General features: G+C 39.6%; 2 protein-coding genes across 2 annotated transcripts; both read left to right on the top strand.

Annotated features, from left to right (window-relative positions):
• Positions 1 to 13,502: 13,502 nt before the first annotated feature.
• Positions 13,503 to 32,058, top strand: LOC137664008 (leucine-rich repeats and immunoglobulin-like domains protein 3). Its single transcript, XM_068401729.1, has 7 exons — positions 13,503 to 13,557; positions 14,113 to 14,233; positions 14,689 to 14,760; positions 15,023 to 15,097; positions 29,050 to 29,184; positions 29,818 to 29,961; positions 31,851 to 32,058. The coding sequence occupies exons 1-7, from the start codon at positions 13,503 to 13,505 to the stop codon at positions 32,056 to 32,058; spliced, it is 810 nt and encodes a 269-aa protein (XP_068257830.1).
• A 220-nt stretch (positions 32,059 to 32,278) lies between these two features.
• On the top strand, positions 32,279 to 49,449 carry LRIG3 (leucine rich repeats and immunoglobulin like domains 3). Its single transcript, XM_068400725.1, has 14 exons — positions 32,279 to 32,347; positions 32,674 to 32,817; positions 33,237 to 33,380; positions 34,715 to 34,795; positions 35,464 to 35,535; positions 35,928 to 35,999; positions 38,555 to 38,718; positions 42,236 to 42,556; positions 43,096 to 43,377; positions 43,993 to 44,445; positions 44,648 to 44,806; positions 45,394 to 45,537; positions 45,624 to 45,899; positions 49,006 to 49,449. The coding sequence occupies exons 1-14, from the start codon at positions 32,307 to 32,309 to the stop codon at positions 49,248 to 49,250; spliced, it is 2,598 nt and encodes an 865-aa protein (XP_068256826.1). The 5' UTR covers positions 32,279 to 32,306; the 3' UTR covers positions 49,251 to 49,449.
• The last annotated feature ends 22,232 nt before the right edge of the window (positions 49,450 to 71,681 follow it).

The raw sequence follows: 71,681 nt of genomic DNA, 5'->3' as shown, positions 1-71,681 counted from the left end.
AGCCATGAACCTCCGTCTCCTAGTGTTAGCCAGCAGGTAACAGAACTATTTGGAAGGTGACATCTGCATTTCAGAGGCTTCCCAAACCTTGTTGCCTGAATGTGAGAGATGTAAAAGAGGCCACAGAAAGTTTTGCTCGCATAAGATTCCCCAAAAGTGTCAGAGCCATGAACAGATTCATACCAATACCCCTTGCTGTTTCTCCCAGTTCTATATTAACCAGATCAATACCCAAGAGCGTGTTGCAGACCTTGGTTCACCAGTCTGGCCAGCTGGTGCACAGTGCTGGTGTGTGCTGCAACTCCTGCTGGGCTATAGCTGGCGCACAGCCCATCCAGATCAGCAGGCTGGGTTTGCTGCTGTCGGATCCAGCCTGCTCTTTGATGCTCTGGCTCAGTAAGTCAGACTTTATTGGCAAACATTGCTATTGCAAGTAACCACTTGAGCAGCTGTGGAAGTGGTGCAATGTGTGTTTGGCCAGCTTCTTACCGGGACAGTGCTTGCTTATTTTGTTCTATATAATAATTGGGAAACCAACAGGCAGCAGGCAGCAGAAGGGGGAGAGCAAGTCCAGATGACACTACAGTCTGCTATGGCTCCCTGGTTTCCCAATGATGGCAGTGGGACAGCTTTGTACAAAATCTCAACTGGTGCTGCTTGCTGCGCTGCAACACTGGGTATTAGTTTTGTGAGAGCTGTAAACTGTGTCCTCCTGAGCCTGTTACCAGATTTCTGTAGCCCTCTCCTCCCCACTCCATTCCTTTCCTTTTATATCTAACCTCTAAATGGGACTCAGCCCTCACCAGAACATTATTTCTTTCTCTCACATAGAAAACTCCAACTGATATGCCCCAAAATGCCTTCTTTGGTGCTTCATTGTTGACACATACTTATTTAGTTTGTAATGCACTACTAGATCCTTTTCCACAGGGTCCTCACTTTGTATTTGTACATGATACTTCACTTAAGCATAACACTTCCCCTTTGTTTTACTAAATCTTATAAGATTTAATCTGTTAATAAATCCTTAATACAACTTGTTACATTGGCAGACAACAAAGCAAACTATTACAGGGGTATAATAAAACTAAAAACTACAACAATTCATATTTGTGAGAAATTTTGCTTATTACTGTTACAATGACATTTAAGGTACCTCTAATAGAAAAAGTTTGAGAAATATGCTTACATATTAGTCTTTTTAGCTATTTAATGTATATGTTTGAAGGTACAGAATGGGAATCATCTAAAAATCCAGGGTCTAGTCTAAACTAGTCATAAGGCTCTTTCTAGTCAGTGGAGAGGGAGAAAATCCTCCAGAGGCTGATTCATTCCAAATGCCTTGATTGCTTATTTTAGAAAGGTAGTAATCACTCTCTGGATGTGTCTTTCTCTACTGACTACAGAAGAAGCCAAGACAACTGCTTTAGAATAGATACCAAACTTCCAAATTGCTAAAATTACACAAGATGAGTCCCAGCTGCAGCTTGTTCCCCCCCTGGAACAACCAATCAGACCTAAACTCTTCAAAGATTTAGGCTCGAACTCCCATTGATTTCTCACTGTGAGATCTTTTAGCCATTGACTTCAATAAGAGTAAATGTGGTGAATACTAACATCGAGGGGCTGCAAAAACACTGACAAAAAGTCTTACCAAATCTTGCCCATAACGATTTAAGCAGAATATAGCCTTCCAAGCACTCACAGCCTCTCCTTTGGCAGAAATTATCCATCCCTGTTGCAGAAGGGAACATGCTATCGGGTGCAGTAACCCTCTACTCCAAGAAGGGGAGGAGGGACAAGCTGGAGACATTACTGTCTGGGAAACGCCAACAGCTACTTCACAGAGCATGTCTTTCAGATTCCCTTTTTGGCCCTTCTTGATCTTTCTTACCACAAAACGTCTACTCATTTTAAAAGATTATTTAAAAAGCCCCAACAACTAAAACAACGAGTAGAACAGAACCTGGCAGTGTTTTATTACAGTAGCACCATCCTGAAATTACATCTACTATGTTTTATTCAAGTTGACAACATTTCAACTTGAGTGTTCCTTAATGACATAAAACTAACTCTTCTTTCCTCTTTGAAGTTACATCATTGTAGATGTTGATTGTTTAATTGTCCTTCCAATCATGCACTTAACTTCCCACTTAGCCCCATGCAGGACATGACTTGAAGACATTAAAAATCGTCACTAATGTGGATTGCCTTAGGATGTTTAGAGTTTTATTTGTAATGGAGGCAAACACTCACCTTTGGATAATTCTATAAGCTGAACGTTTTCTGCTCTAGGCAAAGTTTTCAGAAAGAGTTCATATGGTTTTTCTGGTTGAAATCAGAGCATTCAAATTATGCATAATTTGGTTTTCATGGTTTCAGTGCTGGATCACATAAAGTCAAGTATAATTACTACCAAAAAAATAGATTCTGCATGCACCTTGGGATATTCACCATGGACTTATGACACACTAGTAGAAGATTCACATTTTATTGCTTTCCCCTCAAAATGCAAGTGACAATTGCAATGGTTAATCACAGGATTTAAATAAATGGTCATGAAGTCTTAGTGTTTTATAAACTAAAGTAATATCAATTGCTATATGCAATGGCAAGAAGAAAAGGGAGGTGGGAAACCTTTGCATTTAGAGTTAATTTCCATGAAAAAGTATTCCATGATATTGGATAGATTCCTGTCTGCACACACAAAGGGAAAAAGTGAAAAGGGTCTTCTGGCATCCAATAGGGAGCTTCCGAGGACTCTAGTCAATTCCAGACCAGTGCCTGAGGCAAAACCTTCTATTTGCCTATTGCAAGCCTATTTTGTGTATGCAAGCAGTCTTCACAGGAAGCATGTCCTGCTCTGCTTCTGTTTTTTTAGCAGAATGGGTCTCACTGGTTCATCTCTCTCCAGCTGTGGCTTCAGAAAAAGTTTTGTTAGCCTTAAAATGTTTCTTTTTAATGGAGTAAATTGGGGAACCTGCAATAGGGAGTGATGATCTCGAGAGGATGAACTCTTCATTTCCTTCTCCCAGATAGTCCTAAATGTCTTCTTTGACTAGAAATAAAATGGAACTAGGAAGGTTTAGGAATAAAAAGACAGGACATCAATTCTGTCAATACTCCTACAGGGCCATTTACTGATAGGAAAGGGGATAGGTGTGCTTTGATTTGTATCTCACTCTATCAGAACTGAGATGTGTCAGAGCATAAGCAATATTGTTCTGCTTTGCTTCTGTTTTTTTGCTGCTGAACACTACCTAAATCACTTTATTTACCCATGAAAAGTAGAAAATATGAAACGAATACTAGACACAGATTTGGATTACCTGGTGATCCAGGAGGATATGGGGAAACTCTTAATTTCCAGGGTGGCCTTAATGGACATAATCATAAGTAGATGTAATTGTTCACTCCTTTTGACCTTCTGACATAAATCCTGCAGATTTAACTATACATAACTACATACAACTATATGTAATTGTCTCTTGTAGTGGCTTGAGACTCCTTCAAAAACTGACTAAAAAACCTGAATTTAGATTAATCAAACTGTTACAAGTTACTGATGTTATGAAAGATGTTCTAAATTTAACTCAGAACAGAAATGTACAGTATCTTAATTAGGTTTTGCTTAATTTAGCAATAGGTAAATTACTTTTAATAATCTGCTAAAACCAGCCTGATTTGAGGTTGACCTTTTCTGGAGGTAGGTTACTTGAAAGCAGTGCCTGATTTCAATGCATTAATGGTATGTAAAAAAATCATACTTAGACAGCTTCTGGGTGTGTCTTTTGCCTGAAGTGAACGCATATTTTAAACAACATGTGTTTGGACTTGTATCTGTAAATCCCTGTTTATGATTTAAAATAATCAGGGATTGAAAAAGACACCATTACAGTCAGCCCATAACACCCCAATGAAGGGTATACACTTCACTATGCAACCTCCTTTCCTCCACTCCCAACTCACTCAGACTACTATGCTCGGTAGTCTTATGGAGGAAACTAATGTCATAAGCCAAACAGAGAGCTTGAGGGTCTAGTTTTACAAGCACTTTTATCTGCAGCCATACTTCCCCCTCCTCAACATCATCCCCTCAGGCTGACCTATATTAAGGCTGCCACCACGGAAAGGGCCTGTCTTTGCACAACCACCATGAATAAGCCCTCTTCCTTGTGCAGCTGCATGGAAAACTGGATGAGGCAATTATTCCAACTCAGAGCTAAAGGGGGGGGTGTTATTGTTTTTGATGGGGTTTCAGTCATATCAGTCCCTTAATCCTGTTGAATATGCGTTCACACTAATGCTGATACCAAACAAGGGTCAGCAGAAATCCCTTGCTACATGTGGAGATAACAGGGTAGAGGAATGTGAGACCTCTTGTTTTGATATAAGCTTACTTAGGGCAGATACAGTCCAACCAAACCTGTGAAGGAGACATTTGTATTTGCTTATGTACAATCATGGAGCACTCTCAACCTAAAACTAATGATGAAGAGACCCCTGGGCTTGGGGACTGCCAGCTCTTGCAGCGTTCGCATCAGGTGCGGAATCAGTCCCCAAGAGTTCTGGAGAGAGCAAATCTCCCTGTGGGAAGAAAGACTCTGTCATGGACTCTGAAGTACAGCATATAAGCATTTCAGAATCCATAATATACTCAGTTTTACAATGTTTTATTGAGTATTCTGAGAAAAGAAGCTGCAAAGACAAATGGATTAATTTTCTGAATTGATTTACCTTGCTTAATTTAAAACAGCTTCATGTATTAGCACTAAATATGCATTAGGTTTTTCTAAGAGCACAGTATTCCATGACTACATGAGTGGTTTTCAAAATTACAAAAACAGAAGTTCTTGCCCTTTTCATCTCCTTTTTTTTTCTTCTTTCTTTTCTCAGATTCTCTCTTGTTCTATAGTTCACATATGTACCATGTATACTATTGACTGCTATGGTTTTAATAAGTTCAAAATGCTTTGTTTCTATTTTTTCTTTCCCTTGGATGTTAAAACTGACAGCTTAATGACTCTTGCCACTTACCAGTGAATCACTGCCCTTGCCAACACTGAAGATAAGACAAGCTCACTTTTCAAGAGTAAGAGGCCCTTTGCTGTGCACTCTGGGAACTGTAGTACAAGGCTTAGTTACTTTAAATCCCTTTTAATTTTAGTAAAGCACTCAATACTTCCCTGGAGCAACATAAACATGAGGGTCTTCCTCTTGAGTTTTTGATTACTTTCCAAAAGTAGCAAGTACAGCATATTTTACCTAAATTTGAAGACGTTTTCAAGTGTCTCTGTATCTTAGTATGATGGTGTGAAACAACTGGACAGATAGATAGAACAAATGCTGGCACCTTCGAAACAGAAGGAAGCTTTCCCACTGACTTCAATGGGAACAGGTACCAGCTAATGGTGGATAGTTTTGAAAATCTGAATTTCGCACTGTCCTACCGGCTACTTAGAACAGCTCAGTGTTTTACAGGCTTTGTGAATCTTATGCCAACCTAACATTGCTGAAAGGAAGAAGGCTGCAAAGAAAGTGAACAACTATGACGCGCCAATGCTGCCATGACAGCAGTTTTGATTTACAAAAAATAAATGAGAGTAACTTGTAAATATATACTAATTCATTTTTATCTTGTATTTCGTTTGCTTGCTTGCTTGCTTTTATGTGTAGAAAAAATGTGTGTTCCTGCAGTGTTTGTTTGTTTTCCCGCAGTAATTTCCTTAAGGAACACTGTTGGTCAATGGATCACAAGCTGACAAAACACCGCACAGCTCTGCACACCCCACACACCTGAAACAGTCATGTGACAAGTGGCACATTCGTAGTTACTCAGGATTTGCCTCCTTGGCTTGCAAATTCATGATTCCTGACTTAAAATAGAATGGTTTCATTTCTTTAACCTGTGTCCTGAGATACACATGGGAACAACAAAAACAGGGACAAAGTTTCAGCCTTACAAGTCCTGATATCGGAGCTGTCAGGCTTTTGAGGTTCCAGGTTCCCAGCGTCTAAGATGTCTACAATCTTTCAGGTGAAACACAGAGAGAAAGCACAGCATCTGTGAGCAGTTTGACGTCTGCTGCTGCCAAGTAGGGGTGTGTGAAGCCTATGGTAATTGATTCCATTGCTGGGTCCGGGCTTACATATGGAACTTGAACAATAGGTATTTACTTAAATTACATAGATTACCTCAGAGATGTGGAATCTGTACGCCCTGCCCACTTCCCTGAACCTCTGGAGCTGGGATCCTATGGGGAACATAATGGGCTTAATTACGGTGTCTGGACTAGGCGCACAGGACCCGGAAGGCAGGAGTTAACCTCACCTCACCTTTTACATGCCAGTGACCCCAGGCTTGGCTGGGAACCTGTTGGGGCCTCTGGAGCAGCTTCTGGATTGCCCCGACTCGAACTAACTGGCGGGATGGCGAAGGGAAATCCTGCATGGGCAGGGCCTTGGCACCCTCGCCTTCGCGCCTTGGCCCACGCACGGTGGGCAACGCTCCGGGCACTCAGGGCCCAACACTCTGGGCACCCAGGGCCCCCTGCCCACTCCCGCCTGCTCCCGGAGAGGCTGAGGAAGCCAGCAAGGACCCGTACGTGCAGCCGCCGTGCCGCGAGGCCGGCCACCGGCTGCCCCCCCGGGGCGGGCAGTGGACCCGAGGTGCCGCCGCGGCCTGTCAGCAGCGGGACGCGACGCCAGCGTACCCGCGCCCCGGCCCGCCACCCTACACCCCCCGGCGATACGGGGCCAGGCCGGCCGCCCCCAGCCTCGGCGGGGCGGGCGGGGGTTGCGGCTGTCACATGGCAGGGGGAGGGGGCTGCGGTGGGGCGGGCCGCGCTCGGGGCTCCCCCGGCCGGGCGGAGGCGGGCTGAGGCGGTGGAAAGTTTGCGGAGTGACTGGCGGCCGGCGGCGCTGCGGGACCCCCCCTCCCCGCTTTCCCCCATTACTTTTTTGCTACACCGCCTCCCCTTCCTACCGCCTTCCCCCCTTGGCGGCAGCTGCGGGGCATGAGCGGGAGCCGCCACCCGCGCTGAGAAGCGGGAGGTCGTACCGCGCCCGGCTCTGCCAGTGAGGGAGCGCCAGGGACGGGAGCGCGGGCAGCGGCTCCGAGCCCGCCATGCCCCGGCGACCCCGTGCGGCGCCCGCCGCCTTCCTGGCGCTGCTGCTGCCGCTGCTGCTGCTGCTGCGGGGCCGCGCCGCCGCCGCCCGCTGCCCCGCGCCCTGCCGCTGCGCCGGGCACCTCGTCGCCTGCAGCCGCCTGGAGCTGAGCCGGCTGCCCGAGCGGCTGCCGCGGGGGGCGGTGCAGCTGTGAGTATGGGGGCTGTGGGCACCGCGGGGGGCTGGGGGTGCCGGCCCGCGCCCGTTCGCCATCTTCTGCCTCTGGGGGCCGCGGGAGCCGGGGCCCCGTCCGCGGGCGGGCGCTGGGGAGGGAAGCGCGGGCTTCGTGGCGGTAGCGAAGCGGGAGGTGCCGGCAGCGAGGTGCGCGGGGCAGGCGTGGGGCGGGAGGGGGCAGCGCCCGGGGCCGGCGGCCGAGCTGTCAGCGGGGGCGGCCTCGGCGGGACAGCGTCCGTGGGGCGGGCTGCGGCCCCGGGAGGTGCTGGCGATAAGCGCCCGGGCTGAAATCGGGCCCGGGAGCGCTGCTCGCTGTGCGGAGAGGGGGAGGAAGAAAGTTCTGATGACTTTCTTGGAAAAAGTGGAGTAATAATCAAGTTAATATTGTGTCGGGAAAACTGGTCTCGGTTTTATTTATGCAGTTCTTCATCTTCGTTTCCTGGTAGTTTTGGGTTTGATGATTTTGTTAACACTGGAGCTTGCCCCGCTCGGTCCGGTGGCCGGGATTCACTGAATCCCCTGTAACGCGTGCTGAAATGCCATCTGTCTCTAGAAAACTTAGTTTCGGTGACAAACTTTTACGGACAAAGCATAAATGATGTGAGCTTTCTGAAAGCCTGAAAGTAGCCGAGAGACTTTTGCACATTTGTTTTTAATCTTTTGTCACTCAAAGATCTTCTATATTAGTCGTATTAATTTTCTATTACATTTCCAAAGCAGATTGAGATAAGGACTTTAAAGTAAACAGGACGACTTTCAATTAGTTGTGGCTAATTCTGTTCAATTGCCTCGTCTGGAGGTCATGCTGCTTTACTCATGAAATGTGGATGGCTGTATTGACACCATATGGAACTGAACATAGCAACGGCTCTGGGAAGTGACTATTTCCAGCAGTGCTATAGGAAAGTGTGAGGGGAAAGAAACTTTTTTTTTTCCTTTGGCTTATGTGATTGAAGCAAACGAATCAAATACTGTATCTGCTTTATATTCAACAACTGGCTTTGCTTCATATTAATTTTCATCCCTCCTGTTCTTTTGAACTAGTTCAGTGCGCCAACATAAGTTTTCTGACAAAACCTAAGGCTTTTTTTGATAATAAGCGAAGCTTCATAACTTAGTTTATTAGCTTAGCTTAACTTTAGCACTGTTAAGTTTGTTCAGGTGTGACACCACGCTAAACAAAAAAACAAGGGGAAAAAAATCACAGAACTTCCATTTTTTAGAGTTGCTTTAAAAAGCATTTAGCATTAGCAGTAATCCAAATTTGCCTTTTCCACTTATGTTACTGAGAGACAATAAAACACATTGCAGGGCGCTTTTGTTAGCACAAGGGAGTTTTTTTCTAATTAGGATTCCCTTGGTAGTGTAAATTGTCCTTATGTAAGTTCACATTCCTTTAAAAGTGTGAGAAAATAAGTTCCACTTGTATAAATAAGCTTTGGTCTGTTGTAAGAAACCCTGCTGTGATTACTTATTGGACAGCTCTGTCACTCGCTCTTAAACTCACAGGAGTACGTCTTTGTAGGTGTCACCAAACCATGTGGTCTGGCCGCTTTTGTGTAAATATTTCTTTTGTTTGTGTCAAATGCCTTAGAAGTACCCTGCTCTTTCTTCTTTCCCCCCTTCTTAATAGGAGAACAAGGAAGAGTGTGGCGTTGTCTGTTACCGCCAGCTACCCCAGCACTTGGAGCTGGGATTGCACAATCTGCAGGATTATAATGTGTTTCAGTTTTACATATGCAAAAAAGGTTCGACTAGCCTGGCTTATTGTTGCCACAAACTGTGCATTTACAAATTGTAAAAGACTGTTTATGAATTTTATTGGTATATGTTTACTGTGTTTTCCATGGAAGTCCATAGTGGGTATAGCCAAAGGCTAGTAGTTTAATTGCAGACTTTTCAATCCTCTTCAGAAAACAACAACTATTACACCATGTTTGCAACATGTGTAGGTGAGATCTCCCAAGCAGGAGAGGAAAAGCTCTTGTGCCTGAGAAGGTCTAGGCCCGCATTAGGCTTTACACCTTCCTCTGCCCATCTGTCTACTTGCCCAGATGGAGAGCGAGTTTGGATGAAGTTGGTTTTCTGAAGCTGCTCCATTTCACTCTTTCATGCCTTTTGTGTTCAGATCCCCTGGTGAAATAAAATGAGTGTCTAATGTGGAAAGGCTATGTGACCTCAGAGTGGACAAGGAGGGAAATAAAAAAAAATGAGCCTGAGTACTGAGTTATGTCCCCTTCTTTTTGGTGGAAAGTGTGAGGCTACTCACAAATGGGGTGTAAACAGGCTATAATTGCCAGCTTTACTGTGATTTTAGCCAAAAATACCATCTTCTGTAACCATGCCTTCCAGGAAGATAACAGTCCACTGAAAACTGATAAACGTTTGTAATGACTTTGTGTACAAGTAGTTTTCAAGTTGGATTTTGATTTACTCCCAGGATGTGTGTCCCGAGATTGAAGGACTGTGGCTTTGTTGGAGCTGGTGTGGCAAAGCTGGAGGTGGAGGGAAGGAGGGAGGGAGGGAGGAAGAGCATTGAGCGTTGGCCGGTGTCCTCTGTGTGTGCAAATTCCCGGTGGCATTGCTGTACCCCTCGCCAGGTTCACCGAGGAATGCTAAAACTGTCGGTGAGGCAGGAGGGAAAGTCTGAAAGATGGTTTTCACTTGTGTTTGTATTATATCTTTAGTATTTACATTTTATAAATCCTCTAGTTCTCTACCAGAATTGCCAGAAAAAAGGGCCGTATGGTTTTCACAGCTGTTTTTCAATATTTTCCAGACTAAAACTTGAACATAGCAAGCTGATTTATGAGTCACTTTGGATCAGTGTCTTAAAACAGCTATAGCCTGGCTTTTTGTTTTTCAGCTCTCCTGACTTCTGCTGAATTAGCAGGTCTATAGGCCCCAGTGGGACTGATTAAGAAGCTGTTGCTGGATTTGCATTTTAAAATTTGACTTGGGGCTCAGGTTTCTGAGTTCTCTAAGGAAGAAGATGATAATTGTGACTAAGTGTTGTAAATTAAGTTAGAGTCTGAAAGTTATATTTATAAAACGCGTGAAGAAACACCCTCCCTCTCCCTTTATGCATTAGGCCTTCCTTTCAGGTTTTTTATCACGCAAACATTGATGTTCAGAGTTACGTTTCAGCTTTCTAACGTAGAGGCTTGTGAGTCACAAAAGATGGTCATACAAATGTAATGGAATATAGAAAATAGTTTCTTTCATAAAATGGGTTCTTAAAGGGCCTCAAAAACTATGGCATGCTTTTTCAATGGCCGCAATTCTACTTAAATGCTCAATCACTTATATTAGAAATCTGAGGTGAAGAACAGGTATATATACTTCTTATTGTTATAAGGAATTTCTTAATGTAATTCTGGTTTTTGAAGTTTCTGAGTGCATTCACTGTTGTATCTCTCGTGGCTTTTGAAATTCTAGTAGCAAAAGTAATCACAGAGGAGATTTTTCTCCCCATTTGTAATGTGATTTTAACAGACAAGGAAAATTCAGAAATGGAAAATGCATAGTAATAATCTTAGTGTTTTAACGTTGTCAGTTCCATTTCTGTGAAGGAAGAATACTGATTCGTTTTCAAACCTTTTTTTTCTTCATACTTGTTTTAAGATACATTGAGAAATGCATTGGACTGAAATGTACTTGTAGCTTTGCGACAGGGATGATAGATTTTTATATTTTAAAAATGCCTCAAATCCAGTGGTTATAAGTTTCAGAAACTTCTATAGGCTTAAGCTTCACTTAGAATATTAGTAAAAGACTAACTTTTTTTAACTCTTGGTTCACTTTCAACCACTCTGATTTAACTTAAAAATGTAACTTGCAAGGCTTTTTTTTTCCCTGAAGTTTCTCATGAAATCATGTTTAATAAAATATTTATAATTCATATTTTATCCAACAATTGGTAGACAAGCTGTGTGAAACAGGTGATTCAGTATTGTTTGGAGGATTTTTTGTTGTTTTGCTTTGTGGTGTTTTTTTTTGTTTTGTTTTGTGTTTTGTTTTTTTTTTTTTCACCTTGTGTTTGACAACCTGCTGTAAGTAAACCAGGACTGAGGAATTTGCGTGTATGTATGTATTTTTTAAAGCTATGCGGAAAATCTGAGGGTATCGTTAGTGTTAAAAAACAAAAAAAAAATAGTTTGAAACCTAGTGTGAGTTGTTATGCTTACGGTTGCCTTGATAGACTCCAGATGGATGTGAGCTTGAGCTATGAGTGAAAGTGTCTGGCTCCAGTGTGGTGATCATGCACAGCAGTGGTTGTAATTGCAGGATTTTTATAGTTTAAGGACTCTGCCAGATTTATTTTTTTTTTTTGACATGTTATAACTCCAGCAGAACAAATCTACTCACGTCTGTTACTGTCTGGTAGGTCCTTTAGGCAAACACGTTTTAAGTAAACCTTTTGCAGGGTTTTTAGATAAAATGAAGAAATGTGGGTTTTTAGCACTAATGTCGAAAGCTCTTTGTTGAAATAATTAGTGATTCCTGAGTCTTGTCTGAAGCATGAAGAACAGTAACATATTAGGCACTAACAGCCATAGCTTCACTAAATTTTGACTGTTTATTTGCATAGTTCTTATAATCCCTACAGACTAAAGCCAAATATAGAATTAATTTCGGGGTAAAAATTGTCTCTACTCTGTCTGCTTTACCTTTAAAGAATCAAGTTATATTCCCATCTAGATCTTTGTTACAGGATATTTTTTGAGTATTTACATTTAAGAATGCAGTATGAGAATTTCAAATCTGTGCAGCTAATGTCTTCAGATGTTAAACAAAGGGATTTTTCTCCAGTCTAGGGCCTGACGGATGTTTGCAGTAGATTTTTAAGCAGTGAAAGATGCAGTCCTCTAGCTCAAGTGTGGTTAACCTCATTTACAGGAGAACTCAAAATCATAATGATGAAACTAACATTTGTGGGTTTTTGAAAATGTTAACACTGTATTGGTTTTCCATCTTTAAGAGGAAAATTTGCAGAGGTTTAGATACCTGGAAGAAGGTGTGGATATATGTTAGGTGTTTGAGTCCAGAGCCGAGTGTCGGAAAACATCCCCTCTGTGGCCACCTGAAGATGGTAGAGGGTGTTCCCTTTCTCTAGGTGTCTCTTCCCAGCCTTCACCTCACCCTTTTTTGTGCTGGAAAATGCCTTTCCCACCTGCGGGTCAGCCCTGTGCACGTTCCTGTGTGGCCCTGGCTTGGGAAACGTAGTGCCGATCTCCTCCCCGCCCATGGCCATGAGCCAGACGCCAGTGCCACAGCTCCACGGCCTGCTGGGCCTGATCCAGTTGGCTGGCTCAGAGCACACCTCGTAACTGAGCACTGGTGGTGCCCCTCGTAATGCCCGTACATGCCTGGGGTTATTTTTAATGTTTCATTTTTATTATTATTATTTTTAACCTCTGACTCCAGGGGAGGACAAAAGGGACGATGGAATTGTCCTGGCAACATTGAACAAGTACTGCATAAAGCACCAAACGGTTGGGGGAGTCTAAAATACAGTTTTAGTGTCCCCATGTGCTCTTGAAGAAGCCTAGGTGCCTGGCTGGGTCGCAGTGTTACTCCGGTGTTCAAGGATCTGCAGTGGTGGGTGCAGAGAAAACAGAGTGCTCTGAATCTGTAGTTCTTCAGGGCTTAGTCGCAGAGCAGAACAGCTAGCACAGACCCTGAACCTGGATTGATTTAAGCCAGTTCTGGTCTGTGTGCAGCAAGGATATGCAGATCATCAGGTTTCTTCACTTCCAGAACTGTAGATGGAGAGTAGGCACATCCATGGCAGTCAGGCCTGTGTTTGGCATGCTTGGTATAGGTGACTGTACTGAGGCATATTATCCAGAAAAAGTAAGGAATCCTGGAGTTTCCTCGTAGACTCAACTTGAAATACACTTCGTGCCCGCGTGGCTTGATGAGGACCCCAGGCACGTTGGATGACTCTTTAGTGCTTAATTAGCACGGGGAAAAGTGTGATGAAGTGTGAGAAATTTCTTTGCCTTTACCTGGTGCTACAGCAGCTCACTGCTGAGGTGTGCTGGTGTACTTTGTGTGTCTGCATTGCAAACTTTCACTGGAGTTTAAGAACTCAAAAATAGTGCAGTTTTTGTTTGCTGGCTTGAATAAACTCAGAACGTCCAGCGAACATTTCGCAGATGGCTGAATCAGTGCAGGTGAGGCAGCGACAGACTGTAGTATGGGAGCAGGAAGGTACAGGTTGTGGTGGATGAGTGGCTAAGGGGGAGGTCTTCCACAGGGCTAGCCATGGTTACAAGATCAGTTGTGAATCTGTACCACTTGTGCAGATCTCTATAGACATGCAAGTTTGAGTTTCTGTAATTAGCTTCTCTGCCTTCTGTTATGTGGTCATTCTTTCATTTCTGTGATGTTTCCAGTACTTCTGAGACTACAGCAAAAGTTTCTTGGGACTCTCTTTTATGGTGTTGTCGAGAGGACATATGGTAAAGATGCATGGTGTCTGTAGGAAAAAGAATTTCTTGACAGTGGTCATGAAAATGAGTTGCATTCTTAGTACCTTGTCTTGTTTTGTAGCAAACACTGCAAAGCCATTAACAAGATTTCTTATAAACTGCATCAATATATATTTGGGATCTTCAGTACAGAGTGGCACGTGCTAAGTGCTTGAGCTACTTCCTGAAGCGCAATTAAGTGTGGTATTAATGTGACTAGTATACAGACATCTTAAAACTCAGAATAGAATTAGGCTTTACTGTGTCTGTTTTCTTCTGATATCACTTGTTTAAGATCTCCATTATTTTTGGTTTTATAAGAATGGAGTCATGAATTGTGTGAAGCATGAAAACAGAATTGAGATATATGGACAGTCGTCACTGTGTACTTATGATCTGCGCTTTGCGTTAGAGAAGTAAGTGAGAAGAGTAAATGATACAAATGTTATGATTGACTTAAGGAATGAGACTGCCATGAGTCTTGGTTTATGAATTTTCCTTCACAGGCTAAAGCAAAGAGAATGCTTTAGCCAGATCTGTTGTCGTTAATGGATGGGGAAGAGGGGTTGTTGATGGTGTATATAAGTCAGTGTCTTGAGATGTTTTTCATGGGTCTTACACACACCCCGATGAACAGTTCTAAATTGTTCAGAGGTATAGGAAATTCTTTGACACTGCTGGCAGTGATCAAGGTATTTACACTTATTTATACCTTGTATACTCAAATGAGTTTCTATTCTAATTTTACTAATATAAAAAAAACTTTATGTACTTGGAAACAAATGATGGCGTATTTTGGATTGAAATTGTATTGCTTTACTGAATATTTCATGGCAAAACTGACAGGCTGTTTATTTTTGTAACCTCATAGGGACTTAAGTCACAACAAATTATCTTCAATCAAGACCAGTCTCTTGGATCACCTTCATAGTCTTCGGGAAGTGTAAGTTAATTTGTCTTAATTTAAAAACAAACAAAAACAAAAAAAAAACCCCAACCAGTGTTTATGTATGTTAATTGTATAGCTGTTTCTCTAGGGGTAATTGGTTGAGCAACAAAGGTGTTTGCTGTTCTGATATTTTACATTAAGTGAAAATGGAATTATATTTTAATTTTGGGCTGACACTATTCAGCAATTTAGCAAATCCAAAGTACATACTTCTGATTAACATCAAAGCTGACTGTCCATTTTCTAATATTAATAGGAAGTTGAACAACAATGAACTGGAGATCATTCCAGATCTGGGGCCAGTCTCTGCAAATATAACTCTTCTGTCTTTGTAAGTAGATCTTACTCTTGTCCCTAGTTAGTGGAACTAACTCTGCAGGGTTCGTGGAAATACGTGCATTACAGAGATTAAAGTGAAATAATTGGAAATAGAGCAGCTTGTGGTTAGGAAGTTGATTATGTCATATTATTTAGCAGGTTGTTTTAAACATGTATAATTGAGCTTAATCCTTGTAGTTTTTATGCTTCCCTCAGATACAAAGACTGCATTAGAATTAATTTATATTGTGGTAGTGCCCAGAAGCCTCAGCCCTGTTGTGCTAGGCACTGTACAAACATTAGTAAATGTTATACAAACTTGTACAATGCAGACATTAAAACAAGAATTATACTCTATCATTATGCATCTTGGCTGAAATCCCACTTGCATTAAATCATGGCAGAATTCCATTAATTTCACTGGGCAACATGGGGAAATCCCCTCGAGACACAGCTTCAGGACAATTATCTAGGTCAGAAGATGTTTGCCAATATCTTTAAAATGTCTTTTTGAGCCCATTTTAATGTGTGGCATCTTTTTTTTTACGGCTGCAGTTAATACATGTAATTGTGACTTGTGATTATGTCTATGTTCATTGTTTTCTTTGAAAGAAATTAGGAGGTTACTTGATGTGGCACCTGTGATATGAGTAGAAAGTTGTAAAGGGCATGTAAGGCCCATAACCAAAACAGTTGATTTTAAAGGAAATTTTATTCCTGAGGTTTTAACTTGAAATCAGTTTGAATTTTTTTCCTGTGACCTAATTTCTCTAAAATGTTGAAGGAACTGCTAACAAAAATAGTTATTATCATACTATTAATTGGAAAAAAGAAAAGACAAGTTTTTCAGGTGTGGGATTTGGTTTTTATCAATGGGAATCTAAAGTGTCTAAAGCTAGTAGTATGTAGCCCTCTGGCCATATCCTGCCCCTGAATACAAATTGCAAGTTAACTTTCTTGAAGAAGCCTGAAGGGTTAAGACAATACAGTAAACTTTGGAAAGCTGTTCAGTTAATTAAATTGATCACTATTCAATTGCTTGCATCTGGTGATTTATAGGGGTTTGTTTTTACTCTGGGCCCAGGTCAGCTAAGTCAGCTGGTGCAGCCGCTGTGTCTGGACTGCTCTGTTTGAATAAGAACTAAGTGACATTTGATACTGGTGTGGTTTCTTACAGATCAGAATCGGGAAAAGAATGAAAGAAAAAGCAGATGGTGTCTGACAAATAATTGTTGAATTTAAGCATATCTTCTATTTTGCATTAGTGTTGACGTTACTTTTACACTGGCATAGCATTCTGTAGTTTAAGCATCTAATTGATCTAAAGAATATATTTTTTTTTTACCACCTTGCTAAGGTTCTTTTTATCACAAGGTTGAAAATATTAGCATAGTAAAGTGGTTTATATCCTCCTGCCTTACTTCTGATTAATACAAAGTTGAGAATTTGTCTTAGCATCTCCTCTAGTCCTTCCATGGAAACCGGGCTAGTTTATATGAACCTAAAGTCATCCTTCTGCAGCTGTGCAAAGATTTTTGTATTCCTTTGAGAGAATAAATGAAAATCAGTGACTGCTGGATTGGCTGTTCCATATCCTTAGGTCACTAGCTTGGTTCATTTACTCAGGTGGTCAAACATGGAAAAACCTTTGTTAGATCTGTGCTCTGCACTATATATACTGACACTTGAAAGGAATTAAAAAAAAAAAAAAAGTATTTCTAAAAGCTGTTATCATACTACCAATGCAGTTAAAGTAGGTCTGGTTGGGTGCTAGCTTGTTCTTGTTCTAATTTCCATTACTTCTGTGTGGTGTTGGGAGGTTACTGAATGTAAGTGTGCTCCAGCTGAGATTTAATACTTATTCTATAACCACAGCAGACATTCCTTGACATTAATATGGTAGAAATAATTCACTAAGTAATTTAAAGGTTTTACATTAACTTATGAATGTCATATATAATAGTTAAGACAATTGTTTGTTCTGTATCAAAACAGATGTACATAGAACGTAAAATTAGAGAGCAGTATTGCATTGTTCAAAAAAAAATAAAGCATCTTGTTTCTTTTGCAAAGGTTTCTCTTCAAAACAGCTTACAGATTGGGAGTTACTTATGTAAAGATGTTAAATCTCATTTTACAGAAAACAATATAAGTAAAGAGGAATGAACATACAGCAGCTGTCTGGCATAAAAATATATGTAATATAGTGGTATCGTAGATGGACAAATATTCAATCTAGTAATACTTTTTTTTAGAAGTGAATAAAATATGTTCACTCTTTTTTTCTATGTTGGATGTTATTTGGAGGAGTTGAATCAAACTTGAGTTAATATGATAACTGAGTCATGCGAAGAGAACACATATGGAACAATTAGAATATAATTTTTAGAACCACTCTTCAAAGAATAACTGTACTGGAAACATCTGATGACTTTCTTTAGGATTTTAAACTTATATGAGAGAAGCTTGTGGAGCCCTTCCAAAACAAACCACTGTTTTCTTGTTGAGTCTTTGTTCTGACTTTAAAATAATAGCAGAAAAGAGGGTGCTAGTCTTCTGAAACTTGATTTGATTACATTTCTTATGGGATATGTAGATGTTTGTTCATTACTGTTAGTTGAAAAGCCAATTGTTTTTTTCCAAGGAGTCTTCAAGTAATGCCGTGGAAGCAGTGCCCTTCTTTCTTGCCAAAATCTTCATTGTTGAAGAAACTGCTCTTGCAAGAATTTTTTTTTTGACTTCTCAGTACTTGTCACTCAGCTGTGGAGCCTTAGAATTTTACCTGTTCTGCAAGAATTTTCTTGCCCTGCAAAGGAAATTACACTGCTGATATGTCTACAGCAAATAATAGTGCAGATGTCTCTGTACGGCACTGTGTCTAAATTCTTTGAGCAGTATAAACAAGCATGGGTGGATTATCATGTTAGTGTAGTTTCCATTTCTGGAACTACCTCATTTCTAGCTATCTAATTGATATTTATCTAACTGAGATATTTGCATGCTGTTGAATTATGCAGGGTAAACATACCCAGAGCAGTAGGTGTTCCCAGTCACGGTCTGTCAATAACATGAAACAACAATGCCAACATTTTGTTTTTATGGATACCAGTGGAGAGTTGAACACCATGGGAGAGAAAAGTATGAGGCAGGCACCCCTCACCACCCTGGAAAGACCTTATGTCTGTGTTGAAGGAGTATACAAGCACATGCAGGCACATTCTCATTACATGGCTGGAGATGCATCTATGATTTTATTCATGTGGTGAGTATATATCTTGTCACATGGCGTAGGAGAACTTCTGAGCCTCCTGGGAATCTGGAAACTGCTGTGGACTAAATGGGTAGTACTTTGGGCTAAATCTGGTCAGGAGGCTTTAGGTTATGATACTATGATAGCTTGCCTGACACTAACAGATATAATACATTCCACACAGAGCAAAGAGTAGGATTCATCTTCCCTACTCTAAATTCTTAAAAGTTTGACATTGTAAGTGTGAGTTACTAACTGTAGGTCCTCTTCAGGATGAGTAGAGTAGAAGAGGCTCTCTCTGAATTGATTTGTCTTGCCTAAGATAGTTCAGATGACTTTCCTGTTGAAGCTCATCTAAGTATCTATTTTAAACTAACTTTTAGTTGTCTGAAGCTAGGTTCCTTTTGAAGTGTCTAGCCAACGTACTTGGGCATACCTGTCTTACAGTAATGTTACTTGCAAAGGTCTGATTGCATCTTCCAGCATGTTTGATTGTTTAAGTCAATTATTTGAAATTGAAATTGCAGGGTGTTCTTTTTGCTCAGCCACCCAGCCCTTCTCCGTGTATTCTGTGAGAGAAGGCAGGAACAGAGCAGTTTATCAAGGCAGAAGGCAAGAAGTCTGGCCGTTTGCCAGAGATTGACAGCTCTCCAGTCAGCACAGTAGCTCTAGCTAGGAGGCCAGGTCCCCCAAAGTGCTGGACAGCATAAGCTTTTGGGGAGAATACTGGATTTAACAACTGATTACCACAAATATATAATGTACAGACACCACATGCAGTAATGTAGATGCATTTATCTATCCCTAGAAGTAAAATGTTAGATGTTTCCTAATTTGCATTCTTGAAGTACTTGTAAAAATGGTTAAATTAATGTAGAATTGCTTTAAATGGTTGTGATAGAAAATTCTTCGGTTCTGGGAGAATAAACAAGTTACTTTTCATTGTTTCTAGATAGGTGGATCACTTTTCAGGTGGAGAAATGGGCTCTAATGCCCTTGTTCCAGGAGAACAAGCAAAGATTCTGAATTTGGTTCCCGTTCTGATGGCATTCCTTATCCAAGATGTACCGGGCCTGCCCAGTTTATTCTGAAAATCTGCCAGAATCTGTGATGTTGATAAGTGAAAAGAAAACTAGTATTTCCTTTTAGGTCTGTCATTACTGTAAAGTTTTGTACATAAGTTGAATCCAGAAATAGACTGAAACCAAGTAATATCAGTACAATAGCCTTGTATAGAAGTCCCACATGGTGTTTAACTACCAGCTACTATTTGCGTAGGGGTTTTACTTTAAAACTTTTCAGATAACTTTACTTTCAGTATGGTTAGTGCTTTGTAAGGAAGACACTGATTTGCAAATGCTGCAACATTATTTAAGGTTTTGTTTAAGGGTATACAGTTTAAATAAGAAACAACGCTACTTTACTTGCAGAATTTTTAAAAATACGTTATTGTAGACACCATCCAACATCATTGCACTGTATCCTCGAGGACCGTGGAAAATGGAAGGCAGCAGTGACTTTAAAGAGACAGAGCAGTTTTGAGTATTAAAGTATCCTGCCTTCCAACCAAATTTTACTGTTCTTATCAAAATGTATATGTAGAACTAGAATTAGTATTAAAAAAACATGTTTCTTATTGCCCACATCCAGAATATGTTATATAGTAATCATCTTGCTGTCTGCAGGGACCTCAAAGGCTCTACACGCCAAAGCCTCTAGTGCGTATAGTGAAATTCTGTCATCAGGCTAGCTTTAAACAATGGAGTGTTTTAAATAAACTTGTGATTTTATGTTTTATTGAATAGAAATTATTTTACTTAAAAGCACTGGTACATATGGTGCAGGTGATTTAGATGGAAATATCCTTGTAGCTTATGTTGTAAAGATTGATCACGTTAGTCTAGAATACGAACAAATATTTGGTATTACTAAAGCCAGAGTGGAAAATACAAAGTTCATGGTGCGGAAGTAAAAGGAGCACAGACAATTCACAATTCAGTAATGTTTTTCAAGTTTTACATTAATATGTGGTTTGTATTAGGTTGCCACTTCACTGTTTTCAGAATGTGAAATCATATTTTCATAAGTGACGTATAGAATATGCAACATGGTGCAGGTTTTCCTCTGCTACGGTGAGAGGACCCTCCAACTCCAGCTGTACAGGAAGCCTTTAAGGCAGTTAAAACAAGGAATTGCATGGCCATTCACTTTTGAGTTCCGAGATGATGAAAAATGTTGCCAATATTGAGGAGCTTTCTTGAAAAGTGTCCAGTTGTTTTGGTAGGAGCTGGACTGAATCCACAAGTCACTTCTCTGAAGGCTTTCTACAGCCTTCGGTTTCTAATGTCTTTCTGTTGGTATACGCTGAGTTTAAATGCATTGGCTTGGAAGACACGTGCCTTGGGCTCTGGATGTTTAAAAAGGTAAATGAACAAAAAGTATTAACAAAAAGATTGGTTAGGAGATAAGACAAAAGGACTGTAAAGTAGCCAGTCCTAGGTGACTGCAGGGGTCACAAGTTTTCATAGTAAGCAAAATTGTTTCGACTTTAAATACAGCTTTCTGATCAGCCACTGTAAAATGACTCTGATGAATTACTTGATTATTGATCTTGGGCCTTTGGTGTTCAATGAACACTTCTGAAAAGCAAACCTAAAAGCTAAAAGTGAATTGCTGTACTGAAAAAGTACAAAGTAATTCTCTTCAAAGGGGAAAAAAAAGGCAAAATTATCTAAGCCATCAACAATGATTTGTTTAAAAAAAATGATTATTTTGATCACTGAAAACAAACAAAAACCCAGGGAATGCCTAAGAAGTTTTTTCAGGTCCAGATGGTAGTGTGTGCTCTGAATGAGAGGTTCTACTTGTTCATCTAACCCACACAGCTGCAGTGGGGAATTTATTAGAGAAGAAGATCTGCAAGTTTTAGTGTATACTAGGCTTCATAAATAAGCTCTGAAATTTTAAAATTAAGTTACCAGAAGAGCCCAGATTTAGCCTTGTGGCTCCTGCTGCCTTGCTTAGTTGCTCATTAATCCCTGATTTCAGTCATCAGTAAAATTGCTTCAGTGGACAGCACACTTTGCTCCAATCTGAATAAAATCTCATTGATGAAAGACGTGGTTACAACGTGGTTGTTTCTTGAGATCAGTGAAGCATTGTGCTATCAGGCAGTGGAGACAGAGCTAACTCCGATGTGATACGAACCTTTAGTATGTGGAGCTTATGATACTGCAGTGTCAGTATCTTTCCTTATAGGGCTTTCAGGGTGAATGGGATTGTTCATGCTACCTAATTTAAATATGTAATCTGAAAAAGGATTTTTCTTTATAGCTCTTAAAACTAAGTAAACTAGCTCTTAAGTTGAAGTGGCTTCTCACAGATCTTTGCTAAACAAGATGCTGAGCTTGTGAATAAAGTTGTGTGAATTCATCTGTATTTTAGGCAGCTTTGTGCTTGCTTCCATTCTCCTTACCAGGAAGAATAAAGTAGTCTTACCTTCTTCATTTGCGGGGTGAGTAATAGAGCGTATACTGGTCACTGATTTTCATTCTTGGTTTAGAAAAAATCTCTGTTGCCAAAAAGATGCTCTTCCAAAATTTGAGCATGCACTGTTGCATCCCAGCTTTGATTAATGAACGTACAACTTAAATACCTATCCAATTTTATGCACAAATGTAGTTACTGAAGAAAAGTGGTGATTAATCCCTTATACTATTTAGAAGGGATTTTATTTTAGTATTGTGTGTCCGTTTCTGTTTAAAATGTGGGAAAGTATGTTTAAATATGTTTTGCGATAATGGGCATCCCAGATCATGCTTTAAATAGTCATCTTGAGAAGTAAAATTCAATTAATTGAAGGAAACATGCAAAATAGATTATACATTTGCCCCAGCTGGCAATGTAGAAATAAGAGTGATAGTTTGCACTGTGTGGCAGTGTCTTAATAAGGAAAACTCCTGTGAAAGGCCTGTCCTGTGAAGATAGAAGGTTTTTTCATACTCCTTTCTTGCGAGATTATTTGGAATAGGGGTAGGTACGAGAAATCTGCCTCTTTGTCATCTCACAGTAGGCTGGGAGGAGTGCGAGCTGCGTGTAAAATCCAGGAGAACACTGTCTTAGTTCACATTTAGAAAGCTACAGTCACAAGAAGTTTAGACACAACTCCTGGAAATGAAAGCTTACATTTAGTAGGAGTGGATGCCTTTCCCTTCTACGCTTGCCAGAGAAAGTGGTATTGTGTGTTTATAAAGCTAGCATACTAAACTGAAGTCTGGCTCCCAATATTAAGAAAATGTTGGTCAAATATTTTACATCCTTGTCATCTCTTCAGCTACCACTTTATTATGGGAAGGATTAAGATTTGGATGCTGCCTGGAAGAGTTTGTTTTGAAGAAGGATTGAAAGAAAGGATAGAGGAATGCCAGACTGGGCTTCAGGAATAAGGCTACTTGGAGAAAGTCCCAAAAATGAGAGTGGTGGTAAACCATGTGTGACTTGGTCTGAAGTTGCGAGCAAAAAGCTGGAGTGAAGAAACTTACTGGAATTAGTTCTTGCAGTCTTTGACATTTGGTATGGAGACTAAGAGGAAGTAAATGAAAGAATTTGAAAAGGAACCTGTCTTAGTCAGACTTGCAGACATGGAAACTAGATTTTTATGGCAGCAATTTAGACTGAATGATGGGAAAGGGAAGAAGTATGTAGAAACCCAGAGTTTGCTGTAGCAAAAATATAAAGTAGTGAGAGCCTAGACGAATGCTTTTGCAATGAGAATGGAAAAGAATGCAAATTTTATGAGCTATTCGCAGTGGAAGAAAACTGGCGTGATTTTCTGATAAACAGCATTAAAGGAAAAGATCAATGAAAAAGAATAATAATGGATCAGAAGAATACAGAACACTGTTCCTGTGTGACAAAAATGGAAGAATGGTAGAAAATTTTACCAAGGAGGAGGTGCCAAGTTGTAGGGCATACAGTACAGAGAATGAGGGGAGTCAGAATGAAGTTAAGAGGTCAGGCATAAGTTTTGGCGTTATATCTTAGAGAAGCGGTAGGTGGTTATTGCAACAGAGCAACGAAATGTAATGACTCAGTGTCTTGAGTGAAATCGAAGTGGACACGAGAACATCCCTCAATTTGTACTAACAGTTGAGATTAGGAGCAGATCTAGAAGGGTTTGCAGTCTGGAGTGCCTAGACTTCAGTCTGTGCCCTCCAGAAGGGAGGGTGGCTCTGTAACAATAAAGGATAGGTGTTTTTACATAACGAGTCCATAAATCAGATTAGAAATCTGATTTATAATATTGGAGGGTATTATGTTGGGTTTAGTCCAGGTCATACTTATAATTGTCCAAGATTTTAGTATTAACTAACAGTCACAGAGTGCACCAAGTCTGCAATGGATTATTATTCCTGTTGTCAGCCCATGCTGAAATAGCTATGTCTGCATTGCTTTTGTTTACCTTCTTTAAAATAAAGTAATGAATTTGCACATTCACTTGGCTATCACATGCTAACTATCTTGTGATTTTTTTGGAAAGACTAGAAAGTGTAATGGGAAACAGGCTCCAGGGTATCAAGAAGATAGTTTGGAAGAAAAGTTTAATTAATTACATATTGGTACTATGACTGGAATCAGGAGAGAATTGCTATGGAAGTACGTGTTTGGAAGTTTGGATTTGCCTCTGTCGTCTTTTTGATGATGAAAACATCTCTGATCCCAGAGTTGCTTCATTCTGCATCTTTCTTTTCCCCTTTTACCAGTTTATGCTTGGTTTAGGAATCAATAAACCTTTGATCTCAAGTTTTGGACAGGGTATCAGTAGTCTACAGAGTTCTGACTTTTCATTTTCTACTTTATGCCTGTATACCACAAAAAAGCACAAAAAATAAGAGCAGAGACTTGCTGACATCTGGCTTGAAAGAGCAATGACAGGCATGGATCATGGAATGAAGGAGACCTTCAAAAGAAAGAACAGCTGCTTGCCACAAGGAACGTGAGAAGCCTGTGTGTGAAGGAGGCATCAGACTTGTAGACCTACCAGTAGGACGGGAAGTGAGCCAGAATCCTGGCTCTATTTCTGGCATCTTTGTCTTAGAGAAAAACAGTTTCACTGGAAATATTTCTGTATCTAACAGTTGCAAAGATTCAAAAAAAAATGTAGGGTTCTTACTTAAGTGCAGTAGGGTGTCTAATGGTGAGAAGAGCATGTAGTCGCATTCATATCGGGGGATTTTTATAAGGGTAGTGTTCAGCTTGGAACCATAATAACAGTATTTTAAATGATGTAATTGTTCATTACAGTCTGGCTAATTTTAGTAGTCAAATGAGTAGAAATTGAATCGAAAGAGAAAAAATGTCTTTTTTTTTTTTTTTCTTCTAGGAATTACTGAGACTCTTTCTTCTGGTATGTGCTCCTTAAAGTTGTCTGGTCTTATCCTAAAAGCCACAAAACATGAGTCTTCCAGCACTTTCTGAGGGAGTTTATTACAGTATTGATCCTTCATCTCTACTATCAATTGTTTTTTTTTTTCTTTTTGCTTAAATTTTCTTCCACTCAGTGTCTTGACATCATTGTTTCTTACAAGAGCTCCGAAAATCCAAAGGAGTTTGGGAGGGCAGGAGGGGAGCGCAAGAAACAATAGATGATATGCCAGGAGTCGTATGATGTTAGTGGGTGAGTGGAGGGAAGAATAGGTGAAGCAACCACAAAGATTTGAGGAAATGTGAAAAAGGAGGCTGTGAACTGTAGTGGCATGTAACGGAGACCACCCAGTATGTGCTCAGATGTGGACAGTCACGTCTGCTTTGCCTGTGCTCTCACATGGCTGCCTCCAAGCCAGCTCTAATCTGGAAGCCATGTAAACACAAGACGGTCAAACTAAACTTCTATGAATGCCAGTGTCTTGGCTTCTGCACTGCTCAGAAAGATATATCTAGCTTTAGCAGAGTGCTTTTTTCTCTTGACATATCCTCTTAGTCTCTAGCACAAGACACTACTGTGGTTTCATTTGCCTGTTTGTGAGGCAAATTCAATATACCCTGCCTTGCCTCTCAGGGCTTAGTTGAGGCATGGGAGATACCATCTTAGTCCAGAATCACACAGATGTTAAAACAGTTATTTTACATCTAACAGCTTTGGAGAACAGGCTGCACAGACATAGCTTTCCAAAGTTGTCTTTCTAGACAACTTGTTTTTCACCAGATTGCTCCAACTCCAGACTCTTACACATGCTCCTTGTCAGGATCATGGTGTAAGATAAGACGAAGAGGTTCTCAAAACACAGCAAGTCAAGATCTACCTGGAAGAAAGAGTTATGCTGGAGAAGGAAGTGCAAGAATGAAGCTTGCATGGATATTTCTTTTACTTAGAAAGCATTACATATTGACAATCTTTATCAAGAGATACTTAGTCATACAATCTCAGATCTTTAAAAATTGTTTTTTTTTTTCAGCACGTAGGAACTACTATGTCTAAATGGTGTTAACTAGATCCTTAACAAAATGGATACAGAAGTTTCTGTCATGCTTTGTATTTCCCCAGACGCAAGGAAAGTACAAGTTGATATGTCAGATAAGTTGTAGCTGTTGCTTATATAGAGTGAATCTTGAGATCATAATTGATAGGGCTGTTATAGATGTTTTGGCCTATTGGTGTGGTTAAAGTCATGAATGTTGAGACAGAAAGCTAAGATTTTTCATACCCGTAATGGAAAGCTGATATTCTGTCTTAAGCTGGTATTCACACAGGCTTATGTTGGAACTAGATGATCTTTAGGGTCACTTCCATCCAACCCAAGCCATTCAATTAAATCAGTCTGCATGCACTCTTGGGTTGTTGTGGTGTTGTTTTTTTTGTTTGTTTTGTTTTTGCTGCGAGTCAGGGTGCAGGCACTCAAATTGCAAAGGGCATGTTCAAATTTATGCAGGTATTTCTGGTGGTTTTATCTGTGTTCTTCGGTGCTCCTGCTGCTTTATCTGTAACAGGAGACGGTACAAGTAAGCTGCAGCATGTTGCTGTTCCTTGCACATGAAGAAATTGTGATCAGGTTGCTGCAGGTCTGCTTCTGTGAGAACTTGATTCGGTGGTTCTCTTGTTGCAGGGATCTCTGTTTCTCTATTCTCCCCTTGAGGGTCTGTGAAATGAAACCAATGTAGTGTGTGCAGCTCCTTTTGTCTGAGCACAGTAATAACAGCACTTCACTGGAAAGCTGGGGATTTTTTAGTTGTTGTTTTTCCCGCCCCGCCCCCCCAGTGAACGGACTTGTATGCCATTGTGCCAACACAGAGGATACTGTTTGGTTCTGCCTTGACAATTGAGTAGGCTGGCATTTTCAAACATATCGTTGACTAATTTTGATGGCTATTTGGCATTTTTGAGGAAGCCGATACATTGTTTTTATTTGATTTACTTAAGTGATGATTGTGAAGAAAAATCAAATTAGAATTGAATTTTCTTTTTTCAGCTGAAGTTGGGCCTTAAAGTAGAACTATTAGGGTATGTTTAGCATTGGATAATCTCCTTCTAGGTATGAATTATGGCACTTAAATTTTTTTTGAGAGAAAACTGGACTAGGAGGTTGGAGCAATAAAGAGTAAACCATTCGGTTATTTTGCATTTGAGTAGCTTCTACAAATGCGAGTAAGCAGGAAGGTGCAGTGAGGGTTGGTTTGATTTTCATTGTGAGATGGACTAGGACTTTGATGTGCAGTTCTGTTTCAATGAACAAAAGAAGTTGCTTTCTCCCCACAATATGACCTTACCATCACCGAAAAAGAAAAACGTTCCCTGAAACAAGCAAGCTGGGGTTTTTTGTTTGTTTGTTTTTCTTGTAACCTGGTCTGTGTCAGGTAATTTGACAGTTAGTTTAAGTGCTAATCTGAAGGCTGTATAAGAGTTTTATTCGGTTCCATTAGGTCCAACTAAACTTTGTAATACAGGGGCTATTATCCTGCCAGTTGTGAGGAATTTCTGTTTTATGGAGCAGTGCTGACACAAAGACAGCACTGTGCAAGCTGTCTCTATAACGGAGCACTTTCACGCTGCAATTTAGGAGGCGTGCAGTTCAGGAAATTGCTGGCTTCTGCTGGAGCACACTTTTACTGCAAGGAAAATTTTATTCGTCACTCAAGTAATTGGCAGTTTTAATACCTTGTTAGTAATTACCTTATAAACAAACTAATGCATAAAGGCAAGGCTCTACGAGCTGTTATCTAACTCAGTCTTATTTGGCCAGTGGGACTGACACATGGTGGTGGTGTTTGTTGTTGGTTTTTATTAAAGTAATTTGTTTCCATTTATTATAAATACTTTCAGCTAAGAGTTAAAGAAATGCAGTGTAGCTCTACCAGACAGCCTGAGGAATGAAACACGATAGAAGCGCAGCGTTGGAGGGGCTGCAAGATTCCTTACCCATTCCCACATGTGGTCAGAAGGCCCATTAATCCAACTTCTGGTTCAGTTTTTGACTCAGGACTGTTTTGTCTTAAGCACTAATCCCCCCCACTCCTTGAATATGGGAGGGTTGTCCATGCTATCCTGAATGTGTGGCTTACTATTTGATCCAGAGCAAGTATTTCCGATAAAGGCAAACACCTTCTAGAATCAACATTCTTGTTGATAGTTTTACTGAAATTTCCTTTCCCTGCAACCTCTAGGAGCTGGGAGAGCTCCTAAATTTTGATCATTCATCATACTAAGTACAGAATGTACCACAGCCAGAACTGACTTGAACTTCCCAAGGTAACAAGGATCATTTCGGGTTACATTCATTTAATTGGTCATGATCTGTTTTCCCCTATGTACCATTAGCCCCAAACGAATAAACCTATTAATGTTGCTGATGCGCGTGTATGATTCTATACATTACTCAACTGGGATAGAAAAACTGGTAGGTTGCTGGGTATGAACATGAAATACTTGCTGGAAAAAGTACATTTCATTGGAAGTGAAAGAAAGTGTTCCTTAGAGTAGACTATGACACCCATATCTTTAAACAGTTGCAGAATTTTTGTTGTGGAACTGGGTGTGACGCTCAGCTGAAGTTTGACCAGACATGAAGCCCAGAACCTCTGTAATGAGCTGTAATAAGCACAAATTTTATTCTTTGCAAACTCACTAGAAAAATCTGTAGATGAAATACTAGGTCTAATGCAAAATTACAGAATGTCTTTCTGAGGGGGTGCACTGTCATCTATCTCGTCTAATCTGTCTCTGTTTTTATGGAAATTCAGTCTGATTTTCATGCTGTAGGAGTCTTCAAAAAAACCTAAAACACAATGTCTAGCTACTGTAATGTTAATTTGGTTAAAATAGAAAACAACTCTAATCTGATTTCATTACAATACTGTAACATACTGTTCAATGCAAATACTAGACATTTCTACCATTCAGAAATAGATAATCATGGAGTTTTATGTCTTGTTTTAAAAGCTATGAATTGCAGTAATTGAATTATAATGCAGTTTTTTTCATCTTGTTTGCTGGCAGTATGTTTTAAGAAATGTTGATGAACACTTATTTAGAGCATTCCAGTTTGGGATTTGGGATGGCTAGAAGTGAGTGTTATGTCTAGAGAACATACTTTATTGGTTTTCTTTAACTAGAAATTATTTTCAAGTGGGGAAATTGAGAACTAACTTTCGTCAGTCATGTGTAGTTAACAAGTGTTTACTCTGGAAATGAGAGTCTTTTGACTACTGTCCTTAAATTTCAGGACCAGTAACAAAATTTCCAACATCTTGTCTGAACATCTGAAGCCATTTCAGAGTCTAGAAACTTTGGACTTGAGCAACAACAACATATCAGAGCTAAAAATATCATCGTTTCCATCATTACAGCTCAAGTATCTGTAAGTAAAACTTAGTATTACTTTTTTTCTTTCAAGTTACTTTCAAAAAAACTTGTTGGAAAACATAGATTGGCAGCTGTTTGTTAAAGTACTAAATCTTCTTTCAATTAGACATGCATTAAATATTCCTGCTTTCACCTGTTGAGTTTAACGAAAGCTGGTAACTTGAATACATGAGTTATTGCAATGAGATGTTTTAGTTCATAAAAAGTGAAGGTCATTATCTTGAGATCAAACAAGTAGGTGTGTCTCTTGAGAGAAATAATTATATGACAAAACTTAAGTTCCCCATGGTTGGTCTAGTCTTGAGTTACATGGAGTTTGGTGGACTTTTTTGAATCTACTTTAATCCTTACTCAGTAATACTGCAATGCGAGAGCTATACTGAGTGAGAATAAAGTAATGGGGTTGCAACATGCTATCTTCTGCCAATAATGCACTCCTACAAAGTAGAGCAAAATGTTGGTGAAATATTATTTGACCGTCGACTGAGCTTTCAAGAGCTCTAGTTAATATGATAAGTGAAATGCCATTTATCAAGGAGTAGGCAACGCAAAAGCTTTGTTTCACTACTTGGTATTAAGAATTCATTAAATAACAGTAAATCTAACCTTCTAGACATTGTTTCAACAGGTACATTAACAGTAACCGAATAACCTCCATGGAACCTGGTACCTTTGACAATTTGTCTACCACACTTCAAGTATTGAAACTGAACAGGAACAAAATTTCAGCAGTCCCTCAAAAGATGTTTAAACTCTCCCATCTGCAGCACCTGTAAGTGCAACCTACAATTGACTAATTGTTTTCAGGTTTTCCAAAGCACTGGCAGTGCTTGAACTTTAGCCTTTAATTTAACCAGAGGCAGAGTGAGACAGACACAGAAAACATATTACTACAAGCCTTACTAACTGCAGCTTTGTACTAAACAAAACTAGTCTTATGTATGGGTGAGATGTGAATAGTCTTTGTGTTTCAAACCGTGTTTGCCTATTAAAAGTAAAAAAAGGCTGGAGAAGGGGTAATAGCAGTATTCCTGTAAGAAAGCGTTGGAAAAATACTAAGTGAAGTAAACTTCTGTAATTCACTACAGCAGTCTCTTATTTTTTGATTTCATGGTGAAATGAAGGGAATCAATTTGCTTTCAGAAGGTATGACCATAAGCAATATGCTTGAGTAAATAGACCTCCATCAGCTTCACTGATACAATGCTCTCTATAAATGTTTTACCTAATAAATAATAAAGTTATTTAATATGGAAGAAGATGGGGAAATACCTTTTTACTTTTTTTTCCCTTTGGAAAACTTAAAGACTGCAGAAAGTTGACAAGAGGATGGGCTAGGACTGCACTTTGTCAAAACCTGAATAATTATTTTCCATATTAGATAGTCAAGAGTCAAAACCAATGAACTCTCTTAGGTTAACCTTGAAAGTGAAAGGTCATAAGAACAGTGAAGTTTTAGGATGCTTGACACATCTGGAAACAGTGACTGTGTCTTTTCTGTATACAAATGCAGGAAAAGTTTGACTCAAGCCTCAGTAGAAGGTATGAGAACAGTTCTGCAAAACTCAGGATTCGTTGACAATCTTAGTAGACTTCCTGATCTTCAGATTCAACTGAAATTTTGGAAGTTGGTAATATACTTGCCGAAAAAAGTTAAACTCATTCACAATTTAATCGTAGGCTGACGTAGTTATGTTAGGTAGCTAATCTGCAATGAAGGCCAAAAATTTGTTTTATCACCTGAAATAGGTATTTAGAGGAGGAGCGGGGAAGAAATGAAAGCTGTTCTTACTGGATGTTCTTCACCACTTATGCACATTTAAACGCAGGAGGAAGAGTAGGGCACTCTGTCAGGTATCTGTTACCATGTAGGGTCCGTATCAAGCTACCAGAGAGGAAAGCTGAATTCATGCAAGACTGAGACCCTGAAAAATAATTGTGGTATAACTATAGAGAGAGAATTATTTAGGCCTTTACTTCCCATGGGGAAGTAAGTTTTGGAAGAAGAATCTTCTTGGTTTGTCAGGATGCAGGTTGATAGATCTAAGACCTTGAAGGGGCAGATGATCACTTGTCGTATGAGGGCCTTTTCTTAGTATTGTCTAATCCTGTCTCTTTGTATTATATACCAGTTGTTGCTAATAAACAAAGTGTTAATTTAGCAAATGATGGCTAGGTTAAAATTCACTGTTATAAAAACATATAACGTTGTTCTGTGTGCCTGTGTGAGGCTAGACTTCCCTTTTCACGTAGCTCAGGAATTCAGAAAGCTGCTTGGGCTTGGTGCAGGTTTTGGAGTTAAGAAGGACCAAAGCCAAGAAAGTGTTGTGGAGAGCATTAAAACAGAAAATACTGAGTACTGCTGTCAGTGCAGCTTGCCCTCCAGCTAGTTATGCCTTATAACTCCCTTCCAGGATACACATGTGTCCCAGCTTCTGACCTACAAGGGATGTGTGTAGTAGCAGAAGGGTGAGTGCTAAGACCACTTGAGAAAGATGGAAGAAACTATTTGTAACTAGTTGTGGAGAATGAGGGAGGAATGTGTAATGAATGTTTGACTCTAGATGAAGAAAGAGAGGGATCACCCAGGATATTTAATTTTGCCCAGTTATCACAACTAAAAATTTTAACTTTTTCTTTCTGACTGATTATTGATTGCAGTTACAAGCTAACCTTAACCACTCTATTGCTGGATAAACACCAGGAACTTGCTTTCACTTTTGAATTTGCGAACAGGATTAACCATGACATTCTAGGTCTACAAGGATTCTTTAAATCTGAAAATCAAGAAACAATCAACTACTACTTGTCGTCAGTATCGGAAAGGCAGAACAGAATTAGCATGGTTAAACATAATGTATTACAGTAAAATGTTTGATTTTTATTATATCTTGTCTCTGTTGTTTTATATGCAAGAAAAGCATTTAAATAAGGTTTGTTTCCAGAGAAGGAAGAAAGGTTGTTGGCATGCAGGTAAACTTACTGTGCTGTAACTGTAAATTTTATTGATGCAGGGAGCTGAACCGCAACAAAATTAAAAAAATAGATGGCCTTACTTTCCAAGGACTTCCAGCTTTGATATCATTAAAACTGCAGAGAAATGGGGTTACTAGGCTCATGGATGGTGCTTTCTGGGGATTGACCAACATGGAAGTCTTGTAAGTATCAACTTTTTGCTGACAGATTCTGCTGATAACATATTGAGTAGAATTGCACAAAGTGAATAGAATTGCTTGATCAAATTTAAAGATGTTTTTGAATTAAATTGTTCTCGTGTGGCTTGAAAAGCAGCAAGCAGTCATTGGTGAATGTGTAGGACAGCACATTCTGAATGCATGCATACAATTCTAAATGTAAATAGAGGCTGCAGCTGTCTAGCCAGTATCATGAAGTCAGGTGTGGACCCATGGCAAAGCACGCACACCACTGAGTTTCTGAACCTTATGTCTTTTATCTGTTTGTATGTGTTTGTGTGTGTTTGTAGGCAGCTGGACCATAACAACTTAACAGAGGTAACCAAAGGCTGGCTTTATGGCTTGCTGATGCTGCAGCAACTCCATCTCCGCCAAAATGCCATCAGCAGGATCAGTCCTGATGCCTGGGAATTTTGCCAAAAACTCAGTGAGCTGTGAGTAGCTTTTATTCTATTCCAGTTTTGAAACCCAGGTACATGCCAAAGCATGAGCTTCTTACCACTGATCTGTGAATTTTTCATAACAAAGTTTCAGAGGTGACAACAGCTTTTTTGTATGTGAGACAGTTACATTTTGTTGAAAGAAGTTGAAGCCAACCATGACTGCTTCATTTCACTGTGGCAGTTGTACTGAAGCTGTAACAGTCATTTTCAAATGAAAGAAATTCATTCTGCAGTAATCTGTGAATTGTCAGAAATGATACACAAGCTGTGTAGTCAAAAATGGTGTAGTAGGTTTCATGATAGTTGTAAGGGAAAAAACTTTCTCTCCTCCTGAAAATTCACTTGGATTGAACAGAGTAATAAGCACTGCAGCATAAACATTAAAATACATTTTTTCCTTGAATTTGCAGAGATTTGACGTTCAATCACTTAGCAAGGTTGGATGATTCAAGCTTCATTGGTTTAAGTGTGCTGGTTGGACTGTACATTGGAAACAACAAAGTAAATTACATTGCTGATTGTGCCTTCCGGGGACTTTCGAGTCTACAGACTTTGTAAGTTGACAAACGCAGTTTTTAAGGTCAAAAACCTTAAGAAAAAACCTCAGTGTTTATAGATTTTATTTTTTTTTTCTTATGAAATATACAAGAATCTTTTGTTAATTTTCCCAGATCAGCATATGTTTTTCTTATAGTAGGGTTTTTTTTGAGAATAGTTGGGAGAGGGAGGACTTCCTCTTTCGTTAAGGCTGTGCACAATGGTAATTGTGATATGAGCTTTCAGTAGCATTATTATGGGAAAGACATGTCTCCATTCGAAGGCAGCAAGCAACACTGCTGCCCACAGCTTTAGGGATCTGGATCATAGCAGTGTCTTAACTGAAGCAGCATTTTCCCTCATTGTAGAAGTAAGAGGACAGAACTGTGTATTACTATGGATGCTGATGCTTGTCGTGATTGGAAAATTGCTTTAAGCATTTGAGCATTTTTTGAAATAGCATTTCTTAAAGGAAGAGGAAGAAAGAAGTAAACAAATCAAAATATATTCTACTTCATTAAAATCTTCCAATTGCATTCCATTGACCCATCTGTTAGCCAGATGAATGAAATTGTTGCCTTTCCCTCTAGACTTTGAAAAGGGTGAAAACACTTTACTTCCAGGGGTTTGCTCACATACTCATACTTCAAGTATCTAGCAAAGATGCAATTCAGAGGGGTGTATGCTATGTTTTTTAACTATACAGAGAGCTATAGATCATAAAGAAAGTAAGACAGACACTTGTGAGGTGTCTAGGAATTAAGTGTTGGACTTTTCCTCCTTAAATTTTTTTTTTCTCTTCTAGCTCTACCCTGTCGATTCTTTGCTGCCCCACCGTTCTTTTCACAAATCTCTGATCTCTTTATGCTTCACAGATAATTAAGCTAGTGTTGTGGATGTTGTAGGATGTAAAAATGATTTAGTTTTATTAATAAATCTCTGTGTATTCTCTGTGTGTTAATATTATGAACTTACAAAGGCATGAGTACATTTTGTTTTGAAGGGGCAATAGTTGATCCCTTCTTATGATAGCCCTGTATCTGAATACCCTTGTAGGGGAATGTGGGTTTATTTTCTAACAGTTCGTAAAATTTAGATTGTGATCTTTTTAATTGTCAGTGGAAAAAGTGCTAATAGTCTTCTAAGTATCTCAGTAAAAATTGAAATGAAATAGCTAATTAGGAAAAGCTTCTCTTAAGAAACAAGCAAGCAAAACGCCAAACAAACAAAAAACAACCTACCAGAAAGCTATTTTAGAAGCTGTTTTAAATAATACATGCCCTTGAAGAAGTATGTACCTAGTTCTTTTTAATAGCTCTTGTGGTTGGATTTCCCCTCTCCCCTTAAACAGGGATCTGAAAAACAATGAAATATCATGGACTATTGAAGATATGAATGGTGCCTTCTCTGGCCTAGATAAACTTAAGAAGCTGTGAGTATTGCTACAATATTTGTATCTCATCATTCCTTAAAAAAATTAGGTTAGGTTATGTGTGTTTCAAGGGACAAGCCCAACATGTAATTATGTTTTGTTTTTCATAGCTGAGATGATATTTTTTTTCTCCCTTACCATTTTGTTCTCTGTAAAATCTTCCTTTTCTGTAAAAGAAATTCCAGATTTTGCAAGTAAAACTAATCTGAAATATTTTAAATATTACGATTATTTGTGGAAACTTTTCTCAAAGAGTGAGGGTTTCCCATAATAGGAAGAAATAAGTGCATTATATGACAAAGGTGTAGTGACTGGGATAATCTTTGATACAGTAATGCAGCATCCAGTGGAAGTGGCTTCATTGCATTGAAATTTTCAAATGCACATCTATGAAATAAAAAGCTGCTTATGTGTATACATTTAGAATAATCCATATCACTGAACTCTACATATTAAACATCTTCTAAAATCATTGTAAAATCTAGATATTTACTCAAGGGGAATAAATGAGTATCTTTTAGAGGTGAGACATCTTGCTGCATTGGGGAGGTTTGAATGTTGAATATTAGTCACAGTTTAGAATAAATGCCAAAAATGCAATTGTTCATCTCAAAACATGCTTCCATTCTATTGCATCTTTTTTTGCATCATGTACTTATATTTTTCAGGATACTTCAAGGAAATAGGATTAGATCCATTACAAAGAAAGCATTTTCTGGTTTGGATGCACTTGAACACCTGTAAGTAATAGAAATTCACATTTAACCCAACATTGGAAAAAATGAATTTTGATAATAATTGAAATATAAGTAGGACTAACAAGGTTTACTTATGACTTTGAATGAAATATACTTACCCTGGTTGCTACTGTGATCTTGAGAATGTTCTTTTATTTTGGAGTTACACTGAATGTGAATTTTGTAATTAATGCAGAAAGTGTTATGTATTAGAACTATATGCTATGTATTAAAACTATGCTATAAAACTCCTTAATCCTGTCTCTTTAGTTTTTGAGCTAGGGGATCCTTTGTATATCACTAAGGTAGCAAACTATTCCTTGAGTCTTAAATACGTTCAGTTTAATATATTACTCTTTCCTCCTTTAATGTTATTTTTCTTATTTTGTTCCTAGAGATCTAAGTAACAATGCAATTATGTCAGTTCAAGGCAATGCTTTTTCACAAATGAAGAAACTCAAAGAATTGTAAGTTTCTATCTTAAAGACATCACCTCTATAAAATTTTTATATCCATATAAATATATAAATAAATGTCTTGCAAGATGTTGCCTGATGTAGTGATAAACTCACACTGTAATCTCTCTGAAGTAATCTAAAAAAGGGTAGGTCAGTGGTTTTTTTTTTTTATTTTTTTTGTGTGATGACTATATTTAAGTGAGATAGTGTAGGATAGGAGATATTAGTTTTCTGCTACGTTTGGTGTCTAGAGTCCTTATTTTAAATTGGCTGATCTCTAATAGGTATTAGATAAGGGAGACTTTGATGTAATGTGCTACAAGATCAGCAGTGCTATCACTGAGCTAAAGCTTACTGGACCAGTGAAATGTAGGGCTGTAATTCTTTTGTAAAGACCTGGTTGTCATTGCTTGTAATTGGGTCCTTCTATCGTGTAGTAGCAAAGGGGCAGATCTTCAGAGAAGTCATGAAGCGGTCACTGGGAAGAATGTATTATTCTAGTGAGGTTTTTTTGTCAATGCAGAAAAACGCTCTCACTATTCCCTGTGTTTTGAGCACAGCTAATTCTTCCTCTTGCATGTATCTTATGTCTCCTCTATTCATATCAGCCTTCTCTAGTCAGATCTGTTGTCCTGAGCTGCTTTGTGGATAATCTGTCAACAAACCAAAGAGTAACAAAAAGATGCCGCTGTCATGAGTAGAGACTACCTGAAGCTTGTCTGGAGCTTTTCAGTTGTGTTCTGCAGACTCCTATCAAGTATCAGCCTAGCAGCTGGCTCTCTACTTCATCTTATGGTATTACTTCATGTTAGGTGCCATGGAGAAAGTAACGAGGAGCCTTGCGTATTACATAGAATCACAGAAAGCCCAAGTTGGAAGGGACCTCAAAAGGTCAACTGGTCCAGCCTTCTGTGGAAAAGGGAGCCTAGATGAGATTATCTAGCACCCTCTCCAGTTCTGTCATGAAAACCTCCAGTGCTGGGGACTCCACCACGTCCCTCGGGAGGTTGTTACAGTGTATGATTGTTCACACTGTAAAATATTTCTTTCTTGTATCTAGACAGTATTTGGTTCATTCGAAGTTCAGTTTGATGTTACCCATATCCTGGCGTAGCTGCCGCTGCCCTAGAAAGCAGCAGCCATACTTCTACCCATAGCCTGGTGTTTTCTGCCTTTCCTCTTCCTTGAGTTGGACCTGGTTGTACTGCTTGATTAGTTTGCTGAACTCACTCAGCCAGCTGCAGGGCAATTGCTAGATTTGGCACAAGAGAAGTCGTGGGAGCCCACTGTTGACAGTTAGACATTGATGTGGATGATTTGAAGAATGATCAAACATGATGGAATGACACACTAACGCTGCTCCAGGAGGTGTAAGATGCTGCAAGATACCACTGCAGTGAAATAACTATTCAAGATTTGCTGGGCTTTTTTCCTGTACTGTTCTTGAAACACCTGGTAGACATCCATTATGTCTGAGGAAGGTGTAGATGGTAAAAGTACTTTCCCAGAAGTAAGATTATTTAGTATAAATGCTCATCTAGTAATTTTATTCTGAGGCCCCTAGAGAGTAATTCTGAAAATAATATGACAAATACCCACTGCATCAGGGTAGCAAAAAATGCTGTGATTTCTCTGCCTCCTAAGAATAACAAGAATGCCCCTAGAACTTCAGTGAAAGATGACCTGTTTCAACTCAATGTGAACTGGTGAGCTGGCATCCCTAGGTTTTATCCATGCAGTGTTAGTGTGAAAAAAGAGCACAGAGACTATCTTCCTTTTCTTCAAGAACAAAAATGAAGAATTGGTATGTCTTTATTTATCTTTAAAGCTGTTTCTCTCCCTGGATCAATAAATTATTTTTGCTTTTCCTCCAAGAACAGGTAAGATTTGAAAAGAGGAATTTTATTACTGACTGTGTATTTTAATAAGTTCTTTTAAGGGTGATTCTGAGTTTTCAGCCAAAACTGAGAACTCTTCCTACTTCAACTCCTGATTCAAGATGCTTCGCAGAATATCCCTTTGCTTTCTTATTTTTTTTCCCCTCTGTGAATGTAGCTATTCACATAGGTTAAGTAAACTGATAATCAGTTCTGTGCTTGTTATTTCAATATTTAACTATTCTTCATCTCCCTCCTCCCCTTTTAAAATGTATTCCCCAAGATAAATTCTGACTGAAATGGAAATGAGGGAATGAAATTGTCTCAGAATTTTATGTTAGTTTCCAGAGCACCTCCGTTCTGGACTGTTCTCTTATGTGCTCATTCTGTGTGTCCTACTGCTGACTGTAGTTTTGTACCCAAGATGCTACAAACATGCCTGACTGTCTGGACTCATATTTGTAGCAGAAGCTGCGAGTTCAGGATAATGTGTCTGCTTTGTAGAAAGTAGGAGTAATGACAATGGTGTCACCACATCTGAGCTAAATAACATTGCTGTCTTTCTCTTGTGATGTATGTATTTAGGCTAAAAATTTAGTTTTGTTATTGATGTGTGCTCATATAGATCTGTATTACAAACAGAAAAAAACAAGCAAATAGGCTTTGAATGTAATTTCTTTTTCTTAGGCACTTAAACACATCAAGTCTCTTGTGTGACTGCCAGTTAAAATGGCTACCACAGTGGATGTCAGAGAACAGCTTTCAGAGCTTTGTAAATGCCAGTTGTGCCCATCCTCAGCTGCTAAAAGGGAGAAGTATTTTTGCTGTCAGCCTGGATGGGTTTGTCTGTGGTGAGTACAGCCTCTATTCCTCATTCCATCAAACAAATTTTGCTGAATTCATTGATTTTTGTTGTGGTTTCTTTGATATATTTTGATTTCTCTAATAAAATGGAGAGGGTTTAATATTTGTTAACATTTCCTTCTCTGTTCCCAAACTGTGATGTAGGTTCTCAAAGCTTGTGGCTTTGTACAAGATGGGGAGTGATGGTTTTCTGACTTTTATTTCATGTACAGCTTGCTTTCGTAGTACACAGTATAGTGTGCAAGGGAAAGCCCAATAGTTTGTGGTGGTAAATGTATATGCCTCTAGATTTAAAAGATGGATATTGTTTAGATAACTATCATTTTTAAGTGAGATGTATTTTGGCAAACTTAAGATGCAATTTTTGGTTTTGATTATTTGTAAATTATTTTCATACTTCATCAGTCTTCAGGGTATTCCAGAGCTGAGAAAATCTGAAGGTAAAATAGACATACTGGCCTCAGCTCTGACTTTTTTTTATGTGTGTTTGTTGTCTACTTCAAAAATTATTTGGACCGTGTAAGTTATTGCCTGTATGTAAATGGTGTTTTAAAACATCCGATTACCACATTTACGCTACTGATATTTTATATTTCAGTACACCATATAATAAATGCTAGTAAAATATTTTTACTTTAAGACTTGAGAATTTGAGGTGATAGCATCCGCCTTAAAAACGAAATTTCTATGTGTATGTTTAGTAACATTCATTATCACTTATATGTTATGTTCTCTATTTAAAGCAAAGTAAAGCTAAGCATTCAGAGTAAAGATGTGTGTTTGAGTACTCCGATACATTAAGTGGGAACTTTGAAAATATCAAGAGATTAAAAGCTAACTGGATTTCTTATATTTTTGTTGTATACATTTTATTTTTCTTACTAAAGAATATTCAAACTTTATATTCTTTGGAGACAAAACAGTAACCATATTTGTCTTCTCAATAACTTTCCTCTGATAGCAAATATGACTGCTTAATTTTTACTGTTGCCACTCATACCCTTTTTTCAGTAGGAAAGCAGGCACAGAATATAAAATAGTGTACAAAAAATGTTGTTTTCTCCCTTCCTATTAGCAGTCAAATGTATAATATAGTAATGTTAAATAATGAGTAGATGGTGCATAACCTAGCTACTGCTGAAAAGGAGAAGTTGACATAGTGCAGGAAATTACAGATTACTCAATAGCTAATAGAGTATATATGAAGTAGACATCCTTATTTAAGAGAAACTCATTCTGGCAAGAAATTAAATTGAGGGTTTAAATATATATCTCTTATTTGTTAAACCACAGGGGATCTTGATCTTTCTTTTAGCTGCTGAATGCCATTTTCAATGAATTAATTTCAAAACCTTTACTATGTATTAGCAAAAAGGGATGTACTAGGAGTAAGTTGTTACATTTAATACATAAAGTAATTGTCATGCAGAAGTAACTAGAATCTCTTAATACAATCAATGAGTGTTTCACTCTTTATTAAATCTTTAAAGTGTGCCATCACTAGGTGTTTGAGTGTACATACCTTGCCTTATAAGTTTACAATGGCCACTTTTGCTTTTATAGAATATTCCAGAAGAGTGTTAAGTCTTGTCTGAAATTAAAATAAATAATCTATTACATATAACTTATATGAGTGTAAAAATCCTCCAAATTGTGCCAAACTACATTTTTGAAAACAGCTAGGAGGTAGGAGAGAGTCATCCTTAATTTGTTAGAGGAAAGCGCGTCTTAGGCAAGGGTTCCATATCTGTGAAACTAAAAAAATAGAAAAATCTCTGTAATTTGTGCTTCCTAAGATCATGTCTTTCAAGCTGAAACAAACTGTGAGATATTTCTGTACTGAAGATAACTGTGGAAGAAAAATAGAATAGATGCTTTTTTGACCTGTATTAATTACTTCTAAGTTAATATAGTGATGCTAAAAAAGTACCATCTAGATGATGAATAGCTTGTTTTCTGCTACATAGTAGTCAAGTGGCTTCTATATATAGTAGTCTGTATGCATATGTGTTTGTGTTTCTGTGTGTATATATGTATGTGTGTGTTTTTGTGCTACATGTTTTCAAATACACTCTCAAATTATTCTGTTCTGACAAAACACATTGCCAGTCTTATCCTAGAGTGTTCTTCTGTATTCTGTAGTATATTATTTGAGTGACCTTTCCATCCTCCCTTCCTGTCAAATAACTAAGATTTTAAAGTGTTTTATTATTACATTGATAGTACAACTAAAACAGTATGTTCTTCTGTCCTTTCATAAGGGTAATTTAAGTATTTACAATGTTTTACTTACTTTCATTAACTTTGCACAGGGATAACTATCAACTTAATTTGCAAATGGTATAGTTTGTCATGAAGGACTTAAGTCGTGGGTATGAAGTATGCAAACCAATTGGCCTGGGAGATTCTTAAGGCTCATGCTTAGGGCCCCTGATCGAGGGATTCATGTTGCCTTGTTGCTGGAGCACAGCTCCAGACTTGCAAGTGTTCTGCAGGCAGCTCAAGTTCAGGCTATCTGCACGTCCCAGTTTCTTTTGTAACGTGCAGCGTGGAGGTTTCAAGGAAATTACACTGTGATGGAGGTGTGTTGTTCCCAAACAGATGAGACGTAAGGAGGCAAAGGGGCTAGGTAAGGTAAAACCCTGACTGTCTGCAGTAACGAGTAGTTGGGGCCCAGGGCTTTTCTGACAGTGCCTGTGAAGTTTAGGCTTGTGTTTTTGTCAGGAGATAAGAGACATCTTGAAAGTTGTGAATATGCTAAGCCTTTTGCTTTTGGGAGACCAAGCATTTAATTGCCCACTCCTTTTGTACATGCAATGTACGTGCAATTGACAGAATAAGTGTTCAAAAGGTAACTAATTCTGTAAACTCATAAAATGGCACTTTCAATGTAACTTCCCAATAGTAAAGGGACTTGCAGAAACTAATCTCTTGAAATTCTTGTGTGCTGCCTTGCTTAAGGGATTTTCAGCACTGCTGTGTTTGAAGGTGGACCAAACAACCACAAATCACTGGAACAATGACTTTTGTACATGATTGGTTTTTCTGGGTTTGGGGAAAACCTGTGACTTTATCTTGCAGTTTATGCTGACAGAAGAACTGTGCTTTCAATAAAGAAAAACTCACAGCAGCCTGAGGTGTTGTAAAGATGAAGGGTAGGCTTCATGACTGACATTCAGGATAGTTCTTATGGATGTCAGGGAGTAGTTCTCTCCTCTTTAGTGTTGCTGTTGAACAAATTGTACACATGGTCTGCTTTTAGACATGCTTTCTCTTCAATAAGAGATGACTTGGCACAATAAACTCATAAATATGGCACCTTTAAATGCCCTGAGGCTAGCGAACTTTAAAATGAAAGCATTGCGTATCCATTTTGTAAATACTTACCTGACTCTTCTCTCAAACCTATAAAGCAAGGCTTACAAACTCTTTCTAAAAAGAGACCTCGGGCCTCACATTTATTTTTTTTCTCTTTCTGTGTTACTTTTTCTCCCTTCTGTACAGATGATTTTCCTAAACCACAGATCACTGTCCAGCCAGAAACCCAGTCAGCAGTCAAAGGCACCAATTTGAGTTTTGTGTGTTCGGCAGCCAGCAGCAGTGATTCCCCAATGACTTTTGCATGGAAGAAAGACAATGAATTACTGCAAGATGCTGAAATGGAGAATTATGCACACCTCCGGGCGCGGGGCGGTGAAGTGATGGAGTACACTACCATCCTTCGACTGCGCAATGTTGAATTCAGTAATGAAGGGAAATACCAGTGTGTTATTTCAAATCATTTTGGTTCATCCTACTCTGTCAAAGCCAAACTTACAGTAAACAGTAAGTATGTAACTTTCTGCTTGTGGACTTAAAGTAGAACGATTTTAATCAAGATATGTAAACACAATTTTTTCCATTCTCATCATCTGCGTCTTTTAAAAGATCCCTTAATAAGCTGAGATTATTTCTTAAAATGTATCTGGTTCCAAGATCACCATTCAGTTTTATATCTGGTGCCATTGTGCTAAATCACAGTATAGGAAAAAACAAATAACAAGCACAGTTCATAGTAAATCTGACAAAATCTATGTAACAAGATGGGAAAACATTCATCTTTTCTTCACAGGAGGTAAGTGTATACTGTGTTTCAAGGTACTGTAGAAAGGTCAGGTAGGAAGATGTTAGCAGAAATGAGATTTTGATCTGGGCGGTCTCACATACTTCACAGCTCCCTCCCTTTCTCTTTACTGGCTACTGACAAATTTAGGTTGTATGCTTCTCCCGCATTTTTAAGCCCAAGGAGGGTGTTAAGAATATGCTGTGAAAAAAAGGGAAAGTATGTTTCATTTATTCACTTTGGTGTCACTACTTTTCTTTAGTGCTGCCTTCATTTACAAAGATCCCCATGGACTTAACCATTCGTGCTGGGGCAATGGCACGTTTGGAATGTGCTGCAGTTGGGCATCCTGTCCCACAGATTGCTTGGCAGAAAGATGGTGGAACAGATTTTCCTGCAGCACGCAAGAGACGCATGCATGTCATGCCTGAAGATGACGTGTTCTTTATTGTCGACGTAAAGATTGAGGACACAGGTGTTTATAGCTGTACAGCTCAAAACACTGCTGGAAGCATTTCAGCTAATGCGACATTAACAGTGCTAGGTAAGACATTGGCGATCCTTGATGGCATAATCTCCTTATCTCCTTGAACAGAACTATTGCTGACCACTTCTAAAATCATCAGCTGATTAAAAAGTGTTGTTATGAAAGTGCTGTATAGAAATAAAAATGCTCTGAAATAATTTGTATTGACACAGTTATAGATTAGAAACAATGTACTCCAGCACACAATCACTATTATGATGCAAAATAATAAAAGTTAGTTATGTTTTTCAGTGGTGCACAATGTCTGATAGGCCGGGGAGGGGTGGGGCAGGGACTGTTATTTTTGTTTAGAAACAGGAGATTTTGTTTAACTTTAATTTCCTGATGTTTTGTTAACCATTTTTAATCTAGTTCTCTGCAATCTTGAGCATGTATGATTTGGCCTTTTTACCTTCTAAGGTAATCAGGCGTCTAGGTCTGATCAATTGACAAGTAAACTGTAGGCTCTAAGTTCACATTCCTTGAAGGTGTTTTTTCTGAGAATGAGAGTAAGCTTCATTAGACCTTACTGATGCATTTAACTTAGCTTTTCCTCTTGAGCTATGAAGGAAAGGGACATGTTCCCATTCTTGCAAGGTCATTTAGAATATAAGGCTTATGCTTTGTTTTCAGAAACGCCATCATTTTTGCGGCCTTTGCTGGATCGAACTGTAACAAAAGGTGAAACTGCAGTCTTGCAGTGTATTGCTGGTGGTAGCCCTCCACCCCGACTGAACTGGACTAAGGATGACAGCCCTCTCATGATAACAGAAAGACATTTCTTTGCTGCAGGCAATCAGTTACTAATTATTGTGGATACAGATGTAGAAGATGCTGGGAAATACACTTGTGAAATGTCTAATACGCTTGGAACAGAACGAGGAAACATCCGTCTTAATGTAATTCCTACTCCCACCTGTGATTCTCCTCAAAACATTGCCCCATCACTTGATGATGATGGATGGGCCACAGTTGGCATTGTGATCATAGCTGTGGTTTGCTGTGTGGTGGGCACTTCCTTGGTGTGGGTGGTCATCATCTACCACACCAGAAGGAGAAATGAAGATTGCAGCATCACAAATACAGGTGTGTAAACTGAAAGTTTGCCTTGGAAAGGAAAAAAATGTTTGTGGTTGCTTTGCAATGACTTTATTGTAGGAACATTTGTGTGCTTTGACTCAGAAGAGTGAATTACTTGTTACCTTCAGTGCTTTGCTGACAAGTTTAAAAATGCTTCTACACACTGAAGTATGCTGATGGCTTTTGTGTGTGTTTTGCTTCCCCACAGATGAAACAAATTTGCCTGCTGACATTCCAAGTTACCTGTCATCCCAGGGGACACTGGCTGAAAGGCAGGATGCATATGGTTCATCTGAAAATGGCAGTCATCATCAGTTCCTCACATCTTCTGTGGGAGGGTATTTCTTGCAGCAGAGGGACAGTAATGGTAGGTGTAAAATGTTAAGCAGATTTTCCGTGTTGCTTGAGAAGCTGCAGTTTGGCTATTGTTTTTCTAACTAATAGAAATAAACCTAAAGAAACATCTCCACTGAAGTTTAAGAGAGGATGTGAAATTTATTGCTTGGGATTGCTTCAACAAGATAATAACAGAAGCTTGGTTCTGTTCATCCAAATGACATTATGGCTTTGCTTAAATCATGAGTTTTTCTCTAGTCTCAAGGGTAAATTTAAACTGATGATCACATTTCCAAAACAAGAGTGTCCAAAAGGAGTTACAACAGCATGTCTTCCTGTGTTATAGCTGGAAAAGGGTGCTTTTAATGGAATGTAGGGATGGGTGGTAATACCAGTGTAACTTTAGTGTGACACGTTCTCTGTCAAGCTAATTAATTCAACACTTGCTAGAATTAGAGTTCTTATCGAAAGGTTAGGTTAAACTTAAGCAAGCTCTAAAATACACTATGAAATTTAGTTGAATGGATGGGGTTCTTAAAAGAACAAAACTTACTCAAGAAACTATAAGCTGAAGCTTAAGAAAAGACCATGTGCTGACACGTCAGTTTTATTTTTAAGGCATTTGCCATCTAGATAACGGCAGTGAAACAGACTTGGAGGGTGTTGCAGATCCGTTCCTATGCCGCTATCTGGGGACTTCGGGGACTTTGTATTTAAAAGGAAACACATATGGCTCTGAGGCCTTTGAAGCATACAGTGCAAGTAAGTTTGGGGGGGGGCAGTTTTAGTCCTAATTTAATCTTGCGCTACGAAGAAACTATATAAAGCCAATTTTTCTTTTTCTTTAGATTGCAGCCCTGACCAAAGAACAGCATGCCTGGGCCCTTATGAGTCTGGATATTTAAAGAAAAAGGAATGCTACCAATACTCACCTCCACTGGAAGATCCCTTTGACCAGTGTGTTGGCATTATTGGGATGCAGGCTACAAGTAGCAAATTGATTAACTCCGTTTATACTCATAATGAAGGAACTGGACTAAAAAGCAAAAGTCTGAACTCAGACACATTTGATTTAAACAGAAGTTTGGAACCCTCATCTGTTATCAGTAACAGCACTTTCATGGGTATGTTCTGCCTATTGGTTTTTATTCGAGCTGCTGGTATCCTTACTATCTCGTTTCCTACTTCCAACACTAAGCAAAACTGACTTCTCAGCTTTCTTTCCCACTTCTACAGTAGGTAATTCTGTAGTAGTGTTTAGATGCTCATATAGCTAGTTTTGTAGAATTTTGCATGGGCTTCTTTTTGTGGGTGTCCGTGAGTTTAGTAAGATAATACAGCATGTGCAATATAAATACTTCAGAAAGGAAGAGAGGAGAGACAGGAAGTAGCTGAGGAAAGGCAGTTTGAGATTTGTCCTTGATGGTTTGCATGTGTTCTTGTCTTTTTGTTTGCTTCCCCCCTCTTCCTTCCTACTGCAATACTGCAGTATCTATTTTTTAAGGCTCGCACAACTGAACCGTACAAATAGGCTCTCTCTCTGCAGTGCATGAGGACAGTTGGATGCACCAGAACTCAGGGTGTTCTCTGGATCCTAACAGGAGTTAGCCAGGAGGTGGGCCCTATACTGTGTTAAAAAGGGCACAGCCTGGGGCTCGGTCAGAAGCAGAACTGACGTATATCGAAGGAGTCCTCAGGTCAAATGTGGTAGTCCAGTGAGGTGGTTCACGTTTGGGTGTAATTGTGAGCCCTCTTCTGCTTCTCAGGAAACCTGACCTCTAAGGACCATTAGATACAATGTCCCAAATGTTTGAAGTTCAGGAACAGAAAAGTGATTATAGTAAAACTGCATAATAAGCATATTTAGGTTAATAGGAGATCTTAATAGCTCATGCTTACATAAAAACCTCACCAGTGATGTGATTCTTATCTTTTATCTTAATATAGCTGGCAGATTTCCATAAATGTTAGGGTACTTACTTAAATACTTCTTAACAAACTTCAGGCATACCAGAAGTTTTCTGTGATGGGCAAGAGGTGTGCAAGGTCCCAGGAGGGCTCAGGACAGATGGGGAGACTTGAACTCCAGTGTATGAGGATATATTGTATAATACAGTGAGCCAGAACTACTTACCCTTCAAAGTAAGGCACGGTTGAAAAATGCCCTCTCTATACCTTCTTTGTCTTCTTTTCTCATGGTGTGTATGACAAAAGAGTTCCTGAAGCTTAATTCAGGGTTTACAGCTTTAATCAAGATTGCAGGGAGAGATGGGGGGAAGGGGAGTGTTGCTTTACCTTTGAAGCTCCCTAAATTTTGGGTGTTGGGTTGGTTGTTTGGTTTAAAACGCATGTAAACCCACATACTGCTTTAATCCCTGGGATATCCGAGTGCCAAGTGCAGCCCTGGTACCACGGATTGTCTCCCGGCTGGTGTGTCGGCACAGTTGATCAAGGCCTGAGTCTGCTGGCTCTGCGAGGGGACCTGGGGGAATGCGCATCACTGGGCTCTTTGTTCTCAGGGGGTGGGGATGGAGGTACAAGCTCTGAAGTTTTCCCCCTTCCAAAGCCAGATGTTTGTGCTGTAAAACATTGCAGATGCTATGACATCTGGCAGAGGCCCTGGGACTACACACATTCTCCTGGCTGCCTGCCACTATTGCTGTGGTGGGACTGTGCAGATAGGGCTTTACCACGTCTCCCAACAAAAAGTAGTTCTACTGTATGTGGATATACCCAGGAGTTAATGCAACCTTGAGGGCTCATATTCCCCTTTCTGCCCTAAAAATCTGTGCAGAGCTACATTTTTGTCAGTTATGTGAGCTGCTACCCTACCCAAGTTGCATTGTCATTGCCTTGGACACTTCATAATTGTTAGCACTCTTCACTCAAAGAGCCTATGATTAGATCTTGGAGGTGGTGGCTGTGGAAGAAGCCTCGATAGATTTCTTGTCTTTAGTTGTGGATTCCCTTCCTCAGCATCATTGTCTTCAAATTCAGCCCCCTCCGTTTGCTGCTACAATCGCAATGAAGAAGACAGCTGGTGTTAACATCACTGTTGATGCATGAGCCCAAAAGTTCACAGCTTGGATTTTTTTTAAGACAGGATTCATTTGTAGCTTTGGTGCTGTGAGGCACATCCTTTCATACTGTGTTAGGAGCAAAATTGCTCTGCAAATCATTGATGCAAATATGGACCTTGTCCAAATCCATTTTAGTAACTTCTCAGATTACAGTTTTACTTGAAACCTTTGCTTCTAGCAACTAAGCAAAACTAGAAGTATGGCTTTTTGGGTGCAAAATTTATTAATTATTGTAGTGTTGAGTTCTTAATAAAAATGGAGTTCTTCAAAATCAGCCTGTGGCACACAGTCCTCTGAAAATAAGTCTTTTGAGTGCCACTTAACAGACACTGACTTGCGATGGCTGTATCTGTCTTCAGTGAAAAAAGAGAAGGCCCTTCTTGCAGAGGGGTTGGTGCTAACACCTTCCCAATGGTGAAGAGTGACAGGCACACTAATTATTTTCTGGCTAGTGAATCCAGACAATTGTTAATAAAGATTCAGCTGAAACGCAAAATTCTCTTTGGGCTACATCTGTTCTAGCCAGTTGTGGGCAAAGAGATAAACAGGTGTGAATGGAGAATTTGGCTGGTGGGTCCTTTATTATTAATGGGAGTTGCTAGCCAGAAAAAGATTGTTTTAGCATTCAGATTGCACAGTGGGAGGATGTTGTATAACCCTGTACATGTTGGGTTTTTTCTTTTTTTTTTTTTTTGTTTTGTTTTGTTTTTGCTGAACTGCATGGCAGATTTCGTGTGCCATTCGTTCACTGCAGAACAAAACAGGGAGACTGTTCTGACTTTTGCATTAGAAAGTGTCTTGTGATATGTTTGCAGTTTGGCCTATGTGCCCACCTCCCCCCTCACCACCCTCCTAAAAGAAAAATGGGCATGGGAGTAGTCATGAAAACAAAAGAAATGAAGTTGTGTGTGGCTATACAGTTACTTTGGAAGTGCTTTTAACGTCTCAGGTGGCAGAATCTCGTGTTATGCTTGTGATCACATGGATGTTTTCTTTTAAGGGGTAAAATAGCAGTTAAATAAAATCTAACTTTGGTGAACTTCTGCTTGTGTCGATCCTTGGCTTGCACTCTAATGTGCAGCCCTTAGTGAGACACAAAACTGTAAGCATCACTATTTTTGTACTTACTTACTCATTTACTGTCTTTCAGGAACATTTGGAAAACCTTCATGGAGGCCTCAGCTGGACTCTCTTTCAAGTTGTAGACAGCCAGCAAATTGCCAGCCAAAAACCTCCCATAATAATCCTCATGCCTTGCTGGACTTTGATGCAGAGGCAGATGAAGATGGAAAGGAAAGGACAGTTTCTAGAGGAGAAAATAGTATTTATACTTACAAACAGTCCTTTGAAAACTTTAGGACTTCGACTTTCCAATCCTGTGATTTGGATACATAGCTCCTTTTGGATCTGCCATTGATTTCTGGAACCAAAGAAATACTTTGATGTACTACTACCTCAGTGTGGAATTTTATTTAAAAAGGGAATAAAGAAAGGAAGAAGGGAAGAAAGAAACCACATGATGCTATGAATTCAGAACAAATAAATGCATTTCTATTCAAATAAAGCATAATTGCCAAAATGCTCTATGTTTTTATACAGGGAAAACATTCCTTATAAAATTACTATATTTCTAATTATTTTATAGCTTTGTTTTATGCAAATAATATCTTTTGTAAGTTAATGGTGTAAATAATACAGCATATGGTTTTCTATGTCAGACTTCATTTTATTGAAATGAGTAGTAATCATTCTAATTTTGTACTGTTACTTATACCTTTTTACAAATGGAAACTCCATGCTGTTTGCAGGTATCATGCATCTTATTTGCACATTACTTTTAATAAAATATGCTGCCATGTGGTCTCTGACCCGCGTTAGTGTATGAAGAATGAAAAGTGTGAATTATGTTTGTAGATAGAGGAACGTTGCATATGTAGGTGCCTTCTGTTGTATGTCTGCACCTTTATTTGACTAAAACTTGTATCTCTGCATTTACTGTGTTACATATGTTCAGCTTCTAAGAGCGGGCGTGGTCCTGCCACAACTACTGGTGTCTGGTAAGGTGGGTTGAAGCTATTTGTGCCAAAATAAGTAGGCAAATCTTCCACTTTGTGAATTCCCACTGTCAGATGTGTGTGCACACATTCTCAGTTCTCATGCACACAAGGCTGTAGTACCAACCGTCTGCCCATGCCTGTGTGCAAATAGTGTGCATGCATTTGGTGGAAGGTATGCACAGTAGATGCACAAATCCATGTCAAGCTATTTAGTAAAAGAAGAAAAAAGGCACTGGATGTCTGCCTGGTAGCATCACTCTTTTCTAAGCGGCTTAGTGTTAAGCATTTGCCAAATACGCAGTGCATGCCTGAGTCTTTGCTTTCGTATACCCTTTCTCCTTCTTTTTTTGCTTCTGCAGCCACTTCCACACCCAACATGAGAAGGTAATCCAAGTACAAGATCCTGTTTTCTTTGGTTTAACTCATGCTTCTGTTCCTTATGCAGCTGTCCTTTTCTGGTTAGAGATGAGATCTGTGCCTTATTCAATTGCTCAGTCAAGTTGAGCAATTGTAAATTCTTGCTGGATTAAATTTTCAGTAGTGAACCCAATGCCCTTAACTGTATGAAGTCAGCGAAAGAGGATTGCTTACTATAAAATAGTAATTAAAAATAAGTGAAGACACACTCTATTTTGGTTTTCTGTGTACATATGCCTACTATTTTAAAAAGCTGTGAATCCTCTTGTCATCACCACATTAAAACAGCGAGACTCCAAAATGGTTAATATTACAGGACATCGGCTTTTTACATCTGTCTGCTTTGAAGGTGCAAACTTACATGGTTGCCAAATTGCTTCTTTTAAACTAAATTAAAAGCAGCTGTTAAGGGTAGGCCATCACAGACATCAGGGCTAAAGCTAGAGCAAAGGTTTCGCTGCCTCGTGTAGCTGAGCTAAGGGCTTTTTGTTGTGTGTAGCCAGAAACCTGGTACCCAGATTGCGATGCAATTTCCCTTTAATTTAGGCGCCAGTATTGGAGGCAGGAAGTTAATCCATCCTTAGTTACTGGTGGTCTAAGTGTAGAGAATGGATTTTGCGTGCTTTAGTTGATCATATTGCCAGATTTTCTGACTCTTACTGTTAATTTGTCTTCATTGCTGCCAGATGTGCTGATGTGGTGACAGACATTGGTATGGGTATTTGATTATAATTAAGTGCATTTTGAAAGAGATTAATTTTTCCTGAGTTAAGCACAAAACTATGAGTCAATAAGGCAAGAAAACTTAAATTTGATTCACTCAGTTAACTCTCCTTTTTCTTCACCCCCCCAGTGACCCTAGCTTCTTTAGGGGGAGGAGAGCTGAGGACTGTGGTAGCTTGTGTTTGTGACCAGACATTGCTTTGCTTTTTGACCTATCTAGAAAAAACAAAAACAGTAAGTACGTCTTTAATTCCAGAATTAGTGTTTATCCTTAAGACTCCATGTTAAAGATCCATCATGAAAAACAAGCTTTATTTTCTGTAGTGGGGGAAGGCTGGGAACAGTGGCAATGTCACTTTATTCCTTTTTCATCTTCTCCCTTAAATACTTTCTTTGACTCGCTGTTGGAGCATATAAAGATACTAATCTTCCAAGGACATGGATCTCTGTACCCAAATAACTGTTCAGGGTCAATGACTGAATTTTAAATGCTTCCCATGAAGTTTCATTTTGCGTCCTAAAAATACAAATGACTAAAATTTTGATGCCTTAAATACCAAGAAATGGAAATGAATGCTCCTGAGTACTCTTTTCTGCCAGTGTGATTTTCATGTTTAGTAAGTTGATTGTGCTTAAATGCAGTGGCAATCTGTAAATTGCAAGATGCTTGCAGTATCTTAACAGTTCTTTTTAAGACTGCTGATGTAACCAAACATCTGTTTTAAAGGTTTGTGTTTCCTTCATTCTCTTTTTTTTGTTTTCTTTTTTTTTTTCCTTGTCCCCTCTGAAGATCCAGACGTTGCGGGGCTGGTAGTTTGATATTTACACAGCTGAAAGCTAAATCGTAAGTTGATGCGATGGGGAAATAAATTGCGGCCAACACTGAGTAAAGCTTACAATGCATCTCACAGTCTTAGAATGAGACACAAGTGTTGCTGAATGACGAAACAGACATTCTGCAGTTTTATGACCAGCAGCAACTGGAATCTTGTCATGGGCTCACTTAAAAACTTATAAAATGTTGTTTAAAGGCAGTATCCTCGTAATGCTTTGCACAACAAAATGTTTTACCCAATGAACTCATACAAACAATTGCTGAGGTATAGTTTCTGCAAGCCCTGAATAATAATTTTAATGATTTTAGTTTCTTGTTTACCAGAATCTCTCTGGAGCAAACATTTCCTAACTGAATAACCTAAATGATGTGTCTGAGATGACGCTGGGGATACCTGCGTGATTTTTTAACCGAAGGCTGTTACTGTTTCAAACACATAAAATCTTAAGGAATGCTACAGTATTTCAGGACCAAGTGCTTTAATTTAGAATTCTTAACTGTAAATGGATCTTGACAGTGCCACAATGGCAAAAAGGCCCAAACTTTCTGCTGAAGAATATTGCTACTTTTTCAGCTGAGGTCTCCTTAGTGTCACCAAACGTTTCTTAAGTCTCGGGGATCCTCTTGAACACTTTGGTCTTATTCCTTGAACTGCTTCAAAGAAGCTTAAAACTAAGACTTAAGATTCAAGATCCATTAAACATTGGCAAAGATTTATACTGCAAACATTTGTGTTCTGCCACCCTTACAAGCCAGGACCATAACTGGGGATTGTTTTTCTTTTCAAGTATAAAGGTAAGCAGAAATTTTACTTGCCCCTTGCAAGACTTCTTGTCGCAGTTGTGCCACATCTTAGAAAATTGTATTTTCTTGGTGAAGTCTCCCTTTTTTACTAACTTTGTGTATTGCTTTGTCGCAGAGAATGTGTCTGACTAGTTGGATGTTAGTTTAGCAGCTCTGTGAAATTGTTTTATCATGAAATTAAGGTGGGGGAGAGCCTCAGCCTGTTTAGTGAAGGGAGGAAAACCAGTGTATAACAACGTGCAGTTCTTGTACATAGTTTTACTCAGATGAACAACTTCCCAGATACCTTCCTTTATTATGTTTTAAGGAAGTGTTACAGCAGGGAATAAAAGCCATAATGTCTTTGCTCACGTACGTGTGGTGAAAAGTGCTTCTCACAGCTGTTGTGCCAAAGTATTAGGGTTCAGTAGTTCTGCTGAAACAATATATGTGCACATCCTATCACCAAAAGGCAGAGGAGCCCTCTCCCATTTCCCATGCTGCTTTTTATCTCGTAGCTCAATACTGCTACCATGTCCTTTGGGGACCCTCTTTGGTAATCCATACTACTCTCTTTACAGTTTATTTGCCTTGTCACTGTGGTTACAGACTGGGACAAATGTATTCAGTTTACAGAGCACAGTGTAGCTGAAGGCAGTAAGTTAGTAGTTGTTGAGTGCTGGAGGAAAGGAGGGGAAGCGTGGGGAGACAGGGTAGCCACAGCTTTAGGAAGCTCTTGGTATAAATGTGTAGTAAATGCATAATTCAGGAGACAGATACAAAATACTTACAATACAACACATACATTCCCATGCTTTTCACAATACTTTTTGTGTATTTAATTCCACTTACCCTCTGTGCTCTTTAAATGCCAAGAGCAGCTATGCACCAACGAGCATGTTGTCTGGAGAGTTAGGTTTTACTGCATCTAAAATCTCCTTTTCTGGTAGGCAAAAAACAAGATCCATTTGTTATTCTGTGTTTGTGTTCAAGACTAAATATTGCTGGTGCAATGCATTAGTTTCCCAGAGCCGTGTGGTCCATGGAGTCCACTGTGTCAGAATATCTGTGATCAATGTGAGTCGAGAATGCCATGGGACAGCAGGGCCTGAGAGTGCAGTTGGTAGTAAATTAAGTCCACTGCTTGTAAGACAAATTTAGGCTTTGTGACCCAAGTCCTGGATTTTATTTCCCACACAACAGAGAACAGATCCATAAATTACTCTAGATTGTGGACCACTGATAGCACTTCAGCATGGTCACTTTTCCACAGCCATCAACAAGTGCTTTCGTGTTATACCCATTCAGTTTGACTGTTGACCATGGGCTGTTCACCAACAAATGCAATGCAGGAGTTTGCAATCTGAGCACCCATATATACTATATTCTGAAATGAATTGTGACTAATTTTAAACCCGTGAGTTTCAAATACGATGGCACTGGAAATTAAGATTTTACTTACTTCACAGAGGTAATAAGATCCCCTGAATATAAGACAGGCTTTGAGATTTTGTAGGCCTTTACTTTGAAAGACTTGCATACAGCATGGTCTAAAGACCACCTCATTTGCCATAGCGCAATGTGCATTCTACTTATTTTCAGCACTTCCTTTGTAGATGTGCATGGAGAAGCTGTGACTTATAATTTGGGTCCACTGCTGGATGATCAAAATTCAGATATTGATTATACAGCCGTTTGAAGTAACATCTTCTTGGACTGTGAGGCTTCTGCTTCTTTTATGGCAAAATGATGCAAAACCACATCAGTTCCTATCCAGTTAAAGAAACTACCTTTGGCACTAATCCTGGTGTCCAGTCTACTTATTTTAGAGATCTACTGAAAAAGACTGTAATGGAGAAATTGACAATGATGTCCTTAGGTTTTGGTTATGCCTCTGTTTTCCAGTTTGCATTGCTATAACATGGAGAATTTGGGGCTCCAGCCTTCATTTATCAACAAATGGTGGGGTTTCATGCTGATTTTCTTAGATGTGCCAGCACTTCACAGTCATATCTAATCCTGTCCTGCTGCTAACGTGCTGGCATGCCATGTGTAAGGGATGTAGTCAGAGCTACTGTAAGTCAGAGCTACAGAGATATTCTAAAGTGAATGCAGGGGAGGAAGGCTGGAGTTCCTGTCATATAGAGTGGTTTTGAATAATCCCCTTGTTCCAAGGGAATAACTTGTGCAGGTTTTAATATTCACTCCTCGTAACACAGTTCAATAAGTTTATTAAAGAGTTAGAGCCGCCAGTCTATCAGCCCTTGAATGGGGCAGCTGTGCCGTTTTCTGCAGGACACAGAATACTTTTGAGCTGGAGATACTTAGCGAGATACGTGCTTGATGCCCAGTCCACATACGGCAGAATTGTTGCTGACAAAGAGCACTCCAGGTGGCAGGGAGAAATGCATCTGAAAAGATATGCACATTTTCCCCAGAAATGTTAGAGGAGTTTTTGAAACTGGTTTTCCATCTCACTGATTCTAGACTCTTAGAAATAACCCAAAGGACTTCATTTGGCATCAGGAGTTCCCTCACTCTGCTCATGATTCGCCTTTTTGCATGCAAAAAGATATTGTAGACTATTGACTGACATAGCTGAAAACCAGAGAGCTCACACAAAAAATATTTGATCCATCGGTACCACATAATAATTGTAACAGATGAGGCTTTTGTTCAATAGGTTTTTAATAGCTGTAGCTCACTAGCACAGCAATGAAGAAGCTACTACTTGAGTTAAGTGGTAGAAGACATATATAAACAAGCCAGTTCTTATGACTGAAACTAGCTACTCTTGGCTTAAAATAAACTGTACTTGCACTGCTACCTGCGGGTCTGTATGCCAACAGCATTAAAAAAGCATCAATACTACAGCAGCCAACTGCCCAGAGCCTGGCTTATGCCACACGCTGATCGTATTCTTTATTAGTGTAAACTTCTTTCTCTATTAACCTTCCCTCAGGAAAGGGGAAACACGGCCCCCATCGTAATTAGCTTACACAGCCTTCCATGTCAGCTAAAGAATGGAAAGTGTCAGGGGTGCTCACAGCAGCCTCGTAGGTATTTGCTGTTAAGGACGGAAAAGTTAATCTGCTCTCAGATTTTGGCAAAGGGCCAAAAACATATGTGTAAAATAGTGCTTAGAATGAATTAAATTTCATGTAACTGTGACCACACAGTAGGGAAAGTAGTAAAATGCTGGCGATGATGGAAAAAATGACTAATCAGAAAGCTGTATTAACTTAATGAATAAAATCATGCTTCAATGTAAACTGAAGTTCTTAAGTGCCTCATTTCAAAAATGTATTTGTTTATTGCTCTGTAGCTTGTAACAACTATGTTATTTCACCTACCAGCACACTCTAGCAGTTTCATCTGAAATAGCATTTTCACTCAAAGCAGTTTTAAAAGAAAAAAAACATGAAATCAAAAAGAAGCTCTGTGATGCTAAGCCACTGAACTGGTTTTACTAAATTGCTTAAATCAGAACATCAAAAAAATTCAGAAAAAATAGAAAAGCTTTGATTTTTCATTTTGAAACTACTTCTTGATACAAAATTATTTTCATTTTTAAATTCTTTTCTGTTCAGAACTGGAATACAGAGTGCAGAGCCCTTTGGTTTATCAGGACAACACAGATCAGGTGCAGAAGCTGGTGTGGGCAGACCTGTTGCTGGTTCTTTCCCCACTGCACATTCCTCTTCCCAAATCCATTTGATCTGACTTTGGCAGGTCCCTGCAGATTGATTCTTGTTGCCACCAGAGCATGTTACTCTTCCTGATTTCTTCTTAGCAGTTCTGACTCAACAAGTTTCTATAGTCATAAAGAGTCAGGCTTAATATTTTTGTGTGTCATCAGGAATGTGCCAGTCTCTGTGCACTTTGAGAATTATAGGAAGCTGGTCCCTTCACTTTCTGCATAGCCCAAGGTGGTTTTCCTTCTGAACAAGCACCAAGTGGACTCTTCAGAGGTGCTGCCATGTGTGCTGTGGGAAGCGGAGCCACAGTGACAGGGGTGACCCCCACCCTGGTCATGCCTTGCTCCAGCAGATCTCAAACAGTACTCAGATTCAGGAGCTGTGTGAGCACCACCCAAATCATCCCTCCTGTTGAACTGGAGAGCAAATAAAAGGCCGCATCACACAGTCATCTCTCAAACAAAGTGGCTGAGGAGACTTCTTAAAGTTTATAATGTTTGATCAACTTTATTTCCTTTTTAAAAAAATAACCTTAAACAGCACCATGTTGCAGGATGGTGGAAATCCTGTTCAGCATTCCCAAATATCATCAACTATCTTCCTTGCTTTCTTCAACAACTTACTGTATTGCAGAGAAAACATTCCATAAGCAAACAGAAAAGCAAGTTATTGCCTGTAAAAGGCAATAAAAAAATGTTTCTACAAATACATCAGCCAAAACAGGAGAGACAAAGAGAATCTCCATCCTTTACTGGATGCAGGAGGTAACATGGTGACAAAGGATGAGGAAAAGGCTGAGGTGCTTAATGCCTTCTTTGCCTCAGTCTTTAGTAGTAAGGTGAGTTCTTCTCCAGGTACCCAGCCTCATGAGCTGGAGGACAGGGACAGGGAGCAGAGTGAAGCCCCCATAATCAAAGGGGAAATGGTTAGAGACCTGCTATTCCACTTAGACATGCATAAGTCTATGGGACTGGATGAGATCCACCCAAGGGTACTGAGAGAGCTGGCGAAGTGCTCACCAAGCCACTTTCCATCATTTATCAGCAGTCCTGGCTAACTGGGGAGGTTCCAGGTGACTGGAGGTTAGCAAATGTGATGCCCGTCTAAAAGAAGGGCCAGAAGGAGGATCCAGGGAACTATAGGCCTGTCAGTCTGACCTCGGTGCCAGGGAAGTTTATGGAGCAGATGATCTTGAGTGCTATCATGGGGCACGTACAGGACAACCAGGAGATCAGGCCCAGTCACCATGGGTTTATGAAGGCAGGTCCTGCTTGACTAACCTGTCTTCTTATGACAAGTGACCCGCTTACTGGATGAGGAAAGGCTGTGGATGTTGTTTACCTGGACTTTAGTAAAGCCTTTGACACAGTCTCCCACAGCATTCTCCTGGAGAAACTGGCTGCTCCATGGCTTGGATGGGCGTACACTCGGGGGTAGAAAACTGACTGGATGGCTGGCCCAAAGAGTTGTGGTGAATGGAGGTTAAATCCAGTTGGTGGCCAGTCACAAGTGGTGTTCCCCAGAGCTCAGTGTTCTGAGGGCCAGTTCTCTTTAATATTTTTATCAATGGTCTGGACGAGGGGATAGAGTGCACCCTCAGTAAGTTTGCAGATGACACTAAGTTGGGTGGGAGTGTTAATCTGCTTGAGGGTAAGAAGGCTCTGCAGAGGGATCCCGACAGGCCGGATCGATGGGCCAAGGCCAACTGTATGAGGTTCAACAAGGCCAAGTGCTGGGTGCTGCACCTAGGTCATAACAACCCCATGCACTGCTACAGGCTTGTGGAAGAGTGGCTGGAAAACTGCCTGGTGGAAAAGGACCTGGGGGTGTTGGCTGATGGCCAGCTGAATATGAGCCAGCAGTGTGCCCAGATGGCCAAGAAGGCCAACAGCATCCTGGCCTATGTCAGAAATAGTGCGGCCAGCAGAGCAACGGAAGCGATCGCCCCCTTGTACTTGGCACTGGTGAGGCTGTACCTTGAATACTGTGTTCAGTTTTGGGCCCCTCACTACAAGACAGACATTGAGGTGCTAGAGAGAGTCCAAAGAAGGGCAACGAAGCTGGTGAAGGGTCTAGAGCACAAGTCTTACGAGGAGCGGCTGAGGGACCTGGGGTTGTTTAGCCTGGAGAAAAGGAGGCTCAGGGGTGACCTTATTGCTGTATACAAGTACCTGAAAAGAGGTTGTGGCAAGGAGGGTGTTAGTCTCTTCTCCCAGGTAACAAGTGATACAACGAGAGGAAATGGCCTCAAGTTGCACCAGGGGAGGTTTAGATTGGATATCAGGAAAAATTTCTTCACGGAAAGGGTTATCAAGCAGTGGAACAGGCTGCTCAGGGAAGTGGTGGAGTCACCATCCCTGGAGGTATTTAAAAGATGAGTAGATGTGGTGCTTAGGGATATTGTTTAGTGGTTGACTTGGTAGTGTTAGGTTAGTGGTTGGACTCGATGATCTTAAAGGTCCTTTCCAACCAAGATGATTCTGTGATTCTGTAGGTGCAGAGGCTGAGGAGAGGGATCTGGGAAAGGCATTCCTACCTCTTTCCTCCACCCAAACCTTTCCAGCTCTTTGATAGTGTTGGACCTCTTGTCTCCTCACGAAACATTCTTAAATGGAAAAGCAGGGAATTGTTCATTAGTTCATAGCAATTACAAAGTAACTATTATATAAATTTGATAGGATTTTTTTTTAGTGAAGTCTTTCACAAAAGAGTTTTCAGCCTATGTGGGCTTCCTGTTTAAGCTTCATATTTTCCTCAGGGAAAAAAAAGAGAAAGAAAAAGGTCTGCTTTTTTTAGGGCCAGGTGTTTTATATAGCTAAGTTAAAACATGCCTGGAAAGGCTGTGGTTATTCTCCTGTCTGAAAAGTAATGCATGTTTTTTTCCCCTGCTTTTTGTGACATTTAGCATATATCCCTTTAAACATGTTGTTTATTTCTAGTGTTTTCTGTTTGTGAATCTCCCACTACCATTAGTTTCATTGAAACACTGGATTCAAAAATGGACATTAGTTTCCTCCTCTTCCTCAAATATTCTTACAGATGGTGCTGTAAATCAGTTACGGGGCTGACATAGCATTTGGCTGCCTGACAAATGTACCATAATAACGCAGCTCAGTAAAACGTGGAATTTCTGAGGTACTGCTTGTAACTTTTTCAATGCTGTTGTAAATTCCCAGCCATGTAAGAGCAGGTGGAAACAAAGTCATAAATAAAGTGTGTGTGTGCGTGAGCATGTGTGTATGTAAAGGGTGGGGAGTAGAGGTTGCATGTACTCATTATTCCCAAAGAGTTCCCTAGGTGGTTCACTGCTTCCATGATATAATTCAGCTACTTCAACGAATAAAAAAGAAATCCCTTCATTAAAATCAAAATAATCTTGCTAACACAGAGAGAATGTGTGCGTGCAAATTGAAGCAAGTAGGCTGTTGCTGCTATGAGTACGAGCTGGCCCTGGTACTGAAGCCATGCCAAGCTTCACAGCAGCACTTCAGATAATGATGAAAGAGCCATTTCAGTTACCCCCCGTGAGCTCCCGTTTCTCAGAGGGCTGAGCCGAGCTGCCCTTTGTCTTCAAGAGAAATCAGCAGTGAGCTGGAGTGGTGTGCTGATGGTTCTCAGTGCTGGGCCAGGATGGGAATGTGCATTGTCCCAACATATTTTGCTTTCCTTTTTCCTTGTGTGATCAGTTCCAAGAGGCAAGACGTTTGGATATTTTCTTTTTCCTTTTGTCCTTAGGCGACTTAAAGGTAGGGTCATGTTTAGCAATACAGCTAATCCAGTTGAACAGCCCATGCTGATGAGGCGGCTCCCATCCAGCCTGCCTCACGATGCCCATCCTCCTGCCTCCCCTGTGGGAACTGATCTTCACCTGAACACGTCATGAGCCTGGCAAGAAGTTAGACCATCCTTCCCCCCAAAATAAATAGTTTCTGGCTGCTCCCTTTGAATCCCTGAGTGTAGGACTACTCAGAATTTGTTAAACAATAGCTGAGGGCAAAACATTTGGAGGTATCTTAGAGACAATTTGATGAGCTGGTTTTCTGAACTACCTGAGAGGAAAGCTGGGCTCTGGGAACACTGATTTTATGAATATCACCTCTTCTTACAATCAATACTAGGAATTATTACTGCTAAACAACCAAATAATAAGCTCAATCTAAGAACCTTTTTCTTAGCTATTATTTCAATCATCACTAGAAAAATATGATTTAGAACAAAATACTAAGTTAAGGTACACAATAATATTTATAGTACACAGATACAGTGACTAACATTGAGCTGCACACAAAACTAAGGTTAAAAGAATGTTTATTTTCACCGTTACAGACTTTAAAATCAGGTATTGCTAAAGGTAAAAATGAATATTTGGCCTTATCAATGTGTTCACGCACTTTCTGTCTTTAGCTGCTTGGAAACAAGGAGTTTCTTAAATATGGTAATGTCTGTATATTGTATTTTCATTTAAATTTATTTCAAATACAGTCTACCCCACTAATATGCAATAGGATCGTCAACTGACAAGGATTATTAGACTTTAAAATTTACAGAATAAATCAGCTAACTTAATTGGAAGACTAAACAGCAAGTATTCTTTTTTTTTCTGCTGTCTACTGTTTTATGGTTATCAGTATTTATACCAGCATTTCACAAACAGAGCATGCTTAAACCTGGTCCTCTCATCCATCAGAGTATTTGATTTAAGGGAAAATTTATAAGCCTATTCTCAGCAGACTTCAAAATCAGCCTACTTTTTAAAATTATCGTTACCCTGCATGTTGCAAAATGGCATAGTTAAAAAACAGGTCCTGTATAACTTAAAACCAATTGGTCCATAAGGTGATCTAAATTAGTATGGTTTCCCTTAAGTGGTAAAGTGGTAGCTCCTTGTTAACTGCTGCTGTTCCTCATCCCTCTTTTGTGTCAGTGCGAAGAAGCCACACAAGACTAGCTCCCACTTGGCAAGGCTCCTGCCTTGGACCTCCATCTTGTGCAGAGAAGTCAAGGACTAAAATATGGACGTGGTGTTGTGTGGTGGCTTGTTTGGTTTTGTCAGGAGCTTAGGGTGGGAAGACTCAATAAATGCAGAGGTGAGCAAATATAGAAAAAGAGAAAGAGAATGACCAGGGAGGAGTGCGTGTGGGAGGAATATAAGGAGTGGGCCATATAGATGTGCACAGACTGGGAGGAGCAGGGATGATCATCTACCAAAAACTCTGAGAAAGTCCAAACAGAACAGCAGAAAGAGTCTGACTGGCTCCTCCCTGCAGCTCTTCCTGTAGGCTGCAGGATGGGCTGGGAGGAAGGAGAACAGAAAGCTAGACATTTGTCCTGCTGCCACAAGGAGGGTCTACTCTGCACATTTTGAGCTCTTTTGAACAAAGTTAAATCAAACTGCTCTGCCATAGATCATTATGAGAAATACTTTCACTGTCTTGTATTAGCACCACCCAACTCACATGGCTGAAAGATATTCTCATGTCTTTACGTGCACCATGAAGAGTCCATGCTGTGCAGTCCGGTGACTTTGGTAGAGGTTTTAACTCATACAAGTGGACACAAGTGGTAGTTAGGGCTGGGGTTCTTCCTGCTTCATTTTAGCTGATGGAAAGCGTGGCCTCTAGCCTCTGGTAACTGTCTTGGTTTCTTCTGGACTCAGTGGATAAGCAACAGGCATATCAGAAGATGCTTCTCTCCACATGTCTTGGAAACCCATCTGAGGAGGAGCTAAACTGCTGTTCAAGGCTGCCCACACCTCTGCTGACAGCCTTTGACAGTCTTAGACAACCAGATTAAATTAAAAGCCTAACTTTTGGTCATGTAGGGGTAGGTGAGTAAATCTTGTACTGTAAGAGTATTTGTTCCTGACTAGGAATGAGAAAAAAAAGCACAGTTCAGATGACTTCAGAAAGCCTCAAATGGCTTTATAAAAGCTGCAAACAAGAAAACAGACTTTTAATTGTAAGCTGTGGTGCTTCTGATGCTGAAGCTGAGATCATTAACATGGTATCCTTTTCTGCTGACTTTAAATGCTCATAATAAGAATGGAGGACAGGAGGACTAGAGGTAGTCAGATTTCAGTCCGTTTTGCCAATACAAATTATTGCAGAAAGTGTTCCTCCATAGAAGCTATCTGGGTTTTCCTCCTCCAATCCACTTAGAAAGGTCTGAAGCTTGCTCACAAAGGTAAGAATCTCTTTTTGATTTTCAGCCTAGGTTTACTCAGGACAGGCATTTACTCTTTGGAATAACATTATTCAGTAGCCGAAAGTAGATGGAACCATATCCACTATTTAGACTCCAATGTTTTTATAAAGACCAAGCATATTCCTTCCCAGCCTTTCTCCTGCTGGGCTAAAGAAGTCAAATTTTTGTACTTCCCTTTGAATATGACTTGTCTTTTCCTTAATCAATTTAGTATTCTTTTTTGGCATCTCTTTCTCCTAAATTTATAAATCCAACCAAACATCACTGTAAATCAACAATGGCAATCATTTGAAAAAATTGTTTTGAACATTGAGTTAAATACTGAAACCCCTCTAGGAGAAGAACAAAAAAAGTTAATACAGATATATCCTTTATGTTTGATTAAAGCCCCATTGTGGGGTTCACCAAAGCTAATACGGCCCTAATGAATTCTGCAGACTTACAAGAGCTGACATAGTTGGAGGAAGGAAAAAATGAATTTCTGTTGAGCAGAAGCACAAAAAGATACTGGCTTGTTTTGAGACAGGTCATGTTACACTAGATGCAAGCTGGCCTTGTTTGAAGACAATGGTAATATTCCTACTTACATTAAGATTTTATTGGTGTTCTAGCAGTTAAGTATAGGACTACTGGAGGGGCTGGTAACAGCGCAATGGAACACTGGGTTTAGATCTTTCTATTAAAATGATCTAATTTCTCATTAATGCAGCCAGCAATTAATTGGCACTTACAACTAATGGAAATAAATCAATTTGATCATCATTCAAAAAGTGTCATTTCTCAGAAACCTGAATTTTAATGAAAAGCATGAACATATTCTGACACTTTAACTTGTCTGATCTCCATTCTGTTCACACTGAATGTTAGTTGATTAATGCACATGAATCATTTTAATTACACTGTACCATTTTAACGTTCTAGCCTTAAACCTGAAAGGATATATAAAGAAGGCGAAAGTGAAAGGAAAAAGCAAAGGCGCAACTTTCCCCAGAAAGAAACTAAGTAAGCAAATACAGTAATATTCAGAGTACCTACACATCCAATGTTGTTGCTGCAATGGCTCCTGCATCTAAGTTCAAGAATCACAGAATCACAGAATGGCTGGGGTTGGAAGGCACCTCTGGAGATCATCTAGTCCAACCCCGTGCCAAAGCAGGCTCACCTAGGGCATGTTGCACAGGGTCATGTCCAGGTGGGTTTTGAACATCTCCAGAGAAGGAGACTCCACAACCTCCCTGGGCAGCCTGTTCCGGTGCTCTGCCACCCTCAAAGTAAAGAAGTTTTTCCTCATATTGAGATGGAACTTCCCATATTTCAGTTTGTGCCCGTTGCCCCTTGTCCTGTTGCTGGGCACCACTGAGAAGAGTCTGGCCCCATCCCCTTGACACCCGCCCCTAAGGTATTTGTAAGCGTTTATAAGATCCCCCCTCAGTCTTCTCTTCTCCAGACTAAGTAAACCCAGCTCTCTCAGCCTTTCCTCGTAAGAGAAATGCTCCAGTCCTCTAAACATCTTTGTAGCCCTCCACTGGACTCTCTCCAGTAGTTCCTTGTAATGCAACAAAGCATTTCAGCTGCAGACTATCCAGAGGTTCAAGAACCTTTCTCTCCACACAGGCAGTGTATGACTGGATGACATGTTTTTTTTACCCTAAACCTGAATGTTGTTAGAGTTTACCTCATGGTGCTTCTGTTGCCTAAAAGTAAGGCATCTATGTAACCATCCAGCCTTTCCTCAGTGATAACGGTGAGAATAATCTGGTGCTCCTCTGGGCCTTTCCTACAACCAGCAATTCCAGGAGGAGATTAGGCTGATCAGTCTCTCTACCTTCACAGGGAGCCTCCATGACCACAGGGAGTGGACATGTAACTGCTAGATGGTAAAGCTGGGTGAAATGAATCCCAAAACAAGTGGTAGATGGTTGAAAATGTGCTGAAGCTAGCCCCTACCACGTATGCCCTGAGAGATGCATTAGTCTGAATCCTAGTTGTGTTTGGCAGAAAAGGTTCTTTTTCTCAATGTATTTTCACACTTGAAGTCCCTTCAAAACTTAGTGGTCTTGTTTTTCTTGTTTATATCCCTTTTTCTTTCAACTGAGATGCATGTGAAAGAAATGTAGTCTTTTTTCTGAGTTTATAATTGCCAGAATTATAAACCTCATGTGGAAATGGTTGCCATGTTGCCATGCTCAGATATTTATTAAATGTCTCTCTGTCTCTGTCTGTATCCTGACATGAAGCTAAGGCCAAGCAGGCAAAAGCAGGTTGTTCTTTGAAAGGGTCATTCCTTTGGTAAGCAGAGGCAGCTTCACAGCTGCCTGCAGAGCTTTCCCCAGTTCCAGGTTATTCCACCCCTCAGGTCCAGCTTTGTGCACCAGGTACTTCTTTTTTCTGTCTTCCTCACACTCGTCATGATTTCACAAATAGGGCAGGTGGCTTTGCTCTGCAGCTGTGGGATTAACCTGCATAAGCTCAATAGGTGCTTACTTCTAGCTTTTGGTTTCGGTTCGCTTTTTGCTTCTGTGTATTTGGTGAAGGGTTTTGTCCTTACGTATTGTGCAGGCAGCATCATCTAAAGGGAATTAGTTTTCTCACAACAGAATGCTTTGAGTTTCCTATTAATACTTCCTTAATTGAAATGGTTGTTCAAACCCCTTGTCAGCTGAGCACAAAACCACCTAGAGATACAAGAAATTGTGAAGATTGAGAAAGAAAATTTAATTATTTTCTTTTTTAAATTCATTCTATCATTCCTGAAACACTGGACAAGAGTGCTTTAAGGGAAGCATTGTCATCCCTGCCTTGCAGAAGCTGTCTGAGCCCATCAGGTCCAGATGGTCCTTTGGAAGTGTCTGTGTTTCTCTAATGACAATGAAATGTGCTTGGGGCAGAGGCCTAGGGATACATCTTGGGTTAGCAAGAATTGCTCCTGGGCTTTTGCTTTGCGTTGCTCTTCTCACACATGAAGGAGAGACTATCACTAACATATCATTGAGAAATGTTGTATTAATGTATGAAGTTCTAACAGCTAGGATTTCATTATTAAATTGGATGGAACTATAAACTCTTTGTTTAAGCACATAAATGTGAAAACAGGCAGAGTTTTTATCACACACTCCCAAAAGACCTAATATATTCATTCTGATTACGAATCCTGAGAGGTGAGCCCAAAGAACATGAGGTAGTATTGTATTTAATTTTATTGTATTTAATTGTTATAAAATGTTCCACTATGTAGGTATGTATTTTTTAAGTTTGAATGGAAAAATTATGTTTTGCTGCTGGAAACTCTTACAACTTTATACTACCACAAAGATAAATAAACAAAAGATAAGGTGGTTCTTAAGATACATAATGGAAAGATATTAACAATTTTTTTTCCCACAGAAAATATTGTTCCCTATCAATAAATCCTGAAGAAATTCTTGACCTTTTGAAATAGCTGCAGACTGAAAAAAAGTAGTTTTATTTTACTTTCTTTGCTTTTTTCTTAAGTTTGAAACATCAGTTTTAGTTTCCCTTAGAGAAATTTTAAGGTGCTTCCCAACCAGTGTCTTCAAGTTTTCAGAAATATCGAAACATCATTATCAGTTTGTCTGATGAAACAGAAATCTCTGATGCTCTGATACTTCAAAAGCCCGTCTTGTATATGTCAGAAAGATTCACTGCTAAGATAGGTAAACTTGCACAGCAAAAAGAGATTTTCAGGTTGGGAGCCTGCAGAGATATGAGAATATCTTCACTGTCTTAACATCTCAGTTTCCCTATTCAGGCCTGATCTCTTTTTTGGAATGAAACAACCAGTCCCTTCTGCATTGAAATTCAGATATGTTTCTGGGGATGACTCTGTTCAAGGCTGTTCCCAGTGGTCAGCTGGGGAAGGAGCAGGGCTGCTTTTCTTCCCACAGAGCCTTCTCACACGCCTTCAAATCAAGGTGCAGGGATTGGAGCGGACACCCTTGGTATCATGTTGTACAACCATTGGATTGATAGGCTGTAACACAGTTCTTACATCATTTCAGGGCATTATATGGTGGAGTCACCATCCCTGGAGGTGTTTAAGAAAAGACTGGATGTGGCACTTAGTGCCATGGTCTAGTAGACACGGTGGTGTTAGGTCAAAGGTTGGACTCAATGATCCCAGAGGTCTCTTCCAACCTAGTTGATTCTGTGATTCTATGATCTAGAAAGAAAAAGAAAGAAAAGAAAGAAAAGAAAGAAAAGAAAGAAAGGAAGGAAGGAAGGAAGGAAGGAAGAAGAAAGGAAGAGAAAAAAGGAAGGAAGGAAGGAACTGAAAGAAAGAAAAGAAAGGAAAGAAATAAAGAAAGAAAGGAGAAAAAAGAAAAAAGGAAGGAAGGAAAGGAAGGAAAGGAAGGAAGGAAGGAAGAAAGAAAGAAAGAAAGAAAGAAAGAAAGAAAGAAAGAAAGAAAGAAAGAAGAAAAAGAAAGAAAGTAAGTGCAATTTAGATCTTTGGCTGTATGTATTCACAGCCTGATCTGTGTTAAAAGCTATAACAGCATTGGTCTCCATGTGCAGGACAGGGAAAAGGAGGAATAGGTCTGAGCATCTACCAGTTTGGGATTATTTGGGGTGTGTTTGTATCTATTTGTTTCCACTTACCTGTTCAACAGACCTCTGAAGAAATTATTACACTTTATTTTTAATAAAGCTGTGGCTTTGATCTTTGCTTCCATAGCAAAGACTTCTATTCACAAGTGAAATGAGAAAAGGGAGGGAGAGGGTTGTGAAAAATCTCTAGGGAAAAAAAAAAAACAGGAAAAATACATCTACAGAACCCAACATGTCAGCAAAGACAAAAGGAGGTGTTGTTTTTTTTTTTCTAATTACGAGGTTTGCTAAGATCGAGTCCAGATAAGATTGTAGGTGAAGTACTCTGAGCTAACTTGAGCTGGAATCTGAGGATTTAATCAATCTCTGACTCAAGGGATGTTTTTCCACTGGGATCCTGTTCTACCTTGTACAATATTTCTACGCTTATGCTCATGGGATGCTTTTCCATTCAGTTCCATGAGAATATCTTCTCATACTTTGCTCTGATTGTTGGCCAAATATGCTGGAAGTCTTAATGCTTCATATTTTGGGAGGGTGTTGTGGTTTAACCCCAGTAGGCAGCTAAGCACCACCCAGTCACTCGCTCACTCCCCTCACTGGGATGGAGGAGAGAATCAGAAGGGTAAAAGTGACAAAGTTCATGGGTTGAGATACAGACAGTTTAACAGGTAAAGCAAAAGCCATGCACACAAGCAAAGCAAAACAAGCAATTCATTTGCTACTTCCCATCAGCAGGCAGTGTTCAGCCATCCCCAGGACAGCAGGGCTCCATCACATATAACGGTTACTTGGGAAGACACCATCACTCTGAACATCTCCCTTTCTTCCACCCAGGTTTTATTGCTGAGCAAAATGTCATATGATATGGGAAATACCTTTGGTCAGTTGGGGTCAGCTGTCCCAGCTGTGTCCCCTCCCAGTTTCTTGTGCACCGCAGCCTGCTCACTGGTGGGGCAGCATGAGAATCCCAAAAGCCTTGACTCTGTGTAAGCACTGTTCAGAAATAACTAAAACATCCCAGTGTTAACAACACTGTTTTCATCACAAATCCAAAACACAGCAACTGAAAAGCTACTATGAAGAAAATTAACTCTATCCCAGCCAAAACCAGTACAGGGGGAAAGGCAGTATGTGATAACAATTGGAGAATATTTTTAAATTTATCGGATAACATCCTTTTTTTGGTTATTTTCTAAGTGCCTTTCCTAGTTTTTTCCATTGCCTTTCTAAATTACTTACAAGATATGCAATATGACACCTTACCCTTGCTGAAATCCACTAGCTTTAGACAGGTCAGGATTTAATCCAAAAGCTTTTAAGAAAAAAAATAATTAGCATTGAAATATAGAAAACATTTTTGCAGGTAAGCCTGTAAACCTTTTACCGTATTCACTGACTTTACATAACCACTACCATATGATTTGGGAAAACAAATATAGTTTGAATTTTGAACTCAAATCCTTTTAAATATTGACAAGATTTTTTTTCAGAAAAAAAAATTGCAGAACACGAAAGGTCATGTTCTCAATATTTGGAAAAAAGCCATAAAATCATCTAATTAGCAATCTTCTGGAAAGAATTTATGTAATTTATATATATAATTTGACGAGCTCTCCAGTTAACGTGGCACTAATTTGAAAAAAAAAGAGCAAAACAAAATCATGTGTGGGGTAGAATCTTCTATTTACTCTTTCTTCCTCGTTAAAATGCTCACAGATAATTTTTATTGGTAGCAGTTTGGTGTCAGTGGATAACCAACAATTTATTACTACGTTCATGCCATGTTGCTTTTCCAACTTGCAGAAACCTATTTCTTTCATGTGTAACACTTTCATTTTATCACCTCTTGAGAGCTCTTAAGCAACTGTGATTCAGTTAAACCAATGTTCAATGGCTGTGCCTGTGTTTCACACTTGGCTGATAAGAGAAAAAGGTGGGATACATTACAACTATTGATTGACTATAGTTTATTTATGGTTTTAACCTATAAGTCTTTAACAATCACCTTAATTTTGTGTGTGTGTGGAGAGTGCTGAGCTGATAAAAGAAAGCTACAAGTGGAATCCATACTGAGAAACAAGTGTGCTTCAACATTTTATCTGTTTATGTAGTGAATTTATAGCTTGTGACTTTGTCGTTCTAGAGAGCAATTTTCCCTCCTTAGATGCATAACAGGGATGTCACGAGCACTAGTAGTGCAATCTTCCCTAAAATGGAATAGCCCCAATGCTATTTTAAGGGATTTTAAGGTCTCTCATCCATTTCTGTTAGTTTGCCAAACTCCTGTGACAGGCTTTCTGGCAATAATGTAATTTCAGTTTGTGACGTCAATGCATCAGAGAAAGGAAAATAGTCTAAAATTTGCGATGGTAGGGAAAGTAAATCAGACAACTGTATGCTGACTTGTCCAAGGTCATGCAGAAAGTCAGAGTCAAAAAGAACCCAAGTGTTTTTTTTTTCTTTTGTTTTGGTTTGTTTTTGTTTTTTACAGGATTTGAATCCAGAGGGAAGCGCACAAAATTTCAGAGGCATCTAGTGTAGCTGAGGGGATGAAGAACACAAAGATGGATAAAAACCAATCCTTTAAAATGCAAAAGGAATAAAAAATAATGATTGCACCATTTTCACTCTCTATTTAATTTGCTGTATGACTCTCACAGGGAAGATTTGAAATAAAGAGAGAAACTCAGAAGACAAAGTGGAAGTGTGGATGGCAAAAGGCACTTGATGTGCTTACCATGCTGTATATTTCCCAGGTTCATCTGAATGATAGCTCTTGAGGCTGTTATTTTGCAGGGGTTCACAAGAACAAGGCAAAACACTATTTGTTTTTGGCTTTTTGTTAATTCAATTGTGCAAAAAGCAGTTTTCAGGGGTCACCCTATCACAAGCACACCTACTAAGACATCTCCTTAGAATCAAAACACAAAAGCTTACTAACATGAACATTTGTGCATGAGGCTCCTGTACTCACTAAATCCTCCTTCCCAGCCCACAGAAAAGGTTGGGTGAATTTAAAGGGTACAAAACATTCTTGTAAAGATAGGTATAAAATGATCACAGAAACAATAAGTTGGAACTGGTGGAAATTTTTCCTTTAAAATTTTATTTCACATAGAATATCTTTTAACAAACTTTAGATCATTTTTTTTGGTCAGAAGCTCTGATTTTTTATATTTTTTCCACTTTGTAAAGACATTTTCTCTAAAAATAGAAAGTAACTTTGTAGGATTCATGTTAGTTTTGTTTTTAAGGAAGAAAATTATTTTTTCCCAACAACTTCCAAAATTCTGGCTAGAAGGGTGGTAAAAATGCTTAGTTAATGACGCACTATGGCTAGCCTGTTTTGGGGGTGATTACTCAAACTGACATATGAATAGAAGGAGGAAACCTCAAGAAGGAAAATCTTCATCCTTCAAATCATTTTCAAGAAAAGCTACTTTCCTTCCAAGCCCCTCCCCAAGATCAGCTGCCCACAGCAATGCTCAGCGAGAGGGCAGGACTTCCCACCTCTCCCAGGAGTGCGCAGCACCACAATTGGGTGTTCATGAGTGTTCATAATAACTAAAGATGGACCTCTTCCCCAGTTGGACCAGCAAATTTTCCACCCTGCATAAATGATTATGTATATGCTTTCATCAATTTTATGTAGGACTGATAGTGGAAGACAGCTGCCGTTAAAGTGGAAACTGTAGTGCAAGGATTGAGGTGAAACCCTTTCTGTAAGTCTCAGTGTATCTGTAGTATCTGAAATGCTGCATCTTTGCTCTTTCAGGCTACAGTAATTTATATGATGCTGCTGTAGGCTATTTTATGGGACTTCGAATCCACTGTAATGTAGAGTAAATGAGAGAGATAGATAGGCAATATCTTACTACCTATCTCTACCTACCTCCATCGCCAAATGATGCAATATAGCATTCAGATTCTGTGATGTGCTGTCTTGTAGCCTTTATCAGGAGCCACCATCTAACAGTCACAACACAGCAGGTGAAATTTGCACCCCACACTTGCCCAAGATTCATCTGTGCTTACACCATGTACATGGCTGCAGTTCCTCATCAGGGTCTACCATTGTGTTCGGCAGGCAGCGATGACACAGCAAGGGTGGCTGAGCAGTCAGGTGAAGGTGGGAGCCAACAGGACCCCAGGGAAGCTGCAGTTTTCTCCCAGAGATTTCTGGTAGGAATTTGTCTTGAAGCTAATGCAAGAATTAAACACCGAGTATGACTGATTATTTTTTTTTAAAACTTATTTTCTCAATCTTTTCATCACTGACTACAGTCATGGAAAGATGAGAGTTTTCTTTGTTTTGTTTTGTTTTGGTGTTTGTTTGTTGGTTGGTTGGGTTTTGGAGTTTTTCCCCTAAGCAGGCCGCTCTTCTGAGTTGTTGCTGCTCTTCTTATTGTTCCCAGTTTATTTCAGCCAGCTATTTGGATAGACTTTCTGTTTTACTTTGTATTGAGCTGTTGCTTTCTGGCTGTGGCTTCCACCTCTAATTTTGTACATAATGAACAAAATAGAAGAAAAACAAACACAA

The sequence above is a fragment of the Nyctibius grandis genome, chromosome 5, assembly GCF_013368605.1.
Source record: "Nyctibius grandis isolate bNycGra1 chromosome 5, bNycGra1.pri, whole genome shotgun sequence".
NCBI classification, from domain to species: Eukaryota; Metazoa; Chordata; class Aves; order Nyctibiiformes; family Nyctibiidae; genus Nyctibius; species Nyctibius grandis.
The sequence above is the reverse complement of the archived record's forward strand: the minus strand, read 5'-3'. Positions and strand labels throughout refer to the sequence as shown.

What these genes read in the sequence shown, in the direction of transcription:
- LRIG3 (XM_068400725.1), top strand. Translation starts at nt 32,307, where the DNA reads ATGGATGGTGCTTTCTGGGGATTGACCAACATGGAAGTCTT. An exon ending in TGCCAAAAACTCAGTGAGCT is followed by an intron (nt 32,818 to 33,236) that starts GTGAGTAGCTTT and finishes TTGAATTTGCAG; the next exon opens with AGATTTGACGTTCAATCACT. An exon ending in AGCCAAACTTACAGTAAACA is followed by an intron (nt 42,557 to 43,095) that starts GTAAGTATGTAA and finishes ACTTTTCTTTAG; the next exon opens with TGCTGCCTTCATTTACAAAG.
- LOC137664008 (XM_068401729.1), top strand. Translation starts at nt 13,503, where the DNA reads ATGGCTGAATCAGTGCAGGTGAGGCAGCGACAGACTGTAGTATGGGAG. An exon ending in CTTCATAGTCTTCGGGAAGT is followed by an intron (nt 14,761 to 15,022) that starts GTAAGTTAATTT and finishes TAATATTAATAG; the next exon opens with GAAGTTGAACAACAATGAAC. An exon ending in AATATAACTCTTCTGTCTTT is followed by an intron (nt 15,098 to 29,049) that starts GTAAGTAGATCT and finishes CTTAAATTTCAG; the next exon opens with GACCAGTAACAAAATTTCCA.